We start from the raw sequence: 72,089 nt of genomic DNA on the forward strand, positions 1-72,089 counted from the left end.
TGCATCTCTGTGATTTTTTCACCTCACACTTGGTACGAGTTTCATAATTTCTTACGAGTTAAATTACGTTACATTGCGATGGCTCGTAAGGTAAACTATTGTGCAATGTTTACGCAATAAGTTATTACGCAGACCCGTATCTAGCGTGTTGTTGGTTATGACGTAGTGGGTGTCTTCTGATTGACCTACTTTTTCGGATGTTTTCATCCGCGCTTAGGTTACTTAAAGGGTTTTCGCATTACAGATCAGTAAGTATCGTGAGACTGTTTGAAGAGTACGGATGTGTTGTTGCAGTGTTAAAAGTTAAGTATTTAATGTATTTTAAAGCTACATACTATATATTATTTTTAAGTTTAAAAAGTGTATCAAGTGATTTTTTTTTCATAGTAATTTCGATCAGTTTGAATTTTGATGTGATCAGATGTTACTTGTTGTCTCCGGAAATTCTGTATAAATAACATAGCTGAAAAGTTTAACGTAATAGCTACAATTATTTTATTTTGAAGGTGGTTCAAGTCGTTTTTCACACAGACTGAATTTGTATGAATTTGTACTTGTATTGAACTTTGTATTTTTCCCGAGAAAATTTATGTATAAATAGCAGAGCAGAAAAAAAATTATAATTATAACTATTGTTTCTTTTACGATACATTCTATCAATTATCGTAAGTTTAAAAGTGTTTTGTTTCTATTAAATGTGATCTTATCGAATTTCGAGTTGAATGTGTGTCTTATTGTTATTTACTTAAAGCATATTAACAAAATGTCATCTACCAATTTCATCGAATGTGTTATTTGTGGGTAATTAATCTCCAAAACTAATATTACTAATATTAACATTAGCAAGCATAGGGCAAGATATCTTTTACCGAAACGTTGGAACGTTGATATAGGAACGATAGAACGTACTGTCATCCTCATCTTCACGATCAGTCAAACGTAGCATTCATTCGCTCCTCATATTTTCTGTCCTTAAATTCTAATAATTATGTATTTTATCTAACAATAGATTAAATTAAATACCAAACATTATCGAGAAGCAATTTTCAAAACATTATACTAAAATATTAATATTATAATAAGCGTCCTTTCATAGCCATTGCAGTCTTCAAACTGCTTCCAACGGCTTCTGCTTGCTTTACGGTGCTAGCATGTCTCACTACTACATAAAAAATTCCTACAAGAGTTTATTTTTCCTGGAGGTCCGAGACTCACCAAAACCAATATAGTACTGACTATCCACATCGTTGCAGTGTAAAAAGAAACATGAATGTGTGTAGAAAAAATTGTATTCTCTCCTATTAAATTTTTTTATTTACTTTAAAGTCTTAGACTCATAAAAATGTATTAAAAATTAGACCATGTGCAGATTTTTTTGGTATTTTCAAAATTTTGGTTTGATGTTTGGTTTATTATTTTCTTCACATGTGTTGAGTGCAATTATTATTAACTTCTAAACTAAAGTGCCCCCAAGGTAAAGTATGGATTCCAAACTCGAGTATACTCCTCTTGTCGTCGTGTGGATCCAGTGCTACTTTTTTTTATTTGTTGTAATCTCATGGTTTGAGCTTTGTATTCTATTATCCTCTCGAAGTATCCACGACTGTTAAGAAAGGCAATCAATTTAAAATCCTGGAATGTTAGATTGTTTTCCACGGAATCTTTGCACGTTCCTTTAGTTTTCTTCGTGACGCTACTCTCTGTTGTGAATGTATACATCTTCGAACGCAAACCAGCAAACTCTACAATAATATCACCGTTACACACATCTTTCAATTTGCTGAGAACTTTCTTGTTGTGGAAAGACATTCCAAATCTGTTAGGATGAGGGTAGGAAGACGTGTCGAAATACCCAAGCATGGAAGGATGTTTAAGATATTCGTAGAGGTTAGGTGTTTGTATGTCATAAATAAAACTATCGGTGTCTATGTACAAAATTGACAGCTTATCATTATAGAAAGTTTTCATAACATTATAATGAAATTCGACCATGTACAGTTTCGACAAGTCGAGAACTGTTGAACCAACGTAAATAGGTTTTCTGAATTTTATCAATTTTATATCTAGATTAAAAAGTGTTAAATTCTCGTTGTAAAGTTTTCGGGATTTGCATCTAGGATCAGATACCAATTTTCTACATTTATTGTTATCTGAAACCGATTTTATATCTACATGCTTTCTGACGTTCTCCATCGTTTTTCCATAAACGGCATTATTCATTAGTTTATAAAAATCTTTATCTAATTCTGAAATGGCAGCTGTTCTGTGTCTCGTGTTGGTCTCAATATAAGATTTTAACCATGGAGAGTGTTTGAACTTGAATTCTTCTCACATTGACTACCTGAACACCCTTCCCAATAAAAAACTGGACATTCTTGTAGTGGAACTCTTTCTATAAAACGTAACATGTCCACATCCGATCCTGGTCTGGAGCAACATAGGAGACCACGCCAAACCAGGAAGACTGTAGACGTATGCTGGATATAATTTATAAATATTTATTGCTGTTTTTCTGAATACCTGAAAAACAGCAGCAAGTATTTTTACGTCTAATTTGAGATATGCATCGTGGTAATCGCCGAGAGTATTGCATCTCAAGTCCTTCCATATTTATTTTGTATGTTCGCATTCTTCATTCGCAATTCCGGGTTTTTTCAGTTGACTGAAGAATTCTTTTTTGAGGTGGGAGAGTGTCGTCGTTAAAATTTAGATTAATCTGTTACATATTCGTAAGGATAAATACCTTTACGTTTAATCAGTTCGACGTGTATGTTGGGAAAACTAGCTTTTGTAATTTTAAATTGTTCGTCAGTAAGTTTACTCGCTAAAGCATCGAGACTTGCCGATAGGAATCTAAGAGGATCTAGATACCTCATCTCTATGATTTCATTCGTTCCTGGAATTTTAACTTTCTTATTTATAGAAATATAACGTTCTTCGTTTTGACCAAGAATATCTATTTTTGCGTATCGTCTCCAAGATTCCTAATTCAAATTGGAAGTCGTAATTGGATCCATTATGAAAAATATTAGTTCGAATTTAGGCTTCTGGATTTTGAGGTTGCAGGTATTACAGATTCCACTAATGTAGTTTCCGGTGAAATGATTATGGTGAAATACTTTCCGATTCTCATGAGTGAAATGTTGATCACACACCAGACACGTTTCAATGTTATTGTAAGATTGAAGTTCATCGCTGGATAATGGAAGCATTGATTTCGATTGGCATAAGAAGCTGCCAATATTCTCAACCTCCTCCACCATTTTTTGAAAAAGAGTTAAATAACATTCGGTCCCGATATATATATGGTTAATCTATCCTATCCTGCCAAACAACAACATATCCAAAATCATTTGAATCTTGAACCTGATACGGTGTTGTGGAAGAAAATTAGGGATCCGGATCGCAATAGGACAATGGTTTGAGAAGACACTCAAAGTCAGCGATGATAATAGCCGGATGTTTTAAAAAGGCCTTGTGCATTTTAAATTCTTCGAATTCATTTGATTTGGGCATTAACATGCAAGCCGGTCTGTTGACTCCACAGTAGGTTTTTTGTTCAGCAGGTTTTTGTTTGGCAATTTCTTGATTTTGGAAATGTTGGTAATTACGTCGGTCACGATCGTCGAATACGGTTAAACACCTTGGACAAACTTCGATGTGTGCATCAAGCTTGGTTGTTTGGCTTCTGACCAAGCGGGAGAGTGAACGATATACCGTGTAATAGTGAACATCATCGTCAGCAATAAAAAGCAGATTGATTTCCATGGCTTCGTCATCAACAATATTAGTTATCCTAACAGGATGCACGAAATGCTTAACTGAAGTATGCGAATAATCATTTATAGCTAATAGTTTTCCTTCTCCATTTCGTGCCCTGTTTTCTAACTTTGTTATGTCAGAAATATCAACAGGGTATTCGATGCCTGTCATAGCATATTCAATCTCGTCTACATCATGTGTGTAATGTCTAACCCCATATGGATTATTTGAACAATGAACCGAGTGAAGCGCTGATAAAATGAACCACATAAAACACTTATTATCAGTGTTATGCATATTCAACACGGCTCTCTTATAGTTAATTTCTACTGTAAGTGAAACGAATCTCGAAGCAGAAAAAGATGTAAATTTGTTTACATAAGCGATTAATCTGTGAGGACTTCTACATAGAGACCACCCTGATCCCTTAGTCTAGAATTCATCATGTTTCCTAATCAATTCGCTAGTAAGATTAGAATAAAAAACATTCAAATTATCAATGTCTGCCAAATAAAGAACTTGGATTTTTTGTTTTTTACAGATTAGATCAACATATAATTTTATGGAGTTGTTTTCCAGTTTATTTTTCAAAATATTTATGATAGATGTTTTAATTTCACTCAAAAAACTAGAAATATCACAGCCTGGTTTCGAAGCAAAAATAATTCAGGAGTTGGTTGTTGAATTCAGATCTAATCGGCGTCTGGTCATTAGACCTGTTAATTTGTTTGGAAGTAGAAGCTTCAGTTTGAGGATGATCAATTTTTCTTTTCAATGTTCCATGTCCGGTTGATGCTTTGCAAATTTTCATGTGTTTACTTAAATTAGCAATGCTAATTATTTTTCCACATTCAGTACAAGGCTTAGTAGGTAACGAACGACTTATTGTTGAACCTGTTTCGATACTTCTTGCCCTATGCTTGGTAATATTAGTTTTGGAGATTAATTTCCCACAAATAACACATTCGATGAAATTGCTAGATGACATTTCTTTTAATATTCTTTAAGTAAATAACAATAACACACACAATCAACTCAAAATTCAATAAGATTCTATTTACTAGAGAAAAAACACTTTTAAACTTAAGATAATTGATAGAATGTTACTTAAAAAACAATAGTTATAATTATAATATTTTTTCAACTCTGGTATGGTATTTATATATAAATTTTCTCGGGAAAAATACAAAATTCAATACAAATAAGAATTCATAAGTAGATGAAAAATAGCGGAGCTGACTCACCCGTGCGAGTCGTAGCCTTTTACGCTGTATATTTTGAGGTACCTTCACAGGAAAGTACCTATAGGGCACTACCTTCACGGTTAACACAGTACCTTCACGGGAAAGCACCTATAGGGTAGTAGCGAACCATAGCCTTTTACGCCGTATATTTTAAGGTACCTTCACGGGAAAGCACCTATAGAGCAGTACCTTCACGGTTAACCCAGTACCTTCACGGGAAAGCACCTATAGAGCAGTACCTTCACGGTGAACCCAGTACCTTCACGGGAAACACCTATAGGGTAATAGCGAAACATAGCCTTTTACGCTGTATATTTTAAGGTACCTTCAGGGGAAAACACCTATAGAGCAGTACCTTTACGGTTAACCCAGTACCTTCACGGGAAAGCACCTATAGAGCAGTACCTTCACGGTTAACCCAGTAGCTTCACGAAAAATCACCTATAGAGCAGTACCTTCACGGGAAAGCACCTATAGAGCATTACCTTCACGGATAACCCAGTACCTTCACGGGAAAGCACCTATAGAGCAGTACCTTCACGGTTAACCCAGTACCTTCACGGGAAAGCACCTATAGAGCAGTACCTTCACGGTTAATCCAGTACCTTCACGGGAAAGCACCTATAGAGCAGTACCTTCACGGTTACCCCTGTACCTTCACGGGAAAGCACCTATAGAGCAGTACCTTCACGGTTAACCCAGTACCTTCACGGGAAAGCACCTATAGGGTAGTAGCGAACCATAGCCTTTTACGCTGTATATTCACGGTGTACCCTCGCTGTCAGCGTTGCCAACTCTGCGTAGCCGTTTACGCTGTATATTCACGGTGTACCCTCGCTGTCAGCGTTGCCAACTCTGCCATCAACATTTCACCACAATATTTTACGAGTTAAACTAACGTAGTGAGTTGGCAACATTTATTCTATCATACACGAACTAACCTAACCTCTTCCAATGGTGAATGGCTCTGATTGGTCAGGCAGCCCCTCCCGAACGTTTCATGGTCGATCAATTTTGTGCGCGTGAGCCTCGAAGTCTTTTGTGAGACCGTACATTTCATATTTTTATGCTGTACAACACAAAATAAAATTTCAATATTTGTTTCTAGCGCGAGAAACAATACAAATTCCAGCATTTCCTGTACCGATGAGCCTCTTTTCGCCGTTCGGGCGGTTCTTGGTTAATTACGCAAGGGGGGGAAAGAAAATCTTTACCAGTAAAAATATCTGTGTAGGAGACGTCGCTAATACTACTTATGCGATTCTTTCCTCTAATTGCGTGAGCAAGACGGAACGATGTATGTAGCCTAGACGGATCGATAACGTTTCCTACCACGATCGCCTCGACTTTTCGCAGTGCTTAGCGAGAAGGTGACCGGAGTGAGTATATTAACAGCATTCCTGCCGTGAATTGCTAGTGACATTTATGCTTTATTAACTCTAGTGTCTGAGTTCTATATGAGCTTGTGGTGCACGTTGTGTTCAATTGCATGAAAACTTTTGCAAGAAGGAGAAAGAACAGCTTTACTTCAACAGAGGTAAGTACAGCAATTATGTTTTTATAGTGGAACCACAAGGAAAGAAACCTGCGCAGACCCCATCGCGCTGGCGGGTGGGGGAAAAAGACAGGAGGAAGGAGCCTTCAGAGCGGCCAACGTCAGTGTTGCCAGACCTATTGATTTCTCGGTAGGATTCCACAATAAACTATTGCTATGGTACCTCCGACGGCCTGTTCAAAAACAAGTTTCCTGGTCATCTTACTTGAACATGGAGGGGAGAGTGGAACTCCACTCAGCCATGAAAAGTGCTGTTTGAATTGTGAAATTATGCCAAATGATGTGCTAGGACATTATTATTATTTTATTATTATTACATTACCAAGGGCATTCACATATACTTTCAATTCAGTTGCAATAGTGTGTGTTAATTATTGCATGAATATGATACATTGAAATTTAAGCAATGTTTTTTGAGGGAACAATATTATTATTGGAGAAAATGTGCCTTCTTTGCCCCCTGCCTGGAAAAAATCCTGCAGACATCCATGTACATTACTACTTTTAGATGGTTGTATTTTATCCCACCCGAAAATTGAGTTGATTTCAGTTACAGTAATTTACATCCATTATTATAATAGGGATGTAGAAACGTGATAATTTAAAAACTCAAGTGGTGTTTTCTGAGAAGGCAACATTATACGGGGTAATATGTCTCGTTTATTCGCCTGATAAAAATACATTTTTTCCCCTCTCTGGAAAAAATCTGCAGACATCCTCTGGTCCCCCGAGAAGGTCGTTCATCCGCTACTATTAGATCATCGGATTTTGTAGCAGATCTTCTGGTTTCCCAAGAAACAATCTCCCGATTTTTTTCAAGTCTGACCTGGCAATACTGCCCCGAGCACCGATAACGGCAGGGAAGATGTGCGAACGCTTTTGAGGCAAGGTTTTTTTCTTGTGGTCGAGCTATACTTGCTTTATTAACCCGAGTTAACTTGGAATTTACTTTTACATTGCATATTATTAACTCAAATTATCTCGTGATCGCACAATATCAGTGTATTTTTGTGCTAATCAGGAAAGTCTCGTTTGAGCTTTAATAAGTTTACATAACAAAATTTTACTTGCTTCTACTGGACGTCATGTGAGAAAAGGAACACGATGACGATGGGATTTTGTGCTGGAGAGAGCGTGGGGTTCTCTACATATAGTTTATCACCGACTTGAATGTCTATGATTTACGAAGCATCCTCTGCATATGAAGTCTCTCCACTTTCGGGGTGTGTGAAATCAACCAGCTCTACATTGCGGACTTTAGGTTCCCCTATATTCGTCACAGTCATAGTCAGATAGTGAAGGGCTCGCAGCAGCGACCAGTAAGTTATCTTGACAAACTGAAGTTTTCCCCTGAGGTAAAATTGATGGTATGTTTTGACAGGAGTGAGCATGTAGAGTTTGCTTCGTGGATTGAAAGGGGATGGAAATTCTCGATTTGGGATGCTGAATATCTCTAGGACGACTGTCGATTTTAAGTTGTCGAGGCTAACGAGTAGTATGAAAGTATATACTATAAACTCGAGAAAGTATGAACCCCCCTCAGGCAGATTTGCCTACACTTAAAACTTGCTCAACATGCCCATATGAGCTTTTTGCTCAAGTGTGGAACCCCGTCTAATCCAAGATTTTTGTAAAAATGCCCTCGGGAATTTCCTGAGAAAGTATGACCCCCTCAGATTGATTTGCCTACACTTATAAAAGGCACTTCTGTGAGATTGTTGTCCATAAATTTGTTAAAAATATGCCCCTCTTCATATTTTTTTGACCACACCTAAAACTACGCCAAGATGCTCATAAGAGCTACCCACCCACACCCACCCACACCCACACATATTTACTTCCGGTCCACTTCCGGTCCACTTCGGGTCCACTTCCGGTTCACTTCCGGTTCACTTCCGGTCCACTTCCGGTTTGCCTACTTCCGGTCCACTTGTGGCCTATTTCTGGTTTATTTATATTGCATTATGTTTTGCAACAAATTATTAGACATGTGTTGTTTTTTGATTGGTTGGTTATGACATAATGTGATGTGTTATATTCTGATTGGCTTATTGTTTCAGATGTTTTCAATGCGGTCCGTGCTTAGGGTATACAGGGTGTTTCTAAAGGTCGTTTACAACGCTTGGGAGGTGATTCCTCACACGAAAACAAGCAAAAAGTCTAAGTTCCATTTTTACGACTGAGGCTTCGTTTCCGAGATAGGAGCCTCGCAAAAGGTGACAAAGTGAACGTCACACCTGACTTGGACGAATACTATAACAGATAGAGAGGCGGTTCCAAGGGAATCATAAAGGAATCGTATGTGCTCAGTCCGGAAGTCACTATGAAAAGTTCAATGCACGCATGCGCAATGGAGTCCTCAAAGGAATTGGGGATTTCCAGCAAGAAAAATACATGGAAAGGGTATGTAACGCAGCAAGAAGGACCGTGACAATGAGAAATGCGTTAAAGACAACACATCCCGACGTCAAACATCAAAACATGAGCACCGAACACAAAATCCGAAAAGTTGAGCACGGTTGCATACCCCAGTTACACGCGAGGAATGAACGAATCATGTCATGTGGCATACGAGAGACACATTACTCCACCAGGAGGAGGGAAAGAAAAACACATTATCAGGTGATTGCGACAACGTGTATTTTTACACGCGACAACTACGTAATATCCCCCCCCCCCGACACACACACACAACAAACAACAAATGCTACAATATCTTACGCACAGACAGTCCGTGTCACTGTACAGCAACTGAAGATGTCACTTTCACCACACAAAGGGGGTGGGGAGCAATACCAAGAGTGTTCTCACTGAGATTTGCCGAGGGTAATAATCACAGACGGTTTTCAAAATGTCTGCCATTCACTTCTACGCAGAGATGACAGCGACATTTCAAGGATTGTCGAGTACGAGCAAACAAGCCAGATGTATCTGCTTCCGTCGCGGCGGCGACGTTGATGCGACAACGAGGTCCTCAGCTGATGTGACAGGTGTGTCGTATACGAGGGTTTTCATTTCTCCCCAGAAGAAAAAATCGAGAGGGTTGAGATCTGGCGACCTCGGTGGCCAAGGAACATTCTCATCACTAGCAATGAACCTATTGCGAAACACGTCATGCAGGAAATGTCGTACATTACAATCGATATGAGCTGGTGCACCATCGTGTTGGTACCATATTTCTTGCCGCAGTGCCAAAGGTACGGTCTCCAACAGTTCAGGCAGAACGTCACTAAGAAATGCATGATACGTGCGACCATTCAGGCGAACAGGGAGAATGTATGGTCCAATTAAATGATCATGTACTATCCCGCACAACACATTCACTGAAAACCTGTGCTGGTGATGGGCCACAAAAAGTGCATGTGGGTTGTCAAAGTCCCATACATGACTGTTTCTACTATTGAAGACATCAATCCTGGTGAAAATGGCTTCATCTGTCCGCAATACTTTTGCCCCGAAGTGAGGGTTTGTGTCCAGATGATGCAACAACCATTGGCGAAACTCCATACGAGGGCGAAAGTCACGAGGTAACAGTTCTTGTACTTTCTGCAGTTGAAAAGGGTGCATTCCTTCCTCTGACAACACTCGACAAACATTCATGAGACGTGTTTCGTGCCCGAGCGAGCACGCGCGTACTAGTTCCAGGATGTTCTGCGACCGCTGTTAACACATCTTCTGCAAACTGATGTGTGCCGTACACTTCGGGGTCTTCCAACTTCTTGCCGCGGTGGTAACACTGACCCTGTTTCACGCAGTCGATTGTCCACTACCTGAAAGAAGGTGTGAGACGGTAAAGGTCTATGTGGAAAGCGTTCTCCATAAAGACGCCTTGCCTCGCGGCTATTACCACGTGCCTCCCCATACATGAGATGCATGTCTGCTAGCTGCTGGGTCGTATACGCAGCCATCTGTGTAATAGGGAGCTGGAACTGCAAAGTATTGTTTTTGTTTAACACTGGCACACTGCACAAATTGGCCGTATCACCGTACGAACACCACAGACCAATTGTTGCGATACTTGACTTGTCCACTCCACCACGTCAACTTCTTTCAATACAACATACTAGTACTCTTCAATGCGTATGACAACCTAGAGCGAACTGCTGATCATATCCCAGCACCTGCAACACGACTGGAACGACTGCCGGAGAGAACCAACCCTTCGAGCTCCTCTCGCGGGAACAGCAGTCATGAAGGTCAAACGTAGACTACAAGAGCCAGACTTGCCTGTGCAGCGCTTCCAAAACTGGTCTCTTTTACGTCACAATGATCGCGTGCGAACACTTTTGGTATTGCTCCCCACCCCCTTTGTGTGGTGAAAATGACATCTTCAGTTGGTGTACAGTGACACGCACTGTCTGTGCATAAGACATTGTAGCTTTTGTTGTTTGTTGTGTGTGTGTGTCGGGGGGGGGATATTACGTAGTTGTCGCGTGTAAAAATACACGTTGTCGCAATCACCTGATAATGTGTTTTTCTTTCCCTCCTCCTGGTGGAGTAATGTGTCTCTCGTATGCCACATGACATGATTCGTTCATTCCTCGCGTGTAACTGGGGTATGCAACCGTGCTCAACTTTTCGGATTTTGTGTTCGGTGCTCATGTTTTGATGTTTGACGTCGGGATGTGTTGTCTTTAACGCATTTCTCATTGTCACGGTCCTTCTTGCTGCGTTACATACCCTTTCCATGTATTTTTCTTGCTGGAAATCCCCAATTCCTTTGAGGACTCCATTGCGCATGCGTGCATTGAACTTTTCATAGTGACTTCCGGACTGAGCACATACGATTCCTTTATGATTCCCTTGGAACCGCCTCTCTATCTGTTATAGTATTCGTCCAAGTCAGGTGTGACGTTCACTTTGTCACCTTTTGCGAGGCTCCTATCTCGGAAACGAAGCCTCAGTCGTAAAAATGGAACTTAGACTTTTTGCTTGTTTTCGTGTGAGGAATCACCTCCCAAGCGTTGTAAACGACCTTTAGAAACACCCTGTATAAAGAGATTTTGCATTGCATATCAGCCAGTATTGTGAGAGCTGTTGAAGAGTAAGGGTGTGTTGTTGCAGTGCTGCTCATATTTTTTAAACACAAAAATATTGCAGATTTGTATAAATTGAATTACAAATCTATTTGATTTAATATATAGAATTTTTAACAACCTGTCATAGGTTTATTAAGTATAAAGTTTTGATTTGGACCCCAAGAAATTTTATATAAATAGCAAAGCCAAAAATATTCACACGCACACACACACACACACACACACACACACACACACACAAATATCACACTACTGAACCCAACTGATATATTTTATTAAGCATAGAATTTTGATTTGGACCCCAGGAAATCTTATATAATAAACAACAACAAAAATGCCAAATCAAAAACATTGTAATCAATGCAAAGATAATATATCTAGCCCCAATTGGGCTAAGCATCAAAGGAATTGTAATCCAGACAAATGCAGAACTCCCACAAAAATTTGCCCTAAATGCCGTAGAAAATATAATCTGGAATATTTCACATATAAACATAAAGGTACTTGTTCTGCACAGTCATCAACATTGCCCCCACAACCATCCACATCTGGTCTGAAAAGGAAGCATGAAACACCTCTTAATGCTGGACCGGCAAAGCAGCCACGCTATGCACCACCTATCCATAGCAGATTTAATGGCCAATTAAGGGATCACCGGTTTGTATGAGAGCCAAAATGTGTCATTAAGAATTTTTTGAACAGTATAAATCCATATGTGCAGGCAATTCTAAATGCAGAAAATGGCTCTTATAAGCTGTCCCTCAAATTGTTTACACAATATAAGAAGCCAAATGGCACAAAATTTACACAGCCCCACATAACAGAAACTGTACCGGTATATTCAAATGCAAATTTAGACAAAATAATAAGCAGTTTGATAGATCAATTGAATATTAAACACTCTGAATTTGCAGCAAAAGAGTCAGGATGGAGCCTATGCGGTTCTCCACACAAGTTATATGTTAATATTTATGAATTCAGCCCATTACAAGGTTCTACATATCTGCCATTACCTGCCAATATTAAAAACAAAAGAGCCGTGGTTAATATAGAAAATACCGACCAGAAATGCTTTTTAGCTGCTTTGTTTCCAGTTTCAAGGAATCCTGAGAGAATAACTTATTATAAACAATATGAACACAATTTTGATGATGCAATGAAGGGCTTAGAATATCCAATGCCTGTTCAGAATATTGATAAATTTGAAAAAAAGGCCCTGGATATTAATGGTAAACAATTATCTATTAATGTATTTACTTGTTCTATTGGCCGTGGCAATTGCTTGATAGAACCTCTCAGAATCAGTACATTTGATGATGATTCTGCTGTTCCGATTGATCTGCTCTTAATTGAAGAGGATGATACACGCCATTACACTCTGATACATAATCTTGAAGCTTTAGTCAGAACACAACTAGACAAAACTCATAAAATATTCAAGTTGTGTAGAAGATGTTTGTCTGTATTTGATGGTAAAAAAATAATAAATGGGGTTCGGGAAGTGAATGCAGAAATTGCTAAAAACAAGTTAATTGAGCATCTGAAATATTGTGGCAATCATAAACCTGTTCATATGGTGATGCCAATGCCAAGTGAAAATGCCAAATTCAAAAAATTTGAAGCCTTGTTGGAACACCCAGCACATATAGTCTGTGATTTTGAATCAAATCTCAAACCTCTTGCATTCTGTAGCCCAGATCCTGATGAATCATCAATTACATCATACCAGCTACATGAACCTTCCAGTTTTTATTATGTGGTTGTACAGGATGGGGTTGTTAGTAAAGAACATTTATACATGGGAGCAGATGCCATCAAAGAATTTGCAGATAGAATAGAAAATGAATGCCATGACATAGCATCTAATGTCTTATTAAAATCAAAACCTATGTTGCCTTTAACAGAGGATCAGATTGAAGATTTCAACAATGCAGAAAAATGCCCGGTATATGATTCTGAATTTTCAGATACAAATATCAAGGTTCATCACCATTCTCATATAGATGGTAAATTCTTAATGGCCCTGTGCAATAGCTGTAATATTAAGATCCAGAGACCAACATTTATCCCTATATTTTGCCATGGTGCATCCAATTATGATTTTCATCATTTGATCAGGTACGAGGGGTTTGACAAGCAGAATTTAAATATTTTAGCTGAAAATAATGAAAAATATATTGACATTAGCAAAATAATTATTAAAGTTAATGGTGTTCCTATTCACTTAAGATTTCTTGATTCATACAGAATTTTATCGGCTAGATTGGCTACACTGGCCACTCAATTATCTGATGATCAATTCAAAATCACATGTGCTTTGTTTCGAAATCAGGACTTGAAATTAATTAGGCGGAAGGGTGTATATCCATATGATTATGTTACAGATTTTTCTAAATTTGATGAGTGTTCTCTGCCAGCACAACAAGAGTTTTACAGCAAAATCAGAGGATCTGGAATCACTGATGAAGATTATCACCATGCCCAGTTGATGTGGAACAATTTAAAATGCCAGACATTTGGTGATTATCACAAGGCTTATTTAAAACTTGATGTGACCCTCTTAGCTGATATACTGCAGGCATTCAGAAAATTTTCCATGGAAAATTATAAGCTGGATCCATTGTATTTTTACAGTGCTCCGGGCCTAGCATGGTCTGCAATGTTTTTAAACACTAAAATGCAATTTGATCTGATCCAGGTTCAATATATGTATCTGTTTATGGAACAATGTATAAGAGGAGGCATGGTGCAATGTTCTCAGAGATATGCCAGAGCAAATAACAAATATATTCCTGATTATGATCCAGCACTGCCATCAAATTATATACTGTATGTAGATGCCAACAGCCTCTATGGTTATGCCATGATGAAAAAACTGCCATATGCAGGGCTTGAGTGGGTTGAAGATTTCAACATTGAGGATCTTCAGGACTTTGATGACAGTAACTATGGCCTGTTCTTAGAGGTTGATCTGACAATTCCTGATGATTTACACAACACATTTTCTGATCTGCCCCCAATTCCTGAGGTTAAGTGCTCACCTGGCTCTAAACAGAAGAAATTGATGATGACTCTGGAGCCGAAACAGGATTATGTCATATATTACAAAAACCTCCAGTTCCTGATGAAACATGGTGTTCAAGTGACCAAAATTGGAAAAGTTTTGATATTCAGGCACTCAAGATGGTTGAAACCATATATTGATACAAACACAGAGCTTCGAACATCTGCATTGAGCCAATTTGATAAAACTTTGTTTAAATTGATGGTCAAATCAGTGTATGGCAAAACAATTGAAAATGTCAGAAAACATATTGATGTTAAAATAATTACTGACCCCAGCCGGAGCAAAAAATTGATTGCAAAGCCCAACTTCAATTACAGAAGAATTTATGATGAGAATATTGCACTTTTCAAAATGAAAAAAACAAAGATTTAGTTTGATAAGCCTATTTATGTAGGGGCTGTGATATTGGAATTGGCCAAATTACACATGTTAAAATTGTTTTATAATGTGTTGAAGCCTTTTTATAAGGATCGTGTAAAACTGATGTACATGGACACAGATAGTTTTGTTCTTGATATTCAAACAGAAGATGTTTATCAAGATATAGCACAGCCTGAATTGTTTAAATATTTTGATACCACTGAACATACAGAGATTCAACACCACAACAAAAAGGTGCCTGGCAAGTTAAAAGATGAGACACTTGGTGATGTTATTGTGGCATTTGCTGGGTTAAGGGCCAAGATGTACAGTTTTGAAACATGTAGTGGCGCTGTTGCCAAAATGGCCAAGGGCATTGGCAGAGTGACTGTTGACAAAGAGCTTGAATTTGAAGATTACAAAAATTGCCTCAAATCATGTAGCACAATCAGAACATCAGAAAATAGAATTCAGAGTGTGGATCACCTGTTGACTACAAATATTGTAAGAAAAGTGGCTCTGGACCCACATGATGATAAGAGATGTATTTTATCATGTGGCATACATACTCTACCATGGGGTCATTGTGATTTGAAAAGTGGTAATCAATGCCCAATTACAGAGCATGATTTGAAATAAATAAACATGCCTATGAACTTATTTGGGTTCAAAAAACAGGCTATTATGGTCCTGCCAACACCACAACCCTCTTCTGATATGATATCTAAACTAAGTGCTTTGTTAATTATTCATCTGAACAGCATATTTACAGATGTTGATGATGAAACAGGTAAAACATTGTACATATTTAACAATAATTTAAATCATTACCAATTACCTGTAGGTGGTCAATTGCAATTTATTACAACCCCTGAGGGCAATGTCAAGATTTCAGTAGGGAGAAATATTTATAGAATTAAGCACTCAAACATGATTTCTGGCACTGTATATACTGTTTCTGCTGGTGACTGCTTATATATTGAGGTCCCGGGATCATATGACAAGCTTATACCTTTTTTTATAGAATTAAGAATCAGATATTCAATAATAAATAACCACTAAAACAAAAATGCCTAATGATATATTTGGCCATACAAGACATGAAGATCACAGTGATGAGATTCTGATGCTTGATGTCAGAGTCAAGAAATTAAGAAGTGATTTACAAGCTTTACAAACCACACTCAATGCCAGTCTTCAACATTGCAATCACAATGCATGGACCCTCTTCTTAAAATTGATTCTGAACTCAAATTATTGCTTCAGAAATATACTGATCGGGCCACATTAGATAATTTTCAAAGTTTAGAAGAAGCTGTAGCAGCTCTTCAAGCCAAATTTAAGACCCAGGCCACCAACTCTGAGCAATTGAAACAGCAATTGGAAGAGCAGATAAATAATGTCCAGACACAGCTCCAAACAATTGTCAAAAGCATAAAATCACAAGAAGATTTTGATCTAGTGATTTCCACTCTAAAAGAACAGATTCAATCACTCCAAATACCTAATCTGGACCCTCTGAACAATGCCATAGCCGAGGTTAAAGAAAAATTGAGACACGTGAAAATTTTATGAACAACTTGCCATCTTCTGATGCTTTGAGTGCAATAACTCGGAGTGTTGCCAACATTAAGCTGCAACTTGAAACATATGAAGATTTTGGAAAAATTCAAAGTACCATAACCCATCTTGAGGGTACAATAGCAGCAGTGCAAAGTGATTTGACAAATGTACAAGAATCTCTAGAATCCCGCCTGCCTGGTATTGTAGACACACTTGTCAGTGTCCAGCAACAGATCACAAAGCTTGAAAACACTGAATCTGAGCTATCTCATTTTCATCACTTGATCGATGATATCCAAACAAAGCTTGAAATTTTACAACAATCAACACCCACTCAGGCACATATAGCCCTGCTCCAAAATGCTATGCAAAATGTGGCTGATGCTTCTGAATTAAATAATGTGAAATTGGCACTTGAATCTTTGCAAAATACTGTAACAAATCTGCCTACATCACAGGAACTTAAAAATATTAAGAGAGCTGTGAATCGCATATTGAAATCAGAAGATATCAAGAATATCCAGACGGAGATCAAACAACTTACTCAGACTGTGGCCACTCTACCAACTAATCAACATATTAAAGAACTGCATGCCATGTTTGAGGATATCAGAAGACAGGTCCATGATCTTACTGCTCAAAGATCAAAATTGGCAGTTAGTGAAAATTTGCAACAAATTGTAGCTAATATCAAGCAACAGCTAGGGACCATGGAATCCAATCAAGCAAATGCTCTGTCTGTTTTTGCCACCCAGCTTCAAGAGATTGTGCAACAATACAAAAAACTTGTTGTGGACATAAAAATCAAGCCAGGCCATGATGATGTTCTTAGGACCATCAATGAGCACCTTGAATCTGTAACAAGCAGATTGCTTTCAGCAGAAAAAGAAATAACAGGCATAATCGAGAATCCAAAACATACAGTAATTCTTGAATTGTACAGCATCCCCAACAAGAATAGATTCACCATTTACACCAGGTGGCAATATATATATGCTGTCCCCTGCACAATTTTATTACCAATTTTTTGTTGGGGGCACACTGAGACCAATCAAGATCAAATATTGGCTTCAACCACAGGCACACCACTACCCCACCTTATCAATAACAAATGCTGACAACAAACCAAAAATCACCAGTGTAGAGTTAGAGGATGTTACAGATCCCAATACATTAGAAACATCTTATGCTGAAGATGATGGCTCTCTGGAATTTAATATACAAATAGGAGACAAACTGTATTTAGAAAATCCTGTAGTATCAGCTGCTGAACACCCCATAGTTGAAATATTCTTGTTTTCATATTATGTCTAGACAAATTATTGTTGATGAATTACACAGACAAGCCAGACATAATTATAAGAGACTGCCAGTAGTTACAAAAGGCATAGATGATTTATGGCAGAGCGACTTGATTGAAATGGCAAGTGGACAGTTGAAAAACTTAGACAAAACCAACAGGGGCTACAAGTATCTACTCACTGTAATAGACACATTTTCAAAATTTGCCTGGGCTGTGCCACTCAAATCCAAGACTGGAAAATGTGTTACAGAAGCCATCAGGACAATCATCAATCAGAGTGGAAGATCACCGCGCTATTTGCAAACAGATAATGGCAAAGAATTTTATAATTCTGTGTTCCAACAATTTATTAAAAGCCAGTCAATACAACATTATTCGAGTTACAGTGATCTCAAGGCCTCAATTGTAGAGAGATTCAACAAAACCCTAAAAAATCATATGTATAAACAATTTACACTTCAAGGTAATTATAAATGGCTTAATATTCTTCCAGAACTTCTACTTAAATATAACAACTCGGTCCATTCCACAATCAACATGAAACCCTCTGAAGTAACTTCATCTGATGAGCAAAAATTGATCAGGACTGTTTATTATCCTAGATACCAGCCAACAACAAGAAAAGCCAAATACAAGGTGGGTGATCAAGTAAGAATCAGCAAATATAAGCACTTATTCAAAAGAGGCTTTACAAGAAACTGGAGCACTGAATTATTTACAGTGGTTCAAGATAAACCTGGTACCCTTAACACATATATAATAAAAGACCACCGAGGAGAAATTCTCAAAGGCAGGTTCTATGAAGAAGAACTCAACAAAACTAAACAGCCTGACACATATCTCATAGAAAAAATCATCCGCAGAAAAAGCAACAAGTTATTTGTCAAATGGCTAGGACTTCCAGAACACAGCTGGATCGATGCAGACAAAGTGATAATATGAGCACCTGGGATGTTATAAAAAGGCTGCCAGAACCTGAACAGCAGATTAAGAGAAATGGCAAGTTGCTGCCTGAAAATATTAGATGTCTTATTGTTGGGCCATCAGCTTGTGGTAAAACTACACTAATGATTGATAATTTTTTATTGGCACCCAACTGGTTAGACTGGAAAAATAGGCACTTGTATGTCTTCTCTAAGAGCTTGACACAATTAAAATATCAGCAGCTGATGAAGCTATATGATGGATTGGATATTGCCACTTTTGAATCAGATGTTAAGCCACTTCATGAATGTCTCGATAATTCTGTTGTTGTGTTTGATGACATTATACTGGATAATCAAAACAAAGTTAGAAATTTCTTTACACAGGGCCGACACAAAAACATTGATTGCTTCTACCTGGCACAGACTTTTTCAAAAATACCGAAGCAGCTGATCCGAGACAACAGCAATTTTATATGTGTGTTTCATCAATATCATACCAACCTCAAACACATACATGATGAATATGTAGGTGGGGACTTGAGCTTCAATGATTTTTCCAAGTTTTGCAGTAGGTGCTGGAACCAGGACAGTTATGGGTTTGTCACAATTGATATGACAAGAAAACCCAATAGTGGCAAATACAGAAATAAAATCAACAATTTTCTAGACATTGAAACATATATAAATAACCATGAAAAGGCCAATCATTGATGATATTAAATTAAGAGATTATCTTGTAAAAAGATTTAAGGGATGGAAATCACAGAACCGAGGAATTAATGAACAACACAAACAAACAGAACAGCCTATTATTGATGCTATTAGTGAATTAGGTAAAAATATCAAAACTGTTACAGAGCAAAATAAAAATTTGATCACAGAGCTTGTACCTGTAGCTGCTAGGAACATATTAGATTATCCAATCACCCCACTTTCCAGTATTCATACACCTAGTCCTGTTGCTCCTCGAAGAATTGAAGCTAGTCAGGATCCTATTGAATTGGGTCTTCTTGCTCAAAAATATTTAAGCACACCTAAAGACAACAAAGATGAGGTTTTTGGCTTATATGCTGACACAGAGCGTGATGGTAGCATCATACATAGAATTGGCAATTTCAGAGTAACATTTATGGGATATGATATTATTGTATATTCAGAATCTCATCTTGGACAAAGAGGTGGTTTTGTTAAATATCCCGGCACACCTGGGTTGTGGGAACTGATGACTAGGAAAAGACCTGGCAGCTATACAGATCAAGATTATGAGCACTACAACGAAATATTAATAAAATCAGATGCTCTATACCAGAACAATGATCCCACACAAAAAAGAGTCAAGTCTAGCAGTAGAGCAAAATACAACAATTTAATCAAGCCCATATGGTCACAAATTAAGACAGGCAGTGGAATCAAACAATACAACACCCTGCCTAAAGAATTTGTGTGGGTTGATGATGTCATGAAACTTGTAGATAGGTTATTGGTGATAGCTGGGGAGGAAAATGCTGGCAACCACAATTTTTACAATGAAAAGGTTGGAATTATGGACATGATATGTACAAAATTGTCTAATTTTATAGTAAATGACACTAAGGGGATTGGATATCTTATAAAAATTATTAATACTCTACCACCTAAATTTTGGAATATTTCTGAGGGTCGGGGGTTGGTTAATGACATTATAAACAAGCTGCCATTTGAACTACACATTCCAGGCTATCAGTATTTTGGTCCAGGCACAAAATTGGACCATAGATTAAACAGAGGTGATCCTGGTGTTAATCCCCTAGATGCTGCTTGTAGAGACCATGACATAGCATACAACACACATTCTGATCTTGACAAGAGACATGTTGCAGACAAGAAATTAGAAGAGGCTGCATTTGGTAGATTTGTAAGCAAAGATGCTTCTTTGAGTGAGAGACTAGCAGCATTGGGAACCACCATAGCTATGAACACCAAACAAAAACTGGGGTGGGGGCTGTGAATATGTATATAATAAACCTACAATGAAGGCCAACGGTGTTATGTATCAAATACCTTATGCAGGTCTTAAATCTCTTAAAACTATTGATAGTCTTTTAACCAAAAAGCAGCGCAAGAAAAATGCTCTTGTCTAGCAAAGGGCCATGGTATGAAATTGTTGCTTAGTACCCCCCAATTAAAAAAATTACAACAATCTAGAAAAAATCACATGTGGGGGGTTTCATATTTACTATCCCGGCCATCTTAGCAGCACTTGGGGCTGTTGGGAGCTTGGCTGGGGGATCAGCTGCCATAGCAAAAACAGTAATAGATGCCAAGAAAAATAAGGCAGAATTAGATGAATTGAAGCGCCATAACCTGGCCATGGAGAAACAAGGCAAAGGTGTTAAGAGAGCCATGAATAAGTTTAAAAAAAAACAAGAGCCGCTTACAAACCAAGATATTGAAGCTTTAATCAAGCCACTGGGCATCAAAAATTTTAGAGGTGTGTACATGTCTGATTCTTTGCCAGAGCAAGCACTCAAAAAAGAGTGTGGCATTGTTAATTTGGATAAGTACAAAAATCAGGGCACTCACTGGATTTGTTATCTTAAATATTTAAACAATGAGGCATTTGTGTTTGATTCATTTGGAGGTGTTCCACCTGAAAATTTAGTAAAATATCTAAAATCAACTAATCTTTGTTACAATAATGCCCGTGTTCAAAACTTCAAAGATGTTAATTGTGGACATTTGTGTTTATCTGTTCTCAGATATATGTCTCAAATAAATAAAAAATCAACTGAAAATTTTCAAAAGGCCCTGTGGTATCTGAAACATCCTGGGGGTATTCCATCTCACCAGCCAAAATTCAATATAGAAACTCAAATTGCATGATGATATAGTGTATCCCAAACAATAGCTCTCAGAGCATTTTATGGCATGTACTTGATCCCTAATATTACACACCATAACAACACAATTGCAGTAGGGGATCAAAAAAATTGTCATCACTCCAGGGCAGTATAATCTGTCAACTCTAAATGCTCAATTACCCAAAGGTATAGTATTAACTCAAAATTCTGTCACTCACAGAGTAGAGATTGTATCTGCTAAAGAAACAGTGGATCTGGGTACAATAGGAGTGCTGTTAGGATTTGAGAACAACACAAATTTTGAACCGGCCATCAAACACACTGCTATTAATATACCTAAATTCTTAGCCATAGAGACTCTGAATATTCACTGTAATGTGGCCGAGGGTATGATCACCAAATCAAATGGCATAGGCACTCACAAACAAACTGGCATCATTGCAACATTCAAACCTAATTCTGAATTTATGGAGCCAATCATCTACACTCCATCCCCAACATTATATTTTCCTGTGTGTCATAATAGAATAGATAATATTGAATTGATGGTCACTAATGAAAAAGAAGAATTAGTTGATTTTGCTGGAGCCACAACAACTGCAATCATAGAGATTAATATTTAAATAAAAATACATACAAAACAAATTGAAAATATTGAGAGTTATGAGCTACAATCATTCCCCCAAACAGGAGGACATTTGCAAATTTAAATCAACCCAACACAGAAATTGAGGTTGATCTTGATGTAGGGGATGGCTTTATACACCCTCACAGAGCAGATCTATGCATCAAATTTGATGTTGTAAAGCTCGATGGAACAGATTATCCGGCAAATTCAAATATAAGATTGGTAGATAATTTTGTGCTGCATCTGTTCTCTGAAATTGAGATCAGAAAGCATGGTTTTGTTATAAACAGAGTGGATTATCCCGGCATTACCTCCACAGCTTTGGCCACACTAAAATTATCCAAAACCGTAGCTTCTTACTACAAAATAGGTGGATTTGAGGCTGGTGATAAAATATTATCCAAGAGCCACACAGTGCTGTTCCCTATGCGCCTGTTGCCAGGATTCTTCTCAGATTACAAAGATATTATGTGGAAGGGTTGTTTAAGAATCACATTTAGAAGAGCTGCCAATGATAATAATGCTTTGATGAGGTACAGTGCATTAAACTCTACAGGGGAAGCTCTGCCTAATACCCTACCTGGTGAGGGCAAGTGCATAATTCAGACTATGGAGCTAAGAATCCCAGTTGTTGAGTATGAAGCCAGTTATGCTCTTAAATACAAAGCAGATATAATAAAAAATCCACAGATTCCTTTACAATTTTATACATATCAATGTGTACAGAAGCCTGCCGCTGGTACTTATTATGAGTTTGATGCTACAAATTCATTCTCCAGTATACAATATGACATGCCGGATTTTGTGGTGGTGCTGTTTCAGACTGGAAGACACAAAAATCAGGAAAAAAATTCAAGTAGATTTGATAACTGCAACATCAAGAACATATATCTTAAAAATGGCAGAAATGAGGTATTTCCTAGAGAAAATTATAATTTAGACATGTCCAAAGATGATTTCCTTAAATTATATGAAGCATTTACAGCATACAAAAGGGTCACTACTGGCAATACTGACATGTATTACACACCAGATGAATTCAAAGCACAGAGACCCATGTTTGTCATCAACACTTCAAAAAGGAAACAAGTTGTGGTTAATGACAGGACAAACATTAAAATTATCTGTGAATTCCACGATACACTCCCTGATGACACTATATGTAGTGTTAATCTCATAGGTGAAAAATCATATGTTTATGATGTAAGAAATGAGAGAGTCACAGAGCAATTCTAGAAGAATTACATTATCTTAATACTAGATATTCAAGTTGAGCCTGGTGCCCAATTGAACTTAAACCGGAAGTAAATATGTGTGGGTATGGGTGTGTGTGGGTTTTATGAGCATCTTGGCTTAGTTTTAGGTGTGGGCAAAAAAAATATTAAGAGGGGCATATTTTTAACAAATTTATGGACAACAATCTCACAGAAGTGCCTTTTATAAGTGTAGGCAAATCAATCTGAGGGGGGTCATACTTTCTCAGGAAATTCCCGAGGGCATTTTTACAAAAATCTTGGATTAGACGGGGTTCCACACTTGAGCAAAAAGCTCATATGGGCATGTTGAGCAAGTTTTAAGTGTAGGCAAATCTGCCTGAGGGGGGTTCATACTTTCTCGAGTTTATAGTATATACTTTTATACTACTCTAACGTTCAGGCTGTCGACGTTGGCTCGCAGTTCCTCCTGCACGTCGTCCAGTTTGTTCTGTACGGGCTCCAGGTGTTCGCTGAAGAGGTTGACGATGCTGTCGTAAGAAGGTTTGATCTTGATTTCCACGCGAAGTTGCTTGAAGTGTTCGTTCAGTTCGCGAAGCTTGTCGGCAAAATCAGCCAAAGCAGACTCTTGACCGGTCTCCAAGTCGTCGATTAGAAGTTTCACGTTTGCGATGATCTGCTGCAAGCTTTCGACGAGCCTCAGTTTGGAGTTTTGTGTCGCGAGGTCGTGAACCTGATTTCTGATTTCTGCGAACAGAGTGTGCAGCTCGTTGACGTTCTGGTTGGTTTTCATCGTGAAGACGGTGTCTCGAATTTGCACGATTTCAATCTGAATGTTTTTCACGTCCTCGGATTTGAGCAAACGATTCACTCTCCTCTTCACGGCTTTCAGTTCCTGCTATGTTGGTAAGTTGACGACTGTATTCTGCAGCGCGGTCAAAGCTTTTCTCACGGCGTCCAGCTCACTGGCGTCGGCTACCGTACCTAGCGCATCCCGGAGTCGCGTCATGTCGTCCAGTGTGGGGGTTGATTGCTGCAGTGTTTCCAACTTGCTCTGTATGTCGTCGATCAGGTGATGGAAGTGTGAAATTTCGGTTTCGGTGTTAAGGCTTTCCAGCTTGGCAATTTGCTGTTGAACTGTGGTCAGGGTTTCCGTTATGCCTGGCAATTTCGATTCCAAAGCTTCCTGCACGGTCGATAGATCAGTTCTCATGGTCGACAAAGTGTCCTCGATGTGGCTTACGGTGCCTTGGATTTTACCGAAATCCTCGTACGTCTCGAGTTGCAGTTTGATGTTGGCCACAGACTTTCCTATAATTTTCAGTTCCTCGGACGAAGGAAAGTTGGCAATGGCTTCTTCGACGGTTTGAAGTTTCTCCCTGATGTTTTTCACCGAGTTTTCAAGTTCTGCTAAGGATATCAGAGACGGGATCTCATCCCGAAAACTACCGAGTTCGTTTCGTAGATCGGCCACTGCTCGATTGATCAGAAGTATGTCTTCGGGTGGCGGGTTGGTTTCAAGTTGGATCTTAATGTTAGAAATAACATTTTGAAGTTCGTTCAAGCTAGCTTGGATGTTTGTTTCCTGTTCCTCAAACTTAGTTTTTAGTTGAATAATGTCTCTGGATTTTTGTAGGTTAGATAATTCCTCTCGCAGGTTGTTCACTGTTTCCTGAATGCCGCTCAAATTTTCCAACGATGCTAAATCAGCATACTTGGCGAACAGTGATTTGAATTCCGCTTCGATCTTCAGGATCGGATCCACTAATGTTTTCTGCAGACTTGTGATCTCATCTTGTAGGCTCGAGGACAGAGTGTTCTGGAGAGTCAGCAGGTCGCTGCGAAGTTTCTTCACTCGTTGGTCGAGTTTTAGAATTTCAGTGTTGTCGGGTGGCTCGGTATCCGTGTCGCCTCTGGAGTGACCGAAGATATTGTTCGGTATCTTGTTGCGTCTTACTGTTTACTTACAGATTTGAATCAAATCAATGGCCCCAATGTGTATATAATAGCCTATTGCATATCCCTGAAAAGTTGGCTTTCTCTGTTGCAGAAAAATGTCGCAGCCACAAGACACATCCACTGCAGTTCCGAAGACGAAACAACCCCAAGTTTCCTGCCCCTTCTGTAATATCCCGCAAACCAAGTCCCATGTAAGTCGGCATAAACAAAGATGTATTCAACGGCCTGGTTCGTCGAAAGAACCCGCCAGCATCACCAAACCTTCTCCAATATCCAGGAAAGTGATAACAACAGAAAATTTTACCGACAATCAGAAGAGTGGGTTAAAGCGAAAGCAGTCTTCAAACCAGTTGAGCCATGGAAAGAGAACGAAGATCATAGATTCGGCTGAAGCACGCGACCCAGAATGCATTAAGCCGAAGAGAACGGCCTTCAGGAATTTGTTGGCAAATTACAGCCTCAGCAGCGAGAATAGGGGTTTGCCCTGCAGTGCCGAAATTTTCCTGGAAGATAAGAAAGCAGAAGTGGTTAAGATTTTGGTTTCCACTCTCAACAAGGGCCCCTTCAAATTCAACATGGTTTTGGATTCGTTGTTCCAGAAGCATTCGTCGGAACAAACTCACGTGTTCTCCAGTAGAACAAAGCAACAACTTCTGCTGGAAATTGATAGGGAGGTGATAAGCGAACTTTACGACAAGTTAATGAATGAGATCGTCCGGAGGCAGGAAGAGTTTCAAGGTAAAGGATCGGGTTGGAGTGTTTGCAACACTACACACATCATCAACATCAACATAAGCAAATACAAGCCTCTTTCAGGATCGACTTACGTGAAGCTCCCGCAGGTGATCGAAAACAAGAAAGCCGTTCTTAACATTGAAAACAACGACAACCAATGTTTCAAATGGTGTCTCGTGGCCCATTTGCATCATAAAACAAAAACCTCTGCGCGCGTTGGAAGTTACAGCTAGTACGAGAATGAATTGGATGAATATTTCGAAGACGTTACATTTCCTGTGCAGCTGACAAAAATCGAAAAATTCGAAAAAGCATATCAACAAAAGAACGAGATTCCAATCGGTGTAAATGTGTATGGATATACAATCAGCAACAAAAAGGTAAATATTTTTCCGCTTCGGATCAGCAAAATTGTAGGTGATGAGGTGAATGTAGTGCACATGCTGTTGATAAAGAATATGAAACAGCACCATTATTGCCTCATCCGTAATCTTTCGAATCTGGTCAGAAGCGAGATAACAAAATATGAACATAAAATCGAAATCTGTTATCGATGTATGGTATTTTTCAGCAACCTAGGTTCAAGAACCGCCAAGGAGAGACTGCAGGATCACCTCAGAGAAAGTATGCAGCGTCAACCATCCAGGTGCGTGTTCCCTGGTGGTTCTCATTTCTTCAGAAAGTACAACTCCCAGCTGGAGGTCCAAGTTGTCATCGTTGCGGACTTCAAACCATTCTTGAAGCCCATGGCGATCTGCGACCCCGATCCGGCGAAATCATCAACTACTGCCTACCACGAGCACGTACCTTGCAGTTTCGCATACTACGTGCACTGGATGGCAGGAGCGGACGAAGATAGCAAGGAACCGATTCTTTACCGAGGACCCGAGGCTGGAAAACTCTTCCTGGAATTCCTAGTGAAGGAAGTGGAGGAATGGGCTGATGTTTTGTTCAGGACTAAACCCATGAATGATCATACCAAAGACGAAGAATTAAGGTTTGTTTGTGCAACACACTGTCCAAATTGCGAGTCCAAATTTGATGATTGTGTGATAAAAGTGGCACACCACAATCACATAACGGGTCAGTACATCAGTCCGTTATGCCATAGATGCAATTTGAAGCTTCAAACTGCCAAGTTTGTACCGGTAATTTTCCACGTGCTCAGCAATTATGATCTTCACCATTTCGTCAAAGAGCTGGGCTATGACAAAAAATCCATCCGTGTGATTGCCGAGACCGACGAAAAATACATTACTATCAGCAAGTGGGTGAATATTCCACCAGGCTATCATGGTAAGATGAGCAAAATGATCCCCTGCGACGATGAGTGCACGTTGTGCGCTGCTGGCAAGAAGCCAAAATGCAGAAGAATTGAACTTAGATTCATCGATTCTTACCGCTTTCTCCAGGCTAGCCTCGAAAAATGCGTCGCCATGTTGGACATGCCGGAAGTTACCAGAGATCATTTCCCAGATGTGACCTTGGACGCTATTCGAAGGAAAGGAGTGTACCCATATGAGTACGTCGACGGGCCCGAAAAGTTCGACGAGACGGATCTTCCGTCAAAAGACGCTTTTAATTCAACCTTGAAGGACTCCGTGTGTTCCGACGAAGACTATGCGCATGCCAAACGTATGTGGAACGAGTTTCGATGCTGCTCGCTGGGTGATTTCCACGATCGATACTTGAAGCTGGACGTGCTTCTCCTATTCGACGTGCTCCAAGCGTTTCGTCAAACCGCTATTCGTGATTACAAAGTCGATCCTGCGCACTTCGTGAGTCTTCCGGGATTCACTTGGAATGCCATGTTGTATTCCAGTAGCATCCGATTGCAACTTTTCGCGAAAGATCAATGCGACATGCAGCTTTTCATCGAGAAATGTATCAGGGGCGGCATCGTGCAATGTTGTTCAAGACATGCGAAAGCAAACAACAAGTACATGGGAGACGAGTATGATCCCAATCAGGAGTCCAGCTACATAATATACTTGGACGCCAACAACCTGTATGGTTATGCGATGACGCAGAAGCTGCCACAGTCTAATTTCGAGTGGTCGGACATCACCGAAGAAGGACTGAAACATCTGCTTCAAGAGGATATTTTTGAAGGATCGACAGGATACTTCGCGGAGGTAGACTTGGAGTATCCTTCAGAATTGCACCAGCTCCATTCGGATTTTCCTCTGGCGCCTGAGCTAAAATGTCCTCCTCGCTCCAATCAACCAAAACTGCTTCTCACGTTGGAGAGGAAGGATCATTACGTAGTTCATTGCAAACTGCTGAAATTCTATCTCCAGCAGGGTCTTGTTTTAACTAAAGTGCACAGAGTTTTGAAATTCACGCAGGGCAAATGGCTGGAACCCTACGTAAACATGAACACCCAGAAGCGGCAAGTGGCGACATCTGACCTGGATAAGGATATGTATAAACTGATGAACAACGTCATCTACGGAAAAACAATGGAGAATGTAAGAAAATACAAGGACGTTAAGATAGTTTCGGACGAAAAAAATGCAGGAAGTGGGTTGCCAACCCACGCTTCAAGAGCAGGAAAATTTTCAACGAGAACCTGACGTTGCTTCATCTTGACAAATCCTGCATTACGTTCAACAAACCGATGTACGTGGGGGCTGCAATTCTCGAACTGTCGAAACTGCAAATGTACGAGTTCCACTACAACATCATGAAGTCACGATACAAAAATCAAATCCAGATCGCTTACATGGATACTGACAGTTTCGTTTATGTGATGAAGGAAGATCCGTACAGGAGTATGGTAACCGAATTGAAGGAACATTTCGACTCTTCGGGCTATCCACAACCGAACCCCTACAACATTTTGCCAAGAAACAAGAAAGTTCCCGGATTGATGAAGGACGAAATGAACGGTGAGATCATCAGAGAGTTCTTGGGACTCAAGGCTAAATGGTATTGTATCAGAACGACCGTCGCCACTATCAAGAAGTCCAAGGGAGTTGGGAAAAGCACTGTTCAGGGGAAGTTAAACGTCGAGGATTACATCGAATGCCTGAAGAAGAAACTCCCCATCCTGCGGAAGAGAGAGGAGGTTCCATAGCATTGACCATGATGTGAAGACCGTGAAACTGAACAAAGTGGCGTTGGATGCAGAGGACGACAAGAGAAAAGTTTTGAACTGCGGCATTCACACCGTTCCATGGGGCTATTCACCAATCGGAGAGAAGTCCAAATCATGCAATAACTGTAATTAGACTAATCCTGTAACAAATCCACTTCACACGCTTCTGTAAATATTTTTTTATTCACTTTATTTCCATCTATTTTTTTTTTTTTTTTTGCTGAAATAAACAGCAGTCTCATATCACCAAAACCTTTTCTTTCCATTTATTGTTCTATCCCAATGTTGGTCTTGGGGTTGGCACAGAGAGAAAAGAAGGCAGCAGCTGAAGCAGAATGCAGTTCACGGATAGCAGTAAGTAAATAAACAGACATAATAAAATAGGAGTTCTTCGCAATGCGTCCGAAAGGAGTGGCTTATCAAATCCCTTACTCGGAACTCAAAAAGGTTTCGGGCATCGATTATATACTCACGAAGAAGCAACGCGAGAAGAAAAACAAATGTTTAAAGAAGGGGCACGGGATGAAGCTCCTTCTCAGCAGGCCACAGCTAAGCAAGTTGCAAAAATCTAGGTCAAGAAAGCAGGGGGGTTTCATTTTCAGCATTCCCGCGATCCTCGCTGCTCTCGGAGCTGTGGGAAGTCTCGCAGGTGGTAGTGCCGCGATCGCGAAAACCGTGATCGATGCCAAGAAGAATACAAAAGAGCTCGAAGAGCAAAAAAGACACAACCTCACCGTGGAAAGCAAGATGAACGCTACTGGTTCCGGATTGAAGAGAAGAAGAACAAAGAAACAAATCACCGCAGCAGCGTTGAAGAAATTCAACCTTAAAAAGAAGTGCCCCTTTCAAGCGAAGATATTGAGTCTTTAGCTGAATTGTTCAACGTTATAAACTTCAGAGGTGTGTTCATGTCCGATACATTGCCTGCTAACGGACCCCGAAGTGGCGGCGAAAGCGGAGTGGTCAACTTGGATAATTCTCTCAACCCGGGAACCCACTGGGTATGTTATTGGATTGCCGAGGACGGAAGCGCTTTTGTTTTTTATTCTTTCTGTGGCGTTCCACTTCTCGCGCTTGCGAACTAGCTGAAATCGACGTCCGAAATATTTTACAACGACGAAAGGATGCAGGGCTTCGACGAAGTGTTCTGCGGTCATCTCTGAATCGTAATGCTGGTCATTCTTTCGCAACTAACCGGCTGCGGCGACTCGACATCGTTGGAAATGTTTCAGAGAGCAACGGATTTGATAAAACAATAGCGATAAAAGAAAAATGCTAGTCCTGCATTTGTCCAGCGAGACTTCAATCATCAAACTGAAACTGCATTACGATGTAATCAGGAGCACTCTGCAACAAGAGTCGTTGGGGCTCGTGGCTTTCTACAGCATGTACTTGATTCGCAACGTCACAGAATACAACAACACCCTCCACGTAGGAAGCAAGAAGATCACCGTTTCGCCTGGACAATATAATCTGACTACGCTGCAAGCCCAATTGCCTTCGAACGTCATCCTGTCCGAGATTTCGGTCACTCATCGCGTGGAGATTACGTCCGCCACAGAAGAAATAAACCTTGGATCCATCGGGGAGCTCTTGGGTTTCCCTAACGACAGCAGTTTGGCGCCGGGAATCAAGCACGTCGGGTCCTCTATTCCCAAATTCCTGTCCATAGAAACTTTGAACGTAAATTGCAACCTGGCTCAGGGCATGGTTGTATCGACGGACGCAAATCGAGACCAAACACACAAGGAAACCGGTATAATTGCGACGTTCAAGCCCAATTTGGAATTCCTAAAGCCGATTCTTTACGAACCAGTCAAACCGATCTTTTTTCCCATCCAGCACGACAAGTTCAGTGAAGTAGAACTGACTATAACGAACGAGAAAGGTGAATTGGTGGATTTCGCCGGAGCCACGAGCACGGCCGTACTGGCTATCTTGTAAATAAAATAGACGGCACGATGGATCACGTAGAAAGTTACGAACTGCAGTCCTTCCCTCCCAACAGAAGGACGTTTGGCAACCTCAACGAACCAAACAAGGACATCGAATTTGATGTGGACGTTGGTGAGGGGTTTGTGCATCCTCATCGTGCTAACCTCTACATCAGATACGAAATTGTCACCAGGGACGAAAATGCAGCTTACCCCGCAGGAACCAACATCAGGCTGATAGACAATTTCGTCCCTCACCTCTTCTCCCAGGTGGAAGTGAGAAAGCATGGTACAGTCATCGACAGGATGGATAACCCCGGACTAACTTCGACCATCGTGGCGACCATGACGCTCTCGAAGCCAGAGAGTTCGTACTACAAAGCGGCGGGTTTCGAAACCGACAACAAATTACCCGGGAAACTCAGCACCGTGCTATTCCCTCTGCGACTCCTCTGTGGATTCTTCTCCGACTACAAGGAAATCATGTGGAAGGGCGGTCTGAGGGTCACTTTCAAGAGAGCGTCCAAGGACAACAACTTGTTTCTGCGATGGACGTGGCCGTGGACGATGCGAGCCTTCCGTCCGAGGGTAAGTGCGTGATAAAATCCATGGAACTTCGCATGCCGATTATCGAATACGAAGCTAACCACGCCACGAAGATCAAAGCAGAAATCCTGAAGAACCCGAACATCCCGCTCGAGTTTCAGATGTACCAATTCTTGCAGAGGACAGTGTCCGGGCGATACTTCGAGTTCGACGGGACGACACAGTTCAACAGCATCCAGTACGACATGCCCGACTTCGTGGTGGTCGTGTTTCAAACCGGTCGCGACGGCAGTCAGAATGCGGATTCGAGTATGTTCGACTACTGCAAAGTTAGGAACATTTACCTTAAGAACGGGCGGAACGAGATTTTCCCCAGAGAGAACTACAACCTCGCGGAACCTGAAGCTGTACGAAGCTTACACAGCGTTCAAGAGGGTCACTATGGAAGGATCTACCGACATGTACTACACGCCAGAGGAGTTTATCCAGAAACGTCCGATGTACGTGATCAACACATCGAAACGCAAGCAGGTGGTGATCAGCGACCGCACGAGCATCAAGGTTGTCGTGGATTTCCAAGAGGCGATCCCAGACAATACAGTATGCAGCGTGGTCCTCATTGCAGGGAAAACGTTTGTTTACGATGTAAAGAACGAGAGAATAATTGAACAGTTTGGATATTTTTTATTGAAATGAAATAAATACAACTTTGTTACAAACCCCAACCGAGTTTTCTTTTCGTATGCATTGCCATTGTCGTTCCCAGAGCGGCCAGTCTTTCACCCATTCTGGCATCTCTGCTGACCACTCTCCGGAAAGCCCGGTGTTCCAAATGCATGTCGGCATCGTGCCTTGCTGCGAGATCCCTGTTGCCCCGGTACGCAATATCATGGTCTTTGCAGGCAGCGTCCAAGGGATTAACCCCAGGATCACAGCGATCCAGTCGCGCGTCCAATTTAGTACCGGGACCGAAGTATTGGTAGCCGGGAAGTAGTATAAAAGTATATACTACTGGGTCGATAAATGATGAACCCCCCTCAGGCAGATTTGGCTACACTTAAAACTAGCTCAACATGCCCATATGAGCTTTTTGCTCAAGTGTGGTACTCCGTCTAATCCAAGATTGTTGTAAAAATGCCCTCGGGAAGTTCCTGTGAAATGATGAGCCCCCTCAGATTGATTTGTCCACACTTACAAAAGGCACTTCTGTCAGATTGTTGTCCATAAATTTGTTAAAAATATGCCCCTCTTGATATTTTTTTGGATACACTTAAAACTAAGCCACCCTCACCCACACCAACCCACACCCACACCCACCCACACCCACACCCACCTACACCCACACATATTTACTTCCGGTTTAAGTTCAATGGAACACCAGGCTCAACTCATATATATAGTACTAAGACAATGCAATATGGAGAAATCTTCTAGAATTGATCTGTGACTCTCTCATTTCTTACATCATAAACATATGATTTTTCACCTATGAGAATAACACTACATATAGTGTCATCAGGGAGTGTATTGTGGAATTCACAGATAATTTTAATGTTTGTCCTGTCATTAACCACAACTTGTTTCCTTTTTGAAGTGTTGATGACAAACATAGATATAAGATATATGTTCTTGATGTTGCAGTTATCAAACTAACTTGATTTATTTTCCTGATTATTGTGTCTTCCAGGCGGAAACAGTACCACCACAAAATCCGGCATGTCATATTGTATACTGGAGAATGAATTTGTAGCATCAAACTCATAATAAGTACCAGTGGCAGGCTTCTGTACACATTGATATGTATAAAATTGTAAAGCAATCTGTGGATTTTTTATTATATCTGCTTTGTATTTAAGAGCATAACTGGCTTCATATTCAACAACTGGGATTCTTAGCTCCATAGTATGAATAATGCATTTGCCTGCATCAGGTAGGGTATTGGGCAGAGCTTCCCCTGTAGAATTTATTGCACTGTACCTCATCAAAGCATTATTATCATTGGCAGCTCTTCTAAATGTGATTCTTAAACCACCCTTCCACATAATATCTTTGTAATCTGAGAAGAATCCTGGCAACAGGCGCATAGGAAACAGCACTGTGTGGCTTTAAGATATTATTTGATCACCAGCCTCAAATCCACCTATTTTGTAGTAAGAAGCCTCGGTTTTGGATAATTTTAGGGTGGCCAAAGCTGTGGAGGTAATGCCGGGATAATCCACTCTGTTTATAACAACACCATGCTTTATGATCTCAATTTCAGAGAACAGATGCGGCACAAAATTGTCCACCAATCTTATATTTGAATTTGCCGGATAATCTGCACCATCGAGATTTACAACATCAAATTTAATGTATAGATCTGCTCTCAATTTCTGTGTTGGGTTGATTTAAATTTGCAAATGTCCTCCTGTTTGGAGGGAATGATTGTAGCTCATAACTCTCAATATTTTCCATTTTTTTTTGTATGTATTTTTTATTTAAATATTAATCTCTATGATTGCAGTTGTTGTGGCTCAAGCAAAATCAACTAATTCCTCTTTTTCATTAGTGACAATCAATTCAATATAATCTATTCTATTATGGCACACAGGAAAATATAATGTTGGGGATGGAGTGGAGATAATGGGCTCCATAAATTCAGAATTAGGTTTAAATGTTGCAATGATGCCAGTTTGTTTGTGAGTGCCTATTCCATTTGATTTGGTGATCATACCCTCAGCCACATTACAGTGAATATTCAGAGTCTCTATGGCTAAGAATTTAGGTATATTAATAGCAGTGTGTTTGATGGCTGGTTCAAGTTTTGTGTTGTTCTCAAAGCCTAACAGCTCTCCTATAGTACCCAGATCCACTGTTTCTGTAGCAGATACAATCTCTACTCTGTGAGTGACAAAATTTTGAGTTAATACTATACCTCTGGTTAATTGAGCATTTAAAGTGGACAGATTATACTGCCCTGGAGTGATGACAATTTTTTGATCCCCTACTGCAATTTTGTTGTTGTGGTGTGTAATATTAGGGATCAAGTACATGCCATAAAATGCTCTGAGAACTATTGTTTTGGGATACACTATATCATCATGTAATTTGAGTTTCAATATTGAATTTTGGCTGGTGAGATGGAATACCCCCATGATGTTTTAAATACCACAGGGCCTTTTGAAAATTTTCAATAGATGGTTTATTTATTTGAGACATATATCTAAGAACAGATAAACACAAATGTCCACAATTAACATCTTTGAAGTTTTGAACACGGGCATTATTGTAATAAAGATTAGTTGATTTTAGATATTTTACTAAATTTTCAGGTGGAACACTTCCAAATGAATCAAACACAAATGCCTTATTGTTTAAATATTTAAGAAAACAAATCCAGTGAGTGCCCTGATATTTGTACTTATCCAAATTAACAATGCCACACTCTTTGTTGAGTGGTTGTTCTGGTAAAGAATCAGACATGTACACACCTCTAAAATTTTTGATGCCCAGTGGCTTGATTAAAGCTTCAATATCTTGGTTTGTAAGCGGCTCTTGTTTTTTTAAACTTATTCATGGCTCTCTTAACACCTTTGCCTTGTTTCTCCATGGCCAGGTTAAGGCGATTCAATTCATCTAATTCTGCCCTATTCTTCTTGGCATCTATTACTGTTTTTGCTATGGCAGCTGATCCCCCAGCCAAGCTCCCAACAGCCCCAAGTGCTGATAAGATGGTCGGGATAGTAAATATGAAACCCCCCACTTGTGATTTTTTTCTAGATTGTTGTAATTTTTTTAATTGGGGGTACTAAGCAACAATTTCATATCATGGCCCTTGGCAATACAAGAATTTTTTTTCTTCCGCTGCTTTTTGGTTAAAAGACTATCAATAGTTTTAAGAGATTTAAGACCTGGATAAGGTATTTGATACATAACACCCTTGGCCTTCATTCTGGGTTTATTATATATATATATATATTCACAGCCCCCACCCCAGTTTTTGTTTGGGGTTCATAGCTATGGTGGTCCCCAATGCTGCTATTCTCTCACTCAAAGAAGCATCTTTGCTTACAAATCTACCAAATGCAGCCTCTTCTAATTTCTTGACTGCAACATGTCTCTTGTCAAGATCAGAATGTGTGTTGTATGCTATGTCATGGTCTCTACAAGCAGCATCTAGGGGATTAACACCAGGATCACCTCTGTTTAATCTATGGTCCAATTTTGTGCCTGGACCACAATACTGATAGCCTGGAATATGTAGTTCAAATGGCAGCTTGTTTATAATGTCATTAACCAACCCCCGACCCTCAGAAATATTCCAAAATTTAGGTGGTAGAGTATTAATAATTTTTATAAGATATCCAATCCCCTTAGTGTCATTCACTATAAAATTAGACAATTTGGTGCTTATCATGTCCATAATTCCAACCTTTTCATTGTAAACATTGTGGTTGCCAGCATTTTCCTCCCCAGCTATCACCAATAACCTATCTACAACTTTCCTGACATCATCAAACCACACAAATTCTTTAGGCAGGGTGTTGTATTGTTTTTCCACTGCCTGTCTTAATTTGTGACCATATGGGCTTGATTAAATTGTTGTATTTTGCTCCACTGCTAGACTTGACCCTTTTTTTGTGTGGGATCATTGTTCTGGTAAAGAGCATCTCATTTTATTAACATTTCTTTGTAATGCTCATAATCTTGATCTGTATAGCCGCCAGGCCTGTTCCTAGTCATCAGTTCCCACAATCCAGGTGTGCCGGGATATTTAACAAAACCACCTTTTTCTCCAAGATGAGATTCTGAATATACAATGATATCATCTCCCATAAATGTTACTCTGAAATTGCCAATTCTATGTATAATGCTACCATCACGCTCTGTGTCAGCATATAAGCCAAAAACCTCATCTTTGTTGTCTTTAGGTGTGCTTAAATATTTTTGAGCAAGAAGACCCAATTCAATAGGATCCTGAGTAGCTTCAATTCTTCGAGGAGCAACAGGACTATGTGTATGAATACTGGAAAGTGGGGTGATTGGATAATCTAATATGTTCCTTGCAGCTACAGGTACAAGCTCTGTGATCAAATTTTGATTTTGCTCTGTAACAGTTTTGATATTTTTACCTAATTCACTAATAGCATCAATAAAAGGCTGTTCTGTTTGATTGTGTTGTTCATAAATTCCTCGGTTCTCGGATTTCCATCCCTTAAAACTTTTTACAAGATAATCTCTTAATTTAAGATCATCAATGATTGGCCTTTTCATGGTTATTTATAAATGTTTCAATGTCTAGAAAATTGTTGATTTTATTTCTGTATTTGCCACTGTTGGGTTTTCTTGTCATATCAATTGTGACAAACCCATAACTGTCCTGGTTCCAGCACCTATTGCAAAACTTGGAAAAATCATTGTAGCTCAATTCCCCACCTACATATTCATCATGTATGTGTTTGAGGTTGGTATGATCTTCATGAAACACACATATAAAATTGCTGTTGTCTCGGATCAGCTGCTTCGGTATTTTAGAAAAAGTCTGTGCCAGGTAGAAGCAATCAATGTTTTTGTGTCGGCCCTGTGTAAAGAAATTTCTAACCTTGTTTTGATTATCCAGTATAATGTCATCAATCACAACAACAGAATTATCGAGACATTCATGGAGTGGCTTAACATCCGGTTCAAAACCACTGTAAATAATTCAGTGCTCCAGTTTCTTGTAAAGCCTCTTTTGAATAAGTGCTTATATTTGCTGATTCTTACTTGATCACCCACCTTGTATTTGGCTTTTCTTGTTGTTGGCTGGTATCTAGGATAATAAACAGTCCTGATCAATTTTTGCTCATCAGATGAAGTTACTTCAGAGGGTTTCATGTTGATTGTGGAATGGACCGAGTTGTTATATTTATGTAGAAGTTCTGGAAGAATATTAAGCCATTTATAATTACCTTGAAGTGTAAATTGTTTATACATAAGATTTTTTAGGGTTTTGTTGAATCTCTCTACAATTGAGGCTTTGAGATCACTGTAACTCGAATAATGTTGTATTGACTGGCTTTTAATAAATTGTTGGAACACAGAATTATAAAATTCTTTGCCATTATCTGTTTGCAAATAGCGCGGTGATCTTCCACTCTGATTGATGATTTTCCTGATGGCTTCTGTAACACATTTTCCAGTCTTGGATTTGAGTGGCACAGCCCAGGCAAATTTTAAAAATGTGTCTATTACAGTGAGTAGATACTTGTAGCCCTTGTAGATTTTGTCTAAGTTTTTCAGCTGTCCACTTGCCATCTCAATCAAGTCGCTCTGCCATAAATCATCTATGCCTTTTGTGACTACTGGCAGTCTCTTATAATTATGTCTGGCTTGTCTGTGTAATTCATCAACAATAATTTGTCTAGACATAATGTGAAAACAAGAATATTGCAACTATGGGGTGTTCAGCAGCTGATACTACAGGATTTTCTAAATATAATTTGTCTCCTATTTGTATATGAAATTCCAGAGAGCCATCATCTTCAGCATAAGATGTTTCTAATGTATTGGGATCTGTAAAATCCTCTAACTCTACACTGGTGATTTTTGGTTTGTTGTCAGCATTTGTTATTGATAAGGTGGGGTAGTGGTGTGCTTGTGGTTGTAGCCAATATTTGATCTTGATTGGTCTCAGTGTGCCCCCAACAAAAAACTGGTAATAAAATTGTGCAGGGGACAGCATATATATTTTGCCACCTGGTGTAAATGGTGAATCATATTCTTTGTTGGGGATGCTGTACAATTCAAGAATTACTGTATGTTTTGGATTCTCAATTATGCCGGATATTTCTTTTCCTGCTGTAAGCAATCTGCTTGTTACAGATTCAAGGTGCTCATTAATAGTCCTAACAACATCATCATGGCCTGGCTTGATTTTTATGTCCACAATAAGTTTCTTGTATTGTTGCACAATCTCTTGAAGCTGGGTGGCAAAAACAGACAGAGCATTTGCTTGATTGGATTCCATGGTCCCTAGCTGTTGCTTGATATTAGCTACAATTTGTTGCAAATTTTCAATAACTGCCAATTTTGAATTTTGAGCAGTAAGATCATGGACCTGTCTTCTGATATCCTCAAACAGGGCATGCAGTTCATTAATATGTTGATTGGTTGGTAGAGTGGCCACTGTCTGAGTGAGTTGTTTGATCTCTGTCTGGATATTCTTGATATCTTCTGATTTCAATATGCGATTCACAGCTCTCTTAATATTTTTAAGTTCCTGTGATGTAGGCAGATTTGTTACAGTATTTTGCAAAGATTCAAGTGCCAATTTCACATTATTTAATTCAGAAGCATCAGCCACATTTTGCATAGCATTTTGGAGCAGGGCTATATCTGCCTGAGTGGGTGTGGATTGTTGTAAAATTTCAAGTTTTGTTTGGATATCATCGATCAAGTGATGAAAATGAGATAGCTCAGATTCAGTGTTGAGGTTTTCAAGCTTTGTGATCTGTTGCTGGACACTGACAAGTGTGTCTACAATACCATGCAGGCGGGATTCTTGTACATTTGTCAAATCACTTTGCACTGCTGCTATTGTACCCTCAAGATGGGTTATGGTACTTTGAATTTTTCCAAAATCTTCATATGTTTCAAGTTGCAGCTTAATGTTGGCAACACTCCGAGTTATTGCACTCAAAGCATCAGAAGATGGCAAGTTGTTCATAAAATTTTCAAGTGTCTCAATGTTTTCTTTAACCTCGGCTATGGCATTGTTCAAGGGGTCCAGATTAGGTATCTGGAGTGTTTGAATCTGTTCCTTTAGAGTGGAAATCACTAGATCAAAATCTTCTTGTGATTTTATGTTTTTGACAATTGTTTGGAGCTGTGTCTGGACATTATTTATCTGCTCTTCCAATTGCTGTTTCAATTGCTCAGAGTTGGTGGCCTGGGTCTTAAATTTGGCTTGAAGAGCTGCTACAGCTTCTTCTAAACTTTGAAAGTTATCCAATGTTGCCAAGTCAGTATATTTTTGAAGCAGCAATTTGAGTTCTGAGTCAATTTTAAGAAGAGGGTCCATGCATTGTGATTGTAAATTTGCAATTTCTAGTTGAAGGCTGGCATTGAGTGTGGTTTGTAAAGCTTGTAAATCACTTCTTAATTTCTTGACTCTGACATCAAGCATCAGAATCTCATCACTGTGATCTTCATGCTTTGTATGGCCAAATATATCATTAGGCATTTTTGTTTTAGTGGTTATTTATTATTGAATATCTCATTCTTAATTCTATAAAAAAAAGGTATAAGCTTGTCATAGGATCCAGGGACCTCAATATATAAGCAGTCACCAGCAGAAACAGTATATACAGTGCCAGAAATCATGTTTGAGTGCTTAATTCTATAAATATTTCTCCCTACTGAAATCTTGACATTACCCTCAGTGGTTGTAATAAATTGCAATTGACCACCTACAGGTAATTGGTAATGATTTAAATTATTGTTAAATATGTACAATGCTTTACCTGTTTCATCATCAACATCTGTAAGTATGCTGTTCAGATGAATAATTAACAAAGCACTTATTTTAGATATCATATCAGAAGAGGGTTGTGGTGTTGGCAGGTCCATAATAGCCTGTTTTTTGAACCCAAATAAGTTCATAGGCATGTTTATTTATTTCAAATCATGCTCTGTAATTGGGCATTGATTACCACTTTTCAAATCACAATGACCCCATGGTAGAGTATGTATGCCACATGATAAAATGCATCTCTTATCATCATGTGGGTCCAGAGCCACTTTTCTTACAATATTTGTAGTCAACAAGTGATCCACACTCTGAATTCTGTATTCTGATGTTCTGATTGTGCTACATGATTTGAGGCAATTTTTGTAATCTTCAAATTCAAGCTCTTTGTCCACAGTCACTCTGCCAATGCCCTTGGCCTTTTTGGCAACAGCGCCACTACATGTTTCAAAACTGTACATCTTGGCCCTTAACCCAGCAAATGCCACTATAACATCACCCAGTGTCTCATCTTTTAACTTGCCAGGCACCTTTTTGTTGTGGTGTTGAATCTCTGTATGTTCAGTGGTATCAAAATATTTAAACAATTCAGGCTGTGCTATATCTTGATAAACATCTTCTGTTTGAATATCAAGAACAAAACTATCTGTGTCCATGTACATCAGTTTTACACGATCCTTATAAAAAGGCTTCAACACATTATAATACAATTTTAACATGTGTAATTTGGCCAATTCCAATATCACAGCCCCTACATAAATAGGCTTATCAAACTTAATCTTTGTTTTTTTCATGTTGAAAAGTGCCATATTCTCATCATAAATTCTTCTGTAATTGAAGTTGGGCTTTGCAATCAATTTTTTGCTCCGTCTGGGGTCAGTAATTATTTTAACATCAATATGTTTTCTGACATTTTCAATTGTTTTGCCATACACTGAATTGACCATCAATTTAAACAAGGTCTTATCAAATTGGCTCATTGCAGATGTTCGAAGCTCTGTGTTTGTATCAATATATGGTTTCAACCATCTTGAGTGCCTGAACCTTAAGACTTTTTCAACTTTGGTCACTTGAACACCATGATTCATCAGGAACTGGAGGTTTTTGTATTATATGACATAACCCTGTTTTGGCTCTAGAGTCATCATCAATTTCTTTTGTTTAGAGCCAGGTGAGCACTCAACCTCAGGAATTGGGGGCAGATCAGAAAATGTGTTGTGTAAATCATCAGGAATTGTCAGATCAACCTCTAAGAACAGGCCATAGTTACTGTCATCAAAATCCTTAAGATCTTCAATATTGAAATCTTCAACCCACTCAAGCCCTGCATATGGCAGTTTTTTCATCATGGCATAACCATGGAGGCTGTTGGCATCTACATACAGTATATAATTTTAATGGCAGTGCTGGATCATAATCAGGAATATATTTGTTATTTGCTCTGACATATCTCTGAGAACATTGCACCATGCCTCCTCTTATACATTGTTCCATAAACAGATACATATCTTGATCCTGGATCAGATCCAATTGCATTTTAGTGTTTAAAAATATTGCAGACCATGCTAGGCCCGGAGCACTGTAAAAATACATTGGATCCAGCTTATAATTTACTATGGAAGATTTTCTGAATGCCTGCAGAATATCAGCTAAGAGGGTCACATCAAGTTTTAAATATGCCTTGTGATAATCACCAAATGTCTGGCATTTTAAACTGTTCCACATCAACTGGCCATGGTGATAATCTTCATCAGTGATTCCAGATCCTCTGATTTTGCTGTAAAACTCTTGTTGTGGTGGCAGAGAACACTCATCAAATTTAGAAAAATCTGTAACATAATCATATGGATATACACCCTTCCGCCTAATTAATTTCAGGTCCTGATTTGGAAACAAAGCACATGTGATTTTGAATTGATCACCAGATAATTGAGTGGCCAGTGTAGCCAGGCTAGCAGACAGAATTCTCTAAGAATCCAGAAATCTTAAGTGAATAGGAACACCATTAACTTTGATAATTATTTTGCTAATGTCAATATATTTTTCATTATTTTCAGCTAAAATATTTAAATTCTGCTTGTCAAACCCCTCGCAACTGATCAAATGATGGAAATCATAATTGGATGCACCATGGCAAAATACAGGGACAAATTTTGGTCTCTGGATCTTAATATTACAGCTATTACACAGGGCCATTAAGAATTTACCATCTGTATGAGAATGGTGTTTCACCTTGATATTTGTATCTGAAAATTCAGAATCACATACCGGGCATTTTTCTGCATTGTTGAAATCTTCAATCTGTTTCTCTGTTAAAGGCAACATGGGTTTTGATTTTAATAAGACATTAGATGCTATGCAACGGCACTCATTTTCTATTCTTTGTGCAAATTCTTTGTTGGCATCTGCTCCCATGTATAAATCTTTTTTACTAACAACTCCATCCTGTACAACCACATAATAAAAACTACAAGGTTCATGTAACTGGTATGATGTAATTGAAGGTTCATCAGGATCTGGGCTACAGAATGCAAGGGGTTTGAGGTTTGATTCAAAATCACAGACTATATATGCTGGGTGTTCCAACAAGGCTTCAATTTTTTTGAATTTGGCATTTTCATTTGGGTTAGGCATAAGCATATGAACAGGTTTATGGTTGCCACAGTATTTCAGATGCTCAATTAACTTGTTTTTAGCAATTTCTGCATTCACTTCCCGAACCCCATTTATTATTTTTTTACCATCAAATACAGACAAACATCTTCTGCACAACTTGAATATTTTATGAGTTTTGTCCAGGTGTGTTCTGACTAAAGCTTCAAGATTATGTATCAGAGTATAATAGTGTGTATCATCCTCTTCAATTAAGAGCAGATCAATCGGAACAGCAGAATCATCATCAAATGTACTGATTCTGAGAGGTGCTATCAAGCAATTGCCACGGCCAGTAGAACAAATAAAAACATTAATAGATAATTGTTTACCATTGATATTCCTGGCCTTTTTTTTTTCAAATTTATCAATATTCTGAACAGACCTTGGATATTCTAAACCCTCCATTGCTTTATCAAAATCATTTTCATGCTGTTTATAATAACTTATTCTCTTTGGATTATCTGAAACTGGATACAAAGCAGCTAAAATACACCACAGAAAGCATTTCTCATCATTATTTTCTATGTTAAGCACAGCTTTTTTGTTTTTAATATTAGCAGGTAACGGCGCATATGTGGAACCTTGTAATGGGCTGAATTCAGAAATATTAACATAGAGCTTGTGTGAAGATCCACATAGGCTCCATCCAGACTCTTTTCCAGCAAATTCAGAGTGTTTAATATTCAATTGATCTATCAAACTGCTTATTATTTTGTCTGAATTTGCATTTGAATATACCGGTACAGTTTCTGTTATGTGGGGCTGTGTAAATTTTGTGCCATTTGGCTTCTTATATTGTGTAAAGAATTTGAGGGACAGCTTATAAGAGCCATTTTGTGCATTTAGAATTGCCTGCGCATCTGGATTTATACTGTTCAAAAAATTCTTAATGTCACATCTTGGCTCTGATACAAAACGGTGATCCCTTAATTGGCCGTTAAAACTGCTATGGATGGGTTCATAGCGTGGCTGCTTTGCTGCTCTAGCATTAACAGGTGCTCCATGCTTCCTTTTCAGACCAGATGTGGATGGTTGAGGGGGCAATGTTGATGACTGTGCAGAGCAAGTACCTTTATGTTTATAAGTGAAGTATTCCATGCTATATTTTCTATGGCATTTAGGGCATATTTTTGTGGGAGTTCTGCATTTGTCTGGATTACAATTCCTTTGATGCCTGGCCCAATTGGGGCTGGTTATATTCTAATTGCATTGATTACAATATTTTTGTTTTGGCATTTTTGTTGTTGTTTATTATATAAGATTTTCTAGGGTTCAAATCAAAATTCTATGCTTAATAAAAAATATCAGTTGGGTTCAGCAGTGTGTTTTGTATATTTAGTGTGTGTGTGTATGTGTGTATGTGTGTTAATAGTTTTGGATTTGGTATTTATATAAAATTTCTTGGGGTTCAAATCAAAACTCTATATTTAATAAACCTATGACAGGTTGTACAGGATAGCCTACATGCACAAAGATAGAATAAGTATTGATCCACTGAAGCACTGACCTTTCACAATTGCATGTCTGCACAGGCATGTCGTGATGTGCATGGAAAGGCATTGACCTAATGCCATGTGTCATGTATTGATCTTGTATAACAAACTAGGGCAAATATAAACCCTTTGTTCAATATATTAGAAAATTCTATATACTGAATCAAACAAACCTATAATTCAATTTATACAAATCTGCTGTATTTAAAAAAATAAAGGAGCAATGCAACAACACATCTGTACTCCTCAGCCACTCTCACAATACTAACTGATATGTAATACATAAAGCTCTTGCATCATAATTTGTTGCACAACATAATGCAAAAGCTCTTGCATCATAATTTGTTGCACAATGCAAAAGCTCGTGCATGATAATTTGTTGCATAATACAAAAGCTCTTGCATCATAATTTGATGCATAACATGATGCAAGAGCTTAGTTTTAGGTGTGGGCAAAAAAAATATCAAGAGGGGCATATTTTTAACAAATTTATGGACAACAGTCTGACAGAAGTGCCTTTTGTAAGTGTGGACAAATCAATCTGAGGGGGCTCATCATTTCACAGGAACTTCCCGAGGGCATTTTTACAAAAATCTTGGATTAGACGGAGTACCACACTTGAGCAAAAAGCTCATATGGGCATGTTGAGCTAGTTTTAAGTGTAGCCAAATCTGCCTGAGGGGGGTTCATCATTTATCGACCCAGTAGTATATACTTTTATACTACTCCGGGAATATGCATCTCGAAAGGCAATTTGTTGATGATGTCGTTGATGAGCCCCTTCCCTTCCGCCAGCTTCCAGAATCTCGGTGGCAAGATGTTGATGATGTTGATCAGATACCCGATGTCTTTCGGTTCGTTAACGATGAAGCGGCTTAGTTTGGAAACGATCATGTCCACGATGCCAACCTTTTCGTTGTGAAAGTTTCGGTTTCCGGCCCTTTCTTCTCCGGCGATGACCAGCAACCGGTCCACGAGTTTACGAACATCGTCCAGCCACACGAATTCCACGGGCAAATTGGAGTAGCGCTTGATACCGCTGCCGGTAGGCAGGCGAGTGGTGCCAGGTTGCTGCTTGATTTCATTCCAAAACGGTTTGATGATGTTCCTGTACTTCTCGCTGCTACTTGACTTGACCCTTTTCTGAGATGGGTCGTTGTTCTGATACAAAGCATCGGTCATCTTGAGAATTTCCTTGTAATTGTCGTAATCCTCTTCGGAATACACGCTGGTGTCGGGGCGTTTTCTAGTGATCAGTTCCCATAGTCCCGTCGTGCCTGCATACTTCTTGAAGAAACTTCTGCGTCCCGCTCGGCTCTCGTTGTAGATGATGATATCGTCCTTGTCGAACGTGACGTGCCAACTGCCTATCTTCCACACGACGCTCCCGGAAGGGTCGGGTGATGGATACAAACCGAAAACTTCGTCTCTGTCATCGCCTTTGGTGCTCAGATATTTGGCTGCGGTCGGTCCTAATCGTATTCCCTCGACGAAAGACGAACTGCTGCTGCTGCTGGGCGACGGAAACCTAGTGGGAAGCGACGGCAGTTGGAAGTGTTTGAGAGTTGTGGTGGGTGAAGGAGGAGTGGGAGGATAGTGCGTAATGTTGCGAACTGCCACCGGCACCAACTCTGTGATCAAGTCCTTGTTATGTTCGGCAACATCTTTGATTTCTTTGCCCAAGTCACCGATTGCATCGATGAGCGGTTGCTCCTGTCGCTTCTTCTGCTCATAATATCCACGATTCTCTTCCTTCCACCCTTTGAATCGTTTAGCAAGGTACTCGGTCAACTTGATGTTTTCTTCGGCTTTCCTTTTGGACATTGCAAAATGAAGTTTTGGACCTATCTGTTTTCTTACAATTTTGTTATTTTATTTCGACGGAAGAAACAAGACAGAGCTGTCAATGAAATGATATTGTTGATAATCTTATTTTTTTGTTGTTCATCTCGTACCATTCATCTGAAAATTTTCCAACACTCTGCTTATGATATCCATCAAGCATGTCTTCCATTTCGTCTGTTATTGCGTGAAGATCTTCGGTATTCACGATCTTTTTCCCCGTGTTTTTAAATATGTAGTCCTTCATGATCATCTGACACGGCACGGCGAACGCTGGCGAACTATCGGCGATATCAATTATTCTGTGGATGTTATCTTCTTCTCTACCCGACACAATCTTGAATATCTGATAGAGCAGCTCCACAGGAAGGTTAGCAGATCGTGATGTATTCATTTTTTTTTTGTTCGCCCCGTACTGTTATATTACATTTTCCATCACGATAAACTCGTTGATCTTGTTACGATACTTCCCCTGGTTCGGTTTGCGAGTCATGTCTATCGTGGCGAAGCCGTAGTCGTCAGCATTCCAGCAATGCGTGCAGAGGTTGCGAAACGACTCGTACGTCATATCCCCTCCGACGAACTCGTCGTACACGTGCTTGAGGTTGGTGGCATCCTGCCGAAACATGCAAATGAAGTTTGCGTTGTCCCTGAGCACTTGCTTGGGGATCTTCGAGAAGGTCTGAGCCAAGTAAAAGCAGTCCATGCCCTTGTGGCGACCTCGAGTGAAGTAGTTGCGAACCTCTTCCTGATTCTCGAGGATGACGTCGAAGACAACCACCGAATTCTCACGACTCTCGTCCAAAGGTACCATCTGCGAGGCAAAGGTGGCTATTTCCAGATCGTCGTAGATTGCAATCAGCTGCCGGTATTTCGATTGCTCGAGGCTCTTGGAAAAGACGTACAGGTGTCTGTTCTCCTAATCGAGTCAGTGGGGAGCCAGGATGAAATTGTCTACCATCAATATGGTTTTGCCACAACCCGAGGGCCCGACGATGAGGCATCTGATACTTTCGGGGAGCAATTCGCCATTTTTCTTTCTTCCTTTACCTTCGCCAACGTCCGGGAGCCTCTTGGTCACCTCCCAGCTCATATGATATCGACAGCATCAACCCAAGAATTCTGCGAAGAGGGAAGGCCGAGCCACTTGACGTAAAGTTTGCCCTTGCTGCGTCGGAGCACTTTCTCCACAAGGTAAGTGTCCGGGAACCTAGTGGTGAACAGTTCCTGCTCGTAGAATCGACCTTCGATGTCCTCACCGTCCGCGGTGCTCTTCAGCTTGTAGGTGGGGATGTAGGGAAGTGATGAAGGCAGGAGAACATCGGTCACAGTGAAAATTTCTGTAGACCAGTTTCGAATGAAACCTTTGTCGAACACTCCGGAGCGTTTGAACTTGCTCACTCTCACCTTGTCTCCTATTTTATACTTTGGTTTCTTGATTTTTTCGCCAGTGTTTCGTTTGCAGTACACTTCGGAGAGCAGCCACCTTTCGTTTCGCTTGGTCACTTCCAAGGGTCCCGATCGTCCTGTGAATTCGGTTGTTGTATTCCTCCGCGGTGGCTCAGTCGGTAACGCGTCTGACTACCATGCTAAAGGTCCCGGGTTCGATCCCCGGCCGGTTCAAATCCGGGAACTTTTCTAACGATGGAAGCGGCCCCGGCGCCCACCCAGCGTCGAATAACATGGGTACCTGGGGGAAACCCTGGGGGGTAAAGGCGGTCAGGGGCGTGATGCTGATCACATCACCCCCACTCACGACCGGATCAAGAAAGTGTGGGGCGTTACCCCCACACCCCCTATACGCCTTCATGGCGTGGTGCTAAGCACAGGGGAGCACTTTACTTTTTTTTTTACTTTTTTATTCCTCCACCAGTTCGGGCACCAGATCCACCCACTTGTAGTTCCCGCGGAGGGTGAACCGTTTCCACATGAGTCCCTTGAGGGTCCTTGAGGCTCCACGATGCTTGCTTTCAGCTCGCTGTAGGTTGAATAGTGAAGAATACCGTTCTCCTTGAGCATCCTCCCGAAGGCAGAGTTGTAGAATTCCCTGCCCCGATCGGTCTGCAGGAAACAAGGGGATCTCTGTTTAAGAACAGAAGCGAAAGCTTTGCTGACCTCGACCCCGGTCTTGTTTTTAACGGGTATCGCCCAAGCGTACTTTCTGAAAGTATCGATCACGGTGAGGAGGTATCTGAACCCCTTGTTGATCTTGTGAAGCCCCTTGAGATTACCCGTGCTCATCTCCACGAGGTCGGCCTGCCAGATGTCGTCTATCCCTTTGGTGAGCACGGGCAGTCGAGGATAATACCTGCGGGCAGGTTTGTGCAGTTAGTTCACGATAGCTGCTCTCATGCGGCTTATAGACAACAGAGGCTCCGATGCAAAAATATGGATCTATTATCTTCATTGCTTTCTTGCATTTTGATTACTTGCTTGCTTACGATAGACGACTGACACTGGCGACGGGATAGGAGAGCACCAACTCCAAAAAAAGCGGTATGGGATGCTCCATATCCGTCTCGATAGATTCAACGTACAGACGATCTCCGACGGAAATGTTGTTGTACGAGACTCCGACTTTCATGTTATCGTGCTTGATCCTGAATAAACTCTCCCCGTGATGCAGACTTATCGCGACACCGCTCGAGGGATGCAAGTTCACAATCCGGAGACTTCCACCACCTAGGGAGAGTTCGTAGAAGATGCTATTGTTGTTGAAGATGAAGAAGATCTTGCCAGTGTTCTCTTCGAACTGCTTCACAATACCGTTCAAGTGGACGATTGTAGCTGCCAACAGGTCGGTTCGGAAAGCAAGCAAGGCATCGTCAAGCATGTCTCGAGCTTTGATGACCTCTTCACTGGATATATTGACGTACTTGGGAAGCGTGGCGCCAGGTTTTCTCCTGTTGTAGCCGAACACGTTGGTTGGCATGTTATAGAGCATTTCTTTCTTTCCCACTGCTCAGACTATTTTATTAATTTTGCCTCTTCTTGCTTCGAGAAAAGATCACGCAGATATTTTTACTGGTAAAGATTTTTCTTTCGAAGCCCTTTTTTTCCCTTGCGTAATTAACAAAAACAGAAAAGATGCTCATTAGTAGAGGAAATGCTGGAATTTGTATTGTTTCTTTGTTTTCGAAAGCATACTTCCCCCTGAAGAGCGCTCGTTTTGATTTGTTAGTTAAATTTAGCTTGCGACTCAAACAACAGTAACACCAAGCAAAAAAAGCGTCTTTTTTTCTCGGTTAAAGAGTCAAAAGTGCCACTTATCATCGCTAGAAACAAATATTGAAATTTTATTTTGTGTTGTACAGCATAAAAATATGAAATGTACGGGCTCACAAAAGACTTCGAGGCTCACGCGCACAAAATTGATCTACCATGAAATGTTTGGGAGGGGCTGTCTGACCAATCAGAGCCATTCACCATTGGAAGAAGTTAGGTTAGTTCGTGCATGATAGAATAAATATTGCCAACTCACTACGTTAGTTTAACTCGTAAAATATTGTGGTGAAATGTTGATGGCAGAGTTGGCAACGCTGACAGCGAGGGTACACCGTGCATATACAGCGTAAACGGCTACGCAGAGTTGGCAACGCTGACAGCGAGGGTACACCGTGAATATACAGCGTAAAAGGCTATGGTTCGCTACTACCCTATAGGTGCTTTCCCGTGAAGGTACTGAGTTAACCGTGAAGGTACTGCTCTATAGGTGCTTTCCCATGAAGGTACAGGGTTAACCGTGAAGGTACTGCTCTATAGGTGCTTTCCCGTGAAGGTACTGAGTTAACCGTGAAGGTACTGCTCTATAGGTGCTTTCCCGTGAAGGTACTGGGTTAACCGTGAAGGTACTGCTCTATAGGTGCTTTCCCGTAAAGGTACTGCTCTATAGGTGATTTTTCGTGAAGGTACTGGGTTAACCGTGAAGGTACTGCTCTATAGGTGCTTTCCCGTGAAGGTACCTTAAAATATACGGCGTAAAAGGCTATGGTTCGCTACTACCCTATAAGTGCTTTCCCGCGAAGGTACTGTGTTAACCGTGAAGGTAGTGCCCTATAGGTGCTTTCCCGTGAAGGTACCTTAAAATATACAGCGTAAAAGGCTACGACTCGCCCGGGTGAGTCAGCTCCGCTATTTTTCATCTACTTTCATACAAATTAAATATGTGTGAATAACGACTTGAACCACCTTCAAAATAAAATAATTGTAACTATTACGATAAAATTTTCAGCTATGTTATTTATACAGAATTTCCGGGGACAACAAGTAACATCGGATCACATCAAAACTCAATCTGATCGAAATTACTATGAAAAAAATCTCTTGATACACTTTTTAAACTTAAAAATGATATATAGTATGTAGCTTTAAAACAAATTAAATACTTTACTTTTAACACTGCAACACTAGAACCGTACTCCTCAAACACTCTCACAATACTGACTAATCTGTAATGCGAAAACCCTTTAAGTAACCTAAGCGCGGATGAAAACATCCGAAACAGTAAGTCAATCAGAAGACACACATTACGCCATAACCAACAACACGCTAGATACTGGTCTGGGTAATAACTTCTTGCGTAAACATTGCCCAATAGTTTACCTTACGAGCCATCGCAATGTAACGTAATTTAACTCGAAAGAAATTAAGAAGTATGAGATGAAAAATCACAGAGTTACAATACTATAAAAACAACAAAAACATCGTCAAAATAGGTTTAACATTGTGGTTAAATTAATAAAAATTATAGTCCTCGTACCAAGTATGAGATGAAAAATCACAGATTTGCAATAGTATAAAATCGATAAAAACATCATCAAAATAGGTTTTACACTGTGCATAAGTTAATAAAAATAATAGGCCTCGTACCAAGTATGATTTTGAACACATCCAATCCCTCTACTAATATGGATCAATTATGGATCAATCTTTAAAAGTTCTCTGACCTGGAATATAACTTTGAGTTGAATTTAATAAACAAGTTGCAATAATAATAATAATAATAATTATTATTATTATTATTATTATTATACATATTTAACGGGAATTGCACAAATATTAACCACTAAATAGGGGAAAGTTGCCCAAATCGCACCAGATTTTAAATAAATAGGCTTAGCTACAAGCAACTGACTTGTTGTAAGTTACTGATATACAAGTTCATAATGGAAAAATGTACCACCTTTCATATGTCTTTAGAAGATGCAAATGCCATTGGAACTTCCAGAATAATATTGAATTCCAAATCCTTGAAAATGGTACGATTTAGGTAACCTGTCCTCTAAATTTCACTTCCACTGAGCCCAAATAGCACACCAGTGACCTCAAAACGCTCCAAATTGTCCACAGATAGCACCGATATTTATAGAATTGACATGCAACATATTTCAAATGCTCAATCATAACAAAATAGAGTGCCAAGGTTTGTATTGAACGTACATAAGTTTATAACCACGATCATTCCTACCATATGTAATAAATCAGATCTTTAGCATTAGAAACAGAAAGTGGATAGTGGTAATCAAATAAAAGTATTCTAGGCATCATGAAAAGACAAGCAAAACATTGGAATGTAATATATTTGCATACTTTACAAATAGAGAAGTGTAGATCCCCCTTTCGGACGAATCCTCTGCTATTTCCTTCACTCGATTTTTTTCACACTGGAAGCAATACCATCGTTTATCATTATCAGCTTTCATTTTATCTTTTGCACAACATTTCAGTTTCTTTGATTCAGGTACGATGGGTAAAAAATCTCGTGGAAGTTTTATTTCGTTCTTGAAATATAATCGGAAATGCAGCTGTTTTTTCGGTCTCTTCTTATGTCTGTCTGTGTTCCTCTTCGTCTACGATGGAGTTGAGTTTTGTCGAAATGATAAACCCATTAGTTTCTGCATTTCTTCATGTTTGTGTTTTTAGGGGCTTGGCGTAAGCAGTACAGCTGGTGGGGACTTCCCGCCCTGCAATTGGTTTCATTCTGAGCAGTCGTCACTTCAGCACGGAGTTTATTTCTGTTGACATTTGAATGAATCTCTGATTTACTTTACATTTTCTGTTAACATACTGACTTATATAGATATGGTTTCTGTGTCTATGTCTTTTTTTTTTAAAATAAAAGTGACCTACACCACTGTAACTTTAGCCCTTCCAGTTAATCCTCGATGTTTCTAAATTTTATATCGTATATTACTACTGTTGTGAATTTTAAAATAAGAAATTTACATTATCTGTTGTATCAGATATTTCTTTGATATGTTGAAAGATAAAATTAAAAATCTAACTAGTTAAAAGCTTTTCAAAAACTCAAACAAAATTTATGTATTGTTGTCATCACGGTATATAAAGACATGCAATAGAATTTGTATATTTCATTACTATATAAATGTGGAGAAACCCCATTATAACGAAGTCCCAAAATTACGTCATAACTACGATAAAATCTGTCGAATATGTGAAGAAGAGCATCAGAATTTTTAATCTCGTGAGTAGTATATATTGATAATATCTACGAATGACCTTGTCCCAGGCCATTTCATACCAGGGCGTATCTTGGCCAAAATTAAACTCTATTTTGATATCTTCTGGTGGATTTAGCAAATCTGTAACTGTAGCAAAAAGCTTAACGCAACTACGAATTCTAGAACCATGGTAACATAGGGTTAAACATAGTAGAGTAGAGGGCATTAGTAGGTTCTGACTCGTCTAGACGAAACAAAGCCTTACACGCCCTTATTTGTACAGTTTGTTTGTGTGTGTGTGTGTGAATGTGAGAGAGTACGCAGATATATTCTTGTGGGAACCAGCGTATGTTTAAACACCTTTCTTAATGGGACCAAAAAAATTGTTGGGACTTTTTGCCGGTCCCAAGAAAGAAAAGACCATTGCGAGACTCCTGAGACCCCTTTCGACATGTACGCGAAGTATTTCGAAGGTACCAAAAAGTCGCTATTTGTCCGATTTGTGTGTTAACGTGTGTGTTAAACTCTGCCAGCTCTGGAAGCTTCACGTCTGTGTAAAAGTATGGTGTTTATCGCATCTCTTGGGACCAGGAAGTGTGGGTGTGTAAAATCTTGGATCTATTTCGCATGTATTGGTACCGAACATCCCAGGGGCTTGAGAGGCGAGGAAAGGTACGCGCAGATGCCGACGGGGTTCCCCTCTCGCCTGGCCGTCTTGTTGCTTCCGAGCTGTCAATGTTGCCAACTTAAAACTTTGGAACCAGATCTGTTTTTCTATTATCTTCTAACCCTCCAAGTGTAATTGTAATTGATTTGTTTTGTTTTACTTCGCTTTTTGTACCACTGTTGGCTAATTTTCGTAGATGGGGATGAGTGATGATATCATGAAATTGATGAATCGACTCCCACAACATCCATGCCCAGACCGGGATTCGAACTCGGGAACCCTGGTGTCGTAGCGCGATCTGTTAACCACTCCACCACGGGGGTCGGCTTTAAACCTGCAATCAAACAAAATGCTACAATAGAATTTATTCCTCCAAATGTGACCCTTCTATATGTTACTATAACAAATTATTAGTTGGGTTTTACTATAATACTGGTAAACAGAAATCCATTTGTAAAGCTCATTTTCTTCCATTACCAGGAAACAAAGAGTAGAGTTATCAGTAGAAACTCGTTACTTGTCTCCTTTCGGCCATGATGAGGATAAGAATGGAGATTTCTGACCAAGGCGACAAGCGATCCAGCAAAAAGGGGGGGGGGGTGTTCATATCGAAGTGACAAGTGACACGATACCTCTGTCTACAAGCAAGCGTTCTTCTCAAATGCTCTAACAGACCAAGGCGACACGCTGCATGACATCCATGACTTTCAGATGCGGAAGCCGAGAAGCGACACGTTTCGAAACGAAGAAGCAAGTCTCGCCTGTTACTTCCGTTTGTCAATATCCTGAATTGGGTCGTCCAGGTCTGGTGTTCGGGCTTTAACAGTGAATACTTACTTGAAGACTGAAGTGGCTTGTCTTTCTTTTCGCTTGTCACTTCGGTATGAACTTCAGTGTCATTTGCAGCCGTCGTTTGCTACTTGTTGCCTGTCGTTTCGGTTTAAAATCTCTCGGCAAGAAAGCATTCAATGCGTAGGCATGACCACCAGACCGAAGCAACACGATAACGCCCCCAGTGCGTGAAACATGCAAGTGGCACGTGTAGTTTGTCATATCACATTTGTTAGAAAGTTTTATTTATTTAAGAATTTTTGTTTCCAAAGCCATTTATCGCTTCGGTACGAAAGTTCCATTGGGACGAAGCGACGAGCAACGAGGGGTTTCTCACTGAAGTAACACAACCCGTGCAGCATAGCATATATTATTGAGTGTTTGTTTCCAAGTGACACGTGTCGCTTCTCGCTTCTGTCTGAAAGCATCCCAAGACTCGTACGGTATTCGAACATAGGATCCCTATTCGTAGAACACGAAGACAAACGTTTATACTTCTCAAAGTTAACGGCTTGATTGCAATCCTTAACTGCATTTAATTTCAATGCAGTTCTTTTTTTAACAGTCGTGTTTGGCAACACTGATAAGTGAAGCGAAGTTTTCACTCTCGCCTCTGCAGCCGCGCCGAAACCTTGGACAGAGAGCTGTGATGTCTTTTTGCGACGTTGCATGCTACACGTATTTGACGTATTCTGTACTCGCTCGCTCTGTTTAACGTGCGACTAAACGAGAGGGGAAAATCTTCACCCGACAACGTCGCAGGGGCAAAACAATCGCTTCCCTGCTTGTAGTAAGTTCACAGCGCATTTTCCCCCTGTGTCTGTTGTCACGGTATCTTACGCTTGATCTCTCCATTGCGTTATTTTCACAAAGTAGGAGCTGTGTCCTGCTCGTCACTTCGGTTTGCGTGTGTTTCTTCATAGTTCAAATGTAAAAAGATAACATACAAATGCTTACGTATTATTATATGCGTATAATGCATTTGCTTATACATAATTGATTGATTGATTTGGTGTTTTAAGTCCACTTTATGCACAATAAGGCTAATCGGGACTGGACCTACAGTTTAAAGTGGGATCCGAACCACTATGAGCTTCCACCTGTTATCGAACCCGGGATCCCTTGATTACAAGGCAACGACGCTACCACTGCGCCATCTTATGCATAAAACAACCGAGAGAACAATGACATGTACATTTGATAATGTTCCCCACCAGAAAACTTTGAGGGAAAAAGCTCGAGTTGAAGACATCGATTTCATTCCTTTTTGATAAATAATGCCTGCAAACAACATGTTTGCCTTCTATGATCTTAACGAAAATATTAAATCCACTGCAGTAAACATTACTTTCAAGATGGCAAAATAAAATGTAAACGACATAAATACTCTTCCCGTTTCTAAACCTGACAATTTATAGCCGTGTATTTGATTGCACTTTATAATTAATAATGAAATTAAGTAAATGGTCACAAACTATTCAGGTTTAGTGAAAGATAGCGTATTCCTTCCCTCAGTGTGGTCTTTATATAACAATATTTACAAAGTTACAGAAGCAAATGTACTTGAAGGTACAGCAAAGATTTTATGCCATCAAAATATATGTGGCGACTGCCTGTGTTCTCCCCTGTGTATGGCAGCGTGCCGTGACACCATTCGAGCAAATGATATGGCTCCACACATTCTCGATCTCTGCCGTAGTGAAAGAGACATGAATGATCAACACCACGCTCTGATGTAATCTAGGGGTGGCGGGTTCGACACGCGGTGGAGGCACATGGCACAGTGGTTCGGATCCCACTTTAAACTGTAGGCCCAGTCCCGATTAGCCTTACTATGCATAAAGTGGACTTAAAATTCCAATCAATCAATCGATCAAAAACCACGCACTGATGAAGCATTATAAAGGGAAGTCTCCTTAAAACGAACATATTCAGTAGATTCGACTCTATTGCAGCTCACCTGCGTGAAGGAAAGGTTAACACAGTGCGTTACGACGATACGTGGTTTCAGGTTCGAATCCCGGCCTGCTCATGGGTGTTCCTTTGACGGTGCCCTTCATCAATTTAATCATATTCTTACTCATCCTCGTCGTTTGGATTAGCCAAAAATGAAAAAAACCGACGCTAAAAATAATCTAATCCAATGTATTCATTTGTTACCTTCTGGCCTCCATGAAGAAGTAGCTACGAAGCCAGAAGCCCTACTTTTGAATTCTGGGTGAGGAATGGATATATCATCGTGTTCGTTCTAATTCCACCATTAATTCTTATTAACGATTAACCTACGACGTAGAAAAACGCTTAAAATTAACGTCGCATTCTTCTGTCGCTTCATTAATGTGGATCATTTCTCTATCCTAGGGGGAAAATGTTAGTTTAGCAACGTGAAGAATATTCGCTTTCGAGGCAACCCAAGGCATTAAGAGGCAGTGGTGTAGCAAGGGGTGAGGGAAGTGCCCGCCCGCATGGCTCCTCACGCGTAAAGGTGCCTCGCGTCGAATGGGCTTGAAACAAAAAATGTTATAAACAGAAGTGGGGGGGACATGGAAAATGCTATTTTTGTGGGAAATATTATTAAAACATTTATTTATTATTTATCTGGTTCTAAATTCTAATTAAACGTTATAATTTGAATGAATACGTCAAATCAGAAGCATAACATACAGGCAGGCAGGTCTTACTTTTCTGACACTTTTGGCTGATCACGATGATGAGGATGAGTAACGATATGATGAAATTGATCAAGGAACACTCGCAAAGAACATCCATGCTCAAACCTGGATTCGAACCCAGAACCCATGGCTTCGTAGTGCGCTGTGCTAACCACTCCGTCCAGTTGGTCGACCCTGGTCGGCGAAATGCTGTTGGGAGTATAGGATGTGACCACCAATGTTATGGTAGTATTATTGTACGAGCTAGTGCTAGCTCGTAGATACAATGCTAAGTGTACACCCAACGGTTAAAACAATATGTCCATCTCCTTTGAATTTTCATTCAGTCTGTTTTCCACAGTGTCATGATAATGGGTTGAAATAGAAACGCAGATGTCAACATAAACTTCGCATGAAAAGAATTAATGACCCCGTAGAACAACACAAGTTGTAGAGTAAAGAGAGAATGAAAATGGTGGTGAACAAATTGCCTACTATTATCTTTCCTAGTTGTAGAATTGTAGAGTTGCAATGTTACGGTCCAAAGTATCGGGAAAAAATCAACTCACTGATAACCCCCTCCCCCCTATCCGACAATCAGCATTCAGCAACGCAATCTCTTACAGACTAAAGTTGTCACAAGGCGTACAGCTTGGTGCTTACTGTTTACGTTCAATTCTCAGAAGTATTCGAATATTTCTGTCTTCCGCAAACTAACAATATTTTATTTTTTTAGAAATGTTCTTGTAACAGCACCATTGAACAGCCGTGAAAATTCTATGGTTAGAAAATAATACATTTGTAAATGAAATGATATATACATTAGCAATCATTATTAAAATGAAGAACATGTCTAAATGTGGGTTAACCCCCCACCCCCACAAATAAAACTCGAAACATTTTGGTAAATACGATTTAAGTTTGAAATAAATTGGGACAGGGATTTGGAAGAATGGACTGTCTCGACTAAATTAAATGTCTTGTAAACACGCATCAATGATTATAAAACAAAAATTACAAGGACAGTTTACTTTCCCTTGGTAGATAAGGTTTAGCATAGTGCTGGCGCAAAGGTGGAAAAAAAGAGGGAAGAGACTACTCCTCTGTTGAGAGAGGATTACTAAATTCAAAATTCCATCTTTCGAAGCGTCATGTTTTGTGCACTAGTTTTTATACAAGTACTTATTGTTAGTTGATTTAATTTATTTGACGTCGCATTTCTACCACTTCTGGCTAATTGCGAGGATGCAAACGAATGTCAGAAATTAATGAAGGGACAATCACAGATTTAAGGTTCTTATCAATAGCAACCACTTTTCGCGACGTGTGCAAGTCGCAACTGGACGTGTTCATTGGCAAAATAGGGGTGACGGAACTATGTTCAGGAAGTGAGTTTCGTGAAAATTGTCTGCTGTGGAAACAACAATGAAATTTCAAACGTAGTAACATCACCACCAAAATACGTAGAGATGTTTACGAATTATGTAAGGGTACAGAATGAAAAAAAAATAACCATCCATATACTACTATATACGCAAACGGAACATATCAGGAAAGTATTCATTACGTCACATTAGTAGATAAACTTGTTTGTAAACCAGGAACTTTATTTTGGATCATTCACTTAAATTGGTCTCCTTAGTAAATCGTATAATCAGCACAAATGCACACAGCAGTAATCAGGATAATATTCACTAGTAATAGTGTTCACAATAAAGAAAATGTAGTAACTGAATGTTTTTTGGCATTCTGTATTGTATCGAGGGCGTTTGTAGAATGTGCAACAGGGACCAAAGCGTCACAGTTTTCTTTGTTCCACTTCGAAACGGTTTGTTACGAATTGTAAGAGACATCACAAACACAACCCAGAAAACAGTAATTAACACAGCAAGCGAACCCTACCAAGCTAAAGCCACAGGGTGGTTTGGTGAGTGTTCTACCTGCTTCCCCTCTCGCGTTTGGAATCGTACTTTCCAACTAGTTTCGTTTCTCTTTCACGGACTTTACCAGTCAAATAATTTAGAACTCCAAGTTACTTGGTGACAAATAAAAAAGTACTACACTAACCCGAAAAAAATTACCTTACTTCACAGAATATAATACTAATATGATCCTTTCTTTAACATGGAATTATCATTACCCGCAGACTATATGAGTGTTTCCAGAGATCTGCTGCATATACCCTTTCCTTCATAACAAACATCAACTAAAAAGTAAAACACGAGCGTTTCTCTATTTGCAGTCCGTCATTGTTTACGTGTAGCACGCAAGGTTAAAGATTCAGGGTTTGAATCCCAGAAAAGCATGTTTTTGCACTTGTCCTTTCTTGCATCATGATAATATGTACAAATGTCTCAGCTCGACAGAATTCAACGGCAGAACTGTTCTGCTGCTTGCAGGAGTGTATGTTATCTGCTTCAGTAATCTATACTCCCGTGTTCCACCTGCCAGGCTGCGAGAGTAGTGCTTTCAATTATTTTGACTGGTATGTAATTTTCGCTGCTGGCTACAAGCAAAGTGTAACAAAATCATACCTCATGTGATATTGAATTTGAATTTAAAAATTTACCATAACTAAAATAGCATTTTTGCACTGTCTTGTTACTAAATTACAAAAAATTTCTGGCTTTCGTTAAAAGCTGAGGCTGCAAAGTGGAACTCAGCACACACAAGGACAAAAAACAGGACAAGACACACAAAATTATACTAGCCATAGTGCCAGTCGCCAGAGCCTCGTTCGTCTGCAAAATGTAGTGTAGGGTGTACTACTTGACAATTGGGTGTACTACGTTGAAGGCCACCCCTTACACCCCACCTCAAGTGGGGATTATTACAGATTAATTATTCGTTAAAATTAACATCAACAAGATAGCAAACAATGAACTATGAATCAAAGAAATTAATAACAGTGTTTGCTTTTCTTTGACGGTTTACTCAGGAAACTGACCAGTGATCCAATATTTTGTTCCCAGTTATTTAAATTCATTATTTTATTATTATTATTATTATTATTATGTAAATCTTGTATCTACAAAGAATATAAAAAAAATAAACATAAGGACGTCTTATTTGAAATTCTTAACCCGTAGCGTGAAACAAAGGGTGGGAGGGACTTCGAAATGCAACAGTTAACTTTCGTACTTGGTTCTTGGAGAGAACGTGTGTAATATTAATTTAACGAATGGATTGTCCAATGAATGATTAATAATTGTGACAGACATGCGGAGCAAGGGGCGAAAATCCCGTGGATAGAACGAAATTACTATTTACATTGGGAACCATCAAACGTGATGTAGTTACCTAACAACCACTGCATAGCCAACCCAAATCTCGACAAATTAAAAGTAAAAGCGAGCAAATGTAGAAATATTATTCAATAGATATTGGTCCATCATTTCCAGCTGAATTGTATCCCCAGACATCTCTCACAAGTGACTTATCAAAAGTTTCATCTCCACACGATTTTGCAAAACTCTACCTCTCCAATTCTACTTCCCTCTCCAGAGGTATACCATGTTCGATTCCCGGTGGAGGCACATAGTGGTTCGGATCTCACTTTAAAACTATAGGTCGTGTCCGATTTAACCGATCTGTGCATAAAAGTGAACTTAAAACTATACATTAAAAAAAACTCGAGAGATATTCCGATCTCCGCACGGAGTGCTTAGCAGAGAGTTTACGAAGCCAATGGTTACGGTTCGCATCTCCCCCTGGACATGGGTGTTCTTTTTAAGTGTTCCTGCATCAACTTCCTAATTTCTTCCTATCATCACTCATCCTCATCGTCGCGATTAGCCAGAGTGATAGAAAAGCAACGCTAAATAACAAAATCGAATCATTCCAGACACACACACACACACACACAAACAACATACATACACTGAAGAGACTGAATAGTAGGAAATGTTTTGACATTTCTTATCACAAGTATGTGTGTTTTACATTGAAGGTAACTTCAATAATGCTTTGAGATGGGCCCAAGATATGTAGATCCGTCAATGACAGTCATTTTTTTTCTCCTCTCTCTTCCTCCGCATTGCTTTTACCGAGAACCGCCGTGTTGCCAGTTTCCTTCAGTGCTTCGTTGTCAAAAGCTTCAAAAGCGATAAATATTACATCTCTACTTTCGATGTCTAAGGTTCATGATGATACAATAGCATTGAATAAAGGCGACGACCATCTGTTCAAGAATGCTTAACATTTTGACAACGCAAGGATAGCATTCTATTGTAAAGAGCTGCTTGCGTCACTCACGCTCCGACTGCTCCCTTACTGTTGGACTTATGCACGTTGTGGTTCGCATACCACTTTTAATTATAGGTCAGCACCGATTAGCCCACCTTTGCATAAAGTAGACTTAGAGCTCAATTTAGCGTGATCACAGGTTCCATTACCGAACATTTCGGTTTCTTGAAGGCAATTGGGGAGCTACGTGAAATAGAGGATAAAGATTACAGGGGCAAAGGGATTCGATGTGCTGACCACGTGTCAACTTATAAGAAAGCCACTTAACAGGCCTTTGTTATTCAAGGCCGTTTCGCCACGGAGTTTTTTCATCGTAACTGTTATGGAGATGATTAATTTTATATAAGATTGTCGAGAAAATATTAACAAAACATCCTATTATTGTGTTTCACGCTAATCGGAGGTGAATTCTGTTACTGGGTGATAGATGGGTGTTATGATATGTCAGCTGTAAAGTTAAGAACAGTGGCGTATTTAGAAGGAGTTTTAGAGCTAGGTAGTCTTATTTTTGCTCAACTTTCCTAAAAAAATCGTCAAATTTAGGAAAAGATGGCATGATCTAGGAGTGGTAAGAAGTAACTCATAATCCCTTTACTGCATTTGTGAGTACGCCACTGAAAGCGTGGGGAATACTGCTGCAAATGGAGAGGGTTCCTTACATAACGATAACAGGAGCGAGGTGTAATGAATGGCTTTCCTGCAAGAGCCTAAATGTCAACCTCTCTTCCACGTCCTGGACTCAGGGGGGGGGGGAAGGTTGCCATTAGGTTATCCTAGGCTATAACCTAGGGCCACACAAAAATGAGACACTGAAGGGACAGAAGTGAAGACCATGGACTATTAACATTTCTTAATGTTGTGATAATGGCAAATTAAAACATGTCAAATCCTATTACTTGCTTATTTCGTGAACGAAGGACTATCTAGCGCTTAAATAAGTTCTTACACAATGACCTATTTTCAAACGTCACCTAGATCATACAAACAATATGTACCGATATTGTATCAATGTTTTGAACTTTACAAGTGTTATTAGTACAGAGCATGCAGTCAGTGAAAATAAAGTACCATGATATCAAAATTATTAATAAAAATGTCTACAGTGCCCGAAAGAAAAGATAGCCTAGGGGCCCAAATTCTATATACTATCCCGCTCTGCATGGGCTGCATTTTGCAGACAATTTGGGCATTGACGTCTAGATTCAAATACAGTCTGTTTGTTGCGTACTGTCCAAACATTTTTGTCATTGCCCTCACATCAATTCCATCCTAATCTTAGCGATTGACCAAATGAAACAGAAGCGAGAAGTGAAATTAGTTAAATCAATCTGTAGATAACAGTAGAAAATGGCTGTGCCAACCTCAAATTGAAGATTCCTATCGCAAATGTATAATATAACATGAAGGATAGTATGAATGATGAAACAGATTGTTGGAACAAACACAATTTCATGTCAAGGTTTTCCAGAATGCGAACCTAGGACCCCGAGTTTTGTAACACGGTACGCCAACCATTCAGCCACAGAGCCGACCTGAAATACTTTTTTTATTATTATCTAAACCTCAAAATAATATGTTAATATTGAATCAATGCTTTTTCTTGTTCACATCACATCACCTAAAAATTATCAGTGATTGAAGGGTGTGTGAGGCCCTGCACATCGTTTTATATATTCTGTTAGATAGTCTGGTCATTGTTAAGAGACTAAACAAAATGCAGGACTACATTTAGAATATAATCGTTATATTTGCACCTTCAATCACTGCCACAATCACTGTAGGTGTAATGCCTATAAAGTGTGTTTACAACACGCTCCGAAACGTTTGCCGGAATCATTGCAATGGGTGTGATTTCGCAAAACAATTGTGGGGGAAGTTGTTGGCTGAATATCATCCAATGGTAACATCCTCTGAGGCTCTGATGGTGTACAGCAAACTTAAACCATATTGGGAGTACTGCATTCCCAACTAGTTGCCCCCATGCAGACGCCACTGTTGCTTGTGTATATAAGTGTTCACTCACTTACAAGCGAAACCGAAACTCGAGCTCTCAGCGAGACAACTCCAGGCGCCGTGAAACAGATAACGGTTGAGCCACTGACGTTCGTTGGAACATGCATTTCTACAGTCGTGGCGTCCCACTGCTTTGGTTGCGTTGAAGTATTTTGACAGGTGTCCGTATTTCGTTGCAGGATACATGCAAGACTTAACAGAAGAATGTTAATGATATGCATATGATATAAAATGGTGATTAATTATTATTCGGAAATTAATAGATGATTTCTCTTCTGCAGAGTGTAAGAATGTTTTCTTCCGATAAAATTAACGACGAAATAGTAAAAAAATATTTAACCAGAAGTCAACAAAGTGAATAACAGCCCTTGCTTTTATTTACCTTTTGATATATTACCAAAGCAATTACCGACCTTTTTTTTAATACTGCCGATACTGTGCGTAAATGCAGTCAGTACCCCTGCCCCCAAAATGATATGTTTAATGTCTCCTTATATATATATATCTCTGCCTCTAATTAATTATATATTTGGCACGTAAGACAGATGAAACTGACATAGGAATTCGAACCTAGAATTTATTGTGTTCAGATAATGAGTCGACCGACATTTAACAATCGTGACGTCCTTTAACTTCTCCAGGCACAAATAGCCTAGATATATAAATTTACTTTCTTTTGGTCTATAAAACACCCGATATTAACACAATTTCAAAAAACATCTTTTACATATGAAGCAAATTAAAACTGATTTGTGAGGGCATAGGAGTGCGCACGTGGGTTGCCAGTGGTGCATAAACACCTTCAAATGCGTCCTCAAAAAATTAAGAATGTAGAGACAACCATTATAATAATGAAAATAATGTCTCCCCTGCTGTCTTGAAATTTGAATTTAATGGTCGGACCTTTCTAAAGTTAAAGCCAGAAGAGTGAAACGACTTGCAGCCAAAGCTATCCTCTTCTCTAAATTTAAGCTGCTCTTGCCTATCCTCTTCTCTACTCTGCTTCATAAATAACAAACGTGTCGTGAGGCTAACGCTCTCTTCATTTTCGTCAGTTAATTTTTGAACAGCCTGTGTAATTTTACTTTTCCTCCTTGATATTTTGCTTTTCTGACAGTGCGCAGCATATCTTCAAGGAAAAAATTCTTCTAAATGCAACTCAAATTTCGTAAATTCTTCTTCGCTCATTCCCGTGCAAGATTTATGGTACCACTTTTTACAAAAACTACATTCTATTGCCCCCTCATAACAAAGTTCCTTGACGCAGCATTGAAGTATTTTATTCCAGCCTATTTCGGCTGCTTCGTCCTGAGACTGAGAGCTCGACGTTCGAACTATGTTTGTACCACTGACCTACTTATCACTAGCTCGCTAATCCCTTAATCCTGTACAGCTGCAACGAAAGAGCCTGCTCACCCGATCAAACTGTACAGCTATTTTTCACTTTCTTACGTAGTACACAAATATCTTACACACAAATAATCCTATCTAAACTTATTATTAACAAGATTTCTTAAGTTAAATGTATTATCTCAAAAAATAATCAGAAGGAACTCCCGGTACAAGGCACCATGTAGCGTTATACAAAATTGATTCGAAGATGAATTTTTTTGTGGACTGACGTCAAAACAAAACAGTAAATAAAACCGACAGTGGATTTATATATATATATATATATATATATATATATATATATAATTAATAGAACTGTGCTTTATAGGTGAGATTTCAACATACAATATTTATACATCCAGGCCCAGGTATCTGACATCAACGGTTTATACACGTTTTCCGGAATACGTTGAGCGCCAGCTTCCAGAATAGATTTGTTGAGATACAATAAGATTTTTTTTCAATAACTCTTTGTACCGTACAGAAATTTATTTTTTCTTGTTGTAACCAATGTTGCCTACTACACATGGTAAGAAACTACCTACGCTGTCGTTATTTATTTATTATTTTATTGTTACTGTATATTTTTAATTTCATCACTCCAGGCGTTAACTTCCTTAGTAAATATACTCAACACTAAACACACTAATCAATGAACGCACTGAAGCACTAAACACATGGAGGGAGTTGGGGGGAATATAAACCTGGATGGTGACTAAAATCCAGTTGTATATCTTCTATCTTCCTTAGTTCCGCTGTCTAGGGGTCCCGGGTTCGAATCCCGCTCGGGCTTGGTTGTTTGTAAATGCCCATTCATCAATTTCATCATTTCATCCCTCATCTCCATCTTCGCAAATTAGCCAAGAGGTACAAAACGCGAAGTAAAATAAACTAAATCAATCAATCAATCATTCAGTAAATTCGACTCTATTGCTAACGGCCCCCATGGCTGAGTGGTTAGCACATCGTGCTACATCGGCAGGGGTTCAGGGTTCGAATCTCGGCCTGAGCATAGATGTTTGTGAGTGTCCAGTCATCAATTTCATCATATAATCATCATTCCCATTGTCGAAAATTAGCCAAAAGTGACACATAAAGCGAAGTAAAATAAAGTAAATCAATCGGTCAATCTATTGCAGCTAACCTTCGTGGCGGAAAGGTTAGCACATCGCATTACGACGCTACTTCGGTGTTCCTTTGTGGATACTTTTCATAAATTTCATCGTATCATTACTCATCCCCATAGTTTCGACTAGCCAAAATGGATAAGAAAAGCGAAGCTACATAATAATAATCTAATCAAATTCACTTTATTTTGTTCATTTTTTTACCTTGCTGCCTCCAGGAAGGACTGGCTACGAAGCCAGAAGTTCTAATTTAGAATCATGAGTAAGGTATGCCATTGTGTTCCTTCCATCATTTATATCTGCATTCCAGCATTAATGGTCATTAACGATTAACTAAAGAAAAGCGACTCAGATCTACATTAATAGGCTATACGTTTAATTTTTACTGTCACTTCATTAATGTGGATCATTTCACTATCCTAGGGGAAAATGTTACTTGAGCAACGTAAGGAATACTTGCATTCGAAACAATGCAAGACATGGGAGGGGGATTACTAAATTTAAACTATCACCTTTCGAAGCGTCACATATATTTTATGCAGTTTATGCTACACTGAGAGCATTTTATTGTTAGTTCATTTAGTTTATTTAGCGTCGGATTTCTACCATTTCTGGCTAATTGCGAGGATGCAAATGAATGTTAGAAGTGGAGAAGGGACGATCAGAAACATATAACGCAAACCCCACAGAGGATGATTATGTATGGCAGTTGGCAGTGGCTGAAAACAAAAATAAAGTATTTAAATTTCTCCTTCCGAATTTTTATGTGCTGTTTTATGTGCATGCATTACTTTTAAGCTCTTCTTGGTGATTTTTTTTTCTACCGCCTTGAATTTCTTTGGCCGTTATCTCTTTGTATCGATGTCACGGACCCAAACAGCACAAGTGACGTCACAGAAAGTACAGTAGTGCATCCCAAATGGCGCAATGTTACCGTAATACGTCAACATATTATGCGCCGCTCAGTGTTCTGTTTTTTACCCTATAGCTACACCGAACAACCGATTGGGAATTTTAGGTTTGAAAATTAAAGCCTTAACCTCCAAAAGTATCATATTAATATGAAAGATTAATCTTAGAAAATGAAAGAAACTCTTCAACAAAGTTTTAAACTATATACGAATTGTAGTTATAAAAACCTACCGATTAAATTATATTCTTACACCAATATCCATATTTTGAAACATATTTTTATAGAAATAAATTACGGCTTTTCAACAACACTTTTAATGTCAGTTAAAATATATTCATATTTTCAATCATTGATTGACGCATAGTCGTAACGTAATTTCCTGAGAAATATGGTGTGAAAAGATTAATTTCCCCACTTCTAAAGGTTCGACTCTGTGGACGAGTGCGTTGAGTGACCGTACACTCCGAGTTCGAGTCCCGTCAGCCTGGACGAGGCTGTTTTGTGAGTGTCTCTTCATCCATTTCATCCATTTAGCATAATCATGATCCATCGTCGTGAATAGTCAAAAGTGGAAGAAAAGCGACATAAAATAAATATCAAATACAAATGGCTTCTAAACAACACTGGTGTGGCAGACGACAAAGCTTCGTATTGTCCATAAACTCCACAAATGAATCTCGCAGTCCATCACCCTTCCCTACCCCCCACTTCCCTTTTAAACAGGGGATCATTTCGTGGGCTTATAACTGTACAAATATAAGACATAAAATAGAACAAAGTAGGTTTCACCGGTGACCAGTAGCATAGAAGCAGCTCCCTCAATGCAGGGAAGGGGGAGGCTAGGGAGCTGGAAATGTTGTCTATGCCTTCAAATATTGGATAATTTCACGTACATATTTTTTACACTAATAAACCGGTCTAAATTGTCCATTTTAACCCTAAATTGAGTAAAGAAAATTTCCTCGCTCGGCTCACAATGAGAGCTTTTCTTCATATAGAGTATATATGTTCTAAAATAATACTTTCGACAGAAGCAAAAGTTTAATGATGTGTAAAGGGTGTGTCGAATTGTGTTGTTCTCGTTGGCATACAATTCTCAACCTACGGCTCTCTGAATGCACAAATTTTAAACAATATTCATTGTACAACTTCTCTAAGTGAATGTAATGTATTCGCTATATGTTATACGTCTAATAATAATAATGAATGCATGTTAACTGAATCAAGTCTTTTTCGGTGTAATGTGCTTTCGATCCCCTAGAAATCTTAAATATCGATCTTTATGTGTGAGGCGAGACTTTTTGCCCCTGGAGGAAATCTGTCGACGCTAACTAAACAGATTGGTGAAACTTCAACTTCCCTGGGTAAGCCAAGGTTTGCCAAGCAGTTTTTCATTGAATGACACCATGTCAGTGTATGGAGTCCAATTAATTTTGAAAGAAAAGCAGAATGAAACGATACCAAAATTAATGAACAACCATGAGTAGAAAAATTGCGAAAATAATTAAACACGAACACTTTCAGCAAGAATAGAGGTTACATGGAAAGAACGCAGTAAAGGTACAGCTGTTCCCTTTGCATTGCGCCATGACTGAACATCATGGGAGTGTGGACTGTTGAGTTATAGGGCATAATATGATAAGGTAACCTGATTACTGCAACAATTCTATGCTGTCTTCACCCGAAAAATATACGCAATGTTAGTAGTATAGGTGACTTCGCACACGTCACACTGCGAGAGGAGGGGCCCGTGCCCCAAGACTCCATTCCGATACCGGAAAGTGAAAGAAAGAAAATAATTATGATGATAGATTGGATTCTTGAAGTGCATCCGATTTGGAACACCTTTTATTAAATAATTCTGAATTTTGCGTACGTATTATGTGTGCCCATATTTCTATTATTCATTTAAATTATGAAACTAATTAGTACATTAATACTTGCTATTTAATCAAGTTAAAACATCATGACACTTTGCTGAATGAGTTGAAAGGTGCTTAGACTTAAAATGTGCAAAGGTGACAGAGAACAGGCGATTGGTTTACATGCTGTTAACGAACAGCGATATCTCTTTATATGTAGGTCATCACGATCTCTCGCACAAACACACGTCATAAAGGAAGCAATAAAGAAAGATTCTGCCGAACTACTCTCCAATTAAAAATTATGGCTACTGGAGTTTGCACCCAAATTAAAAATTAACCACTTAACTTATTGAATTCGGATTTAAGCTAAAAAAACTATTTTTTTTTCAAGTATGCTTTCAATTTCTTATCGTCGTGAGAACAAAAAAATGCAGCTTTTTTGTTGTTTTTCAAACTATGCTCTCTTTGAGATTCTGTAATTAAAAAACTTGTGGTCCAATCCGGACGAAATTTAAATACGTAGCTCTACTGGTTAATTTTTAATTGGAGTTCAAACTCGAGTCTCCATAATGTTTAATCCGACTGTAGACAATCATTCGCTCTCAGGCCATATGCCCTGAAAGCAGAGAAAACAGGAATGGCATAGTCTCACTTCTGTCCGTACTTTCAAGCGGCAACCCTCGAATCAGCCACGAACGGCGTCACCCACCCCCTCCCCTCCCTTAACGTCCCCTCGCACTCAAGCAAGAAGCACAGCGTCGGAGATCCAATTGCTTACATGGGCCAATCTTGAAGGTCTCAAACAATTATTAAAATTCTGGTTTGAAAAATTGCGTTAATACTTTTTAACAATTTTCCGCAAAGTTTAGCTAAATCTAAAGAATAAACGCGATAATATGGAGTCATGAACATCGTGTTTGTACCTTCATAATTTTATCATTCCACCTCATTGTCTCGATTCATCCACGAAATAGACCAGCGGCGAAAAGTAAACAAAATAGAAATAGCTATGTAGGGAACATTTTAATTGAATAGGTCGCTAATTCTTTCTAAATAATGTGACGTGTAGAAACGTTTATATTACAATCGAAGCAAGCAAGAAATATTTTTTTGCAAAATGGAGGGGAAAACCGGTAATTTTGACCAAATATTTAGTCTAAAATTTCTACTAAAGTAAAAAGTTGTTAACCGTAAGTGGCTGCTGGGAGGTCAGAATGTAATGTTGATTTATTTGGGAGATGTAGGAAATGTCTCGTCTGACCACCCACTTCCCCCAAACACAAAGTGTGCCTGTATAAAATGAGTAAGCATAATAGTCCTTCCATTAATACTGGCCATGGTTTGATTGCATTATCTTTCAGACATCTGTATTTCAACTGACTTGCAAAAGCGTTTTAGCATGATTTTTCTTTTACATTTGTTGAACAAAGAAAACTGGGAAACATTGTTAACTGTTCGACCATTTCTTACATTAATAATACGCAAATGCGCGTAGGCGTGGAACTAAACGTACTTGCAATCACACGTGTAGGTACTTTAACTTTGTTTCGGGCGGGGTATAATACTAGGAAACTCATTAACATACATATACGTATTGCATTCTCCGTACCTTGTCCGGTACCCCTAGTGTCGTAGCGCCATGTGCTAACCAGTCCTCCACGGGGGCCTGCCGCGACGATATATCGCCTTCATGATAAATATCGCCAAATGTCGTGACTATATATCGCTGACACCTTATATGTCGCCAAATATCGTGACGTTATATCGCTGACACGATAGATGTTCTAAAATTTATTGACGATATATTGCGCAACACTAGTAAAAACTAATAACCTGGAAGTTAAATTGGAAGTTTTATTCGAAAATAAACGAAAGAAGGCAAGGAGAGGAAATTTAAAATTACAAACAGATTTAATAAATGATTCAAATGCTTGTAGGTAAGCGAAGATTTGTGGCCACCGAGAAAAGTGAGTTTACACTGGATATAAAGCAAAACAAACAGCCCGACTATTTCTTAAAAGTTCTTGAAACAAATGGGCCGGAGAAATCAGACCATCCCATTGGCTGGTCGCAAATCTGAGTTAACCATTTTTCAGGACCAAACTTGAAACCAAAGCTGAAGAAAAGAAAACAGGCAGTTTCTGGATCCACGCATCTTTCAAATCTCCATTGCCGAAGTTGAAATTAAAAGATCGTCGAAGGGAATGTAAGGACACTTTATGTTTTGAAACATAAAAATAAACAAAACAAATTTTGCACTTTCATTTAGCGTATCGAACCGTACTCTTGGTTATTTGTTAGTTTGATTTTGCAAGTAATCCTCTGCTCCAACACACCACACAAGCACGTGGGGCCTCTCCGATGGCGTAGTGGCAACGTTGTCGTTTTGCCAAGAGGTCCTGGCACACAGTACAGTGGTTCGGATCACACTATAAACTGTAGGTCCAGTTCCGATTAGCCTATCTGTGCATAAAGTGCACTTTATTAACAATTCAAATCAACCACATATTCATAGATTTGTATGAAGTCAGGTAGAAGTCGTAGAAATAGTATAAACATATGTTTAAACGTTTTGGTATTATATTATCAAAGCTCAATTATTGTTCTCCCCTCCAATAATTCCCATCAAGCATCGTGTCACAACCCCCTCCCTCCGGACACCCCTGCCTCCAGTTTGTTTCACGACTGAGTTCACTTAAAACATTGTCGGGTCAACTTAAGTAGCTGTTTTGTAGGGATATAAGAAAACAAATGCAGAAGTTATTAACTTTGAGCATCTCAAGAATTCTCAGAATTCAAGATTAAAGAATTTTTACTTAGAAATGCAGAAAGTGATTAAAAACAAATTCTCACGATAACTTATGACATGTGTTTACAAATTATTTATCTCGGTCAATAAGACTTACGAGCGAAAAATATGTACGACTTCCAGAAAAGATAATAATGATTTGAGATTTCCCCGCAACATGCAACACAGTGGCCACAAGCGATAAAATAGTAAAAATATACACATTTTTGTAAGTACTGTATACTGGTTGTATACATTCTGAAACAATAACGTCTAAGATTACATCAACTTCATACATTCTCTCTTTCCTTTTCCCCCTACTGAAAGAACTTTTCGTTAAGTGCTTTGGTTAGCGTAATTTGCATTGGATACCAAACTCTAGATTGAATTATTCTTGTAATAAATTGTTGACTATCAGCCAAGACATCAGAAAAGCGTCTTTGTCGTATTAGAACTTTCCTAACTTTACGCCTCCTCTCTGATAATTTTGATTGATTCCGACGATGAGAACGAATGATGAAGACAAGAAATGACAAAAAAATATTTAAAAATTTGTTTTAAGTCAACTTCTTGCAAAGATCGGACTCCACAATGTGCCTCCGCAGGGAATAGAACCTAGAACCCCTTGATTACAAGGCAACTGTGTTACCCACTGCACGATACACTACACAAAAATAAAACAGTCATTCCCAAACAAGGGGTGTATGCTTTATGTGAATAAAGTGGCCTTAAAATTAAAACAAAAACTAAAAAAAGAAAGATAGAAAGCAGAAATAAACTCAAGGGGTTCAACCTTGAACCGTTGGTGATGATATCTACCTTCTGTCATTTGACATCTGAAACCTTTAGTCGATTTCCGTTGCGGAGTAAACGGCGTAACACG

At 39.2% G+C, this 72,089-nt stretch overlaps 1 protein-coding gene across 1 annotated transcript; it reads left to right on the top strand.

The window, feature by feature from the left end:
• The first annotated feature begins 26,752 nt into the window (after positions 1–26,752).
• LOC145982690 (uncharacterized) lies at positions 26,753–28,771 on the top strand. Its single transcript, XM_083116052.1, has one exon. The coding sequence runs from the start codon at positions 26,753–26,755 to the stop codon at positions 28,769–28,771; it is 2,019 nt and encodes a 672-aa protein (XP_082972178.1).
• The last annotated feature ends 43,318 nt before the right edge of the window (positions 28,772–72,089 follow it).

This window comes from Lepisma saccharinum, unplaced genomic scaffold (assembly GCF_977018435.1).
Source record: "Lepisma saccharinum unplaced genomic scaffold, izLepSacc3.1 HAP1_SCAFFOLD_335, whole genome shotgun sequence".
Lineage (NCBI taxonomy): Eukaryota > Metazoa > Arthropoda > Insecta > Zygentoma > Lepismatidae > Lepisma > Lepisma saccharinum.

Excerpts from the sequence above, each read along its gene's own strand:
- LOC145982690 (XM_083116052.1), top strand. The coding sequence starts at position 26,753 with ATGGTATTTTTCAGCAACCTAGGTTCAAGAACCGCCAAGGAGAGACTG.